This window comes from Humulus lupulus, chromosome 6, assembly GCF_963169125.1.
Source record: "Humulus lupulus chromosome 6, drHumLupu1.1, whole genome shotgun sequence".
Taxonomy (NCBI): domain Eukaryota; kingdom Viridiplantae; phylum Streptophyta; class Magnoliopsida; order Rosales; family Cannabaceae; genus Humulus; species Humulus lupulus.
In genome coordinates this window covers 21,461,173-21,533,261 of record NC_084798.1, presented here as the reverse complement: position 1 = coordinate 21,533,261, position 72,089 = coordinate 21,461,173, and the positions used below count along the sequence as shown (strand labels likewise).

Below are 72,089 nucleotides of genomic sequence, written 5' to 3'. Positions count from 1 at the left end.
CATGGGTGGCATTCATAAAAGAAAAATCATATACCTTTGGCGTATTTTCTGCCTTATGTCTACAACTCCAGAATGAAAAATCAACAAAGATTGTCAAAGTGTACAGAATCAGAAGTGACCATGGAAAGGAGTTCGAAAACAGGTTGTTTTTTTATTTTTGTGATCAGCTGGGGATTTTGCATGAGTCTTCAGCCCCAAAAACCCCTCAACAGAACGGGTTCGTGGAACGAAAGAATAGGACGCTTCAGGAAATGGCAAGGGTAATGATGGAGGCTAGGAAAATAACCAAAAGGTTCTGGGCTGAAGCTGTGAATACAGCGTGCTATATCAGTAATAGAGTACATCTCAGGACTGGCACTACTCAGACAGCCTATGAGATTTGGAAAGGTAAAACCCCAAACCTAAGTCATTTGCATATATTTGGTTGTGCGTGTTATGTGCTCAAAGATCGTGAGCACCTGGGAAAATTTGATTCCAGAAGTGAGGAAGGTATCTTTGTTGGGTATTCGACCAACAGTCGTGCTTATCGTGTGTTTGTCAAACGGACTCATTCGGTGATAGAATCTATAAATGTCAAGTTTGATGATCTGGAAGTGCAAGAAGCGTCCCCAGAAGAAGAAGATCAACCTGTGCTCATCAGTCCTCCTGGAAGTATTCCTGGCCATTTGACTCATCATCAAAATCCTACTTCCACCACAAATACTGATCAGACTGTTTCCACTGAGGACCTCCAAGATCCAACTGATCCAGATTCTGCAGTCACCAGTAAGCAACAATCCTCAACTGCTCATGCCAAGCTATACAAGAACGGACCACCTGCCTGGATTCAAAAAGCTCATTCACTAGAAGTAGTCATTGGAGATCCAAATGAGACTATGGTCACACGAAGGAAAATTACAAATTTAATCGCTTATGCTTGCTATGTTGCTTTACACGAACCAAAAAACGTGGCTGAAGCTCTCTTAAATGAATACTGGCTAGCTGCTATGCAAGATGAAATGGAAAATTTCAAGAGACTTGGTGTTTGGGTTCTGATTCCTTTACCGGATGGTGCAAATGTGGTAGGTACAAAATGGATCTATAAGAACAAGTCAGATGAGTTTGGAACGGTTACACGGAACAAAGCAAGACTGGTTGCTCAGGGGTATAAGCAAGTCGAAGGTATCGATTTTGACGAGACATTTGCTCCTGTGGCTCGTTTGGAATCAATTCGTCTCTTGCTGGCTGTTGCATGTCATCTCAAGATTAAACTTCACCAAATGGATGTCAAGAGCGCCTTTTTGAATGGAGTCCTCCAGGAAGAAGTTTATGTCAAACAGCCTCAAGGTTTTGAAGATCCACAGTTCCCCAATCATGTGTACAAACTCAACAAAGCTTTATACGGGTTAAAGCAAGCTCCACGGGCATGGTATGACCGTCTTACTTCGTTTTTGATGTCACATGGTTTTTCCAGAGGAAATGCAGACAACACCCTGTTCATCAGGTACTTAACTGAAGGTATATTTGTGGCTCAAATATATGTGGACGATATTATTTTTGGCTCAACTTGTGCAAGTGAAATTCCTAAGTTTGTTGCCCTCATGACTAGTGAGTTCGAAATGAGCTTAATTGGGGATCTTAGCTACTTCCTAGGACTTCAAATCAAACAATTAGAGACTGGTATTTTCATTTCTCAATCCAAGTATACCAGAACCATGTTAGAGAAGTTTGGTCTAGGAAATTCAAAGCATGCTCATACACCCATAGGCACAACTACTAAGTTGACCAAAGATGAAACTGGTGAGTCAGTAGATCCAACTATGTACAGGAGTATGATAGGTAGTCTCCTCTACTTAACTGCCAGCCGTCCGGATATTAGTTTTAGTGTTGGTCTGTGTGCCCGATACCAAGCCAATCCTAAACAGTCCCATCTTACTGCTGTCAAGAGAATTTTTAAATATCTAGCTGGTACAATAGATTTAGGATTGTGGTATTCATGTGATACCACCATGTCCTTGGTTGGTTATAGTGATTCTGACTGGGCTGGCAGTGTAGATGATAGAAAAAGTACGTCAGGGGGATGTTTCTTTGTAGGAAATAATCTTGTGTCATGGCTAAGCAAAAAACAGAACTCTATCTCTCTTTCCACAGCTGAAGCTGAGTATATTGCTGCCGGTAGCTGTTGTACTCAGCTAATTTGGCTGAACAAGATGCTAACAGACTATGGTTTTTCCCAAGATTCTTTAGTCCTTTTCTGTGATAGTACAAGTGCAATAAACATGTCCAAAAATCCGGTCCAACACTCAAGAACCAAACATATTGATATCAGGTATCATTTTCTAAGAAATATGGTTGAGTCTAAAGCTGTTATTCATCTCTCATGTGCCCACAAATGCACAACTGGCTGATTTATTCACAAAAGCTCTTGATGCAAAAACCTACATTCATTTGAGACAAAGTATAGGTATCTGTACCATCTGAGAGTTCTCTAGTTTTGTCTGATCACATTTTTTTTCTATAGCTCACAGTTTTTATTCCCAGCAGTTGTGGTTTCTGGTTTAGTGATTTGGTCAAAGTACAACCTTCTCTTGATCATCTAAACAAAGATCTTCAGCCTAGTTCTTCTCAGCTAAAAAGGCTACCTTATCTAGATGCAATGGGAAGAGCTGCCTTTCAGTAAATATGTACCTCGGGTAGTTTGCTCCTTCCACTTGGTACATGCTTGAACCTAAGGAGACGGCTACATCTCTAGATACTATAGGAGTAAAAGCCGTAGCTGGTTGCTTTTAAAAAAAAAAACTCAGAGTGAAAAAAAACACAAAAAATAATAATAAAAATTTTTAAGAGAGAGTGAGCTTTCTGCTTTATGTGCATCATAGCTCACATGAGGACATCTTCACACACACATGAAGAATTTTGGCTGAGGGTCTTCTGTTTCACAATCAAGAGTAAGGTATGTGCTTTGATATTCTCTATAACCTCAGATATCCTATTTTGATTGGGGATAATACTGTGATGTTTATAGTATTTTTGGGTGTTTCTCAATGAGTATTCTCCTATTGATCAGGCATGCAATTTTTCTAACAATGTCTCTTTTTGCATCAATGGTTTTTTGTGTGTATTCATTACCTCATTTTTTTAGTTACGATACTCAGCTTAGATTTATCTTAGTCTCATTTGTCATACACTGATATCATTTTTTATTGAGTGTGGGTTCTGTTAATTGAGTTGCATGAGTCCTGTCACTACATTTTTTTTTTGGGATTACTGTAAGTCTGTTGAGTTCTCAGCAATATAAAAAAAAAAAATTTAAAAAAGGGGTAAATGAGTCATTTCATTTTCTTTTGTGTTTTCGGCTTTATATTTCAAGAGTCCTATTCATTTTCCCACCTCATTTTTTTTTACAGTCCGACTCTTCTACTTCTTCTCAGTTTTTGTTTTACTTCAAAAAAAAATGGTCAAAACAAAAAATGCCAATCGGCCTCTTCTTCCTCCGGCGTCTTCTCTGTCACAGTCCGTCGGTCTTGGTCCTGTTCGGCCGTCGCCTCTTTCACCCACGGCATCGTCCCTTTCACCCACGGTGTTGCCTCAAGTCCGGTCAACCTCCCCGTCATCCTCCACACCCACGGGTTCGCCTCCCTCACCTAAAGGTATGTGCTCTCCACCTACTTCACTTCCTAAACGGTTTACTAGGTCCTCTCTTGCCTCATCCAGTCCATCCACCCCACGGTCCTCCCCCAATCCCTCCAACCCTCCCTCATCCAAACCCACCCCATCATCCAAAAGAAAATCACCTTCGTCTTCCCCAAAGTCTCCACCAAAGCGTCCCAAGAAAACTTCTAGGGTTCCAGCTACCTCTTCCATTCCTCCAACCACTACCACTCTTCACCATAGTCAGCCTACCCATCCTTTTTGCTCCGACCATAAACTACTGCGATATAGGGATGAGGTCTCTCAGAGAAAATTATGGTTTGAGTACAATGTTGTTATTGATGATTTTCCCCTTCATAGAGCATTAATAGAGTCTCGGGGGTGGCTAAATACAGTTACAAATCTCACACCACCTTGTCCGACTTTGGTCCGTGAGTTCTATGCAAATATAGATAAAAGAATCCTTAGTGACACAAGTGCTCTCAAGTACCGAGCCTACATTAGGGGAAAACGTTTTCCTTTTTCTCCCTCAATTGTGTCCAGGGTGTTGTCTGTTACAAAAGAGCTGTCTCCTGCATTTAATTCTCAATTTACACCATCTAAGCTAGAAATGGGGGTTGCTTTGACTGGTTCTGCTTCTTTTGAATGGGGTACTGGTGATTTGCCTGTTCCTGCTTTATCTCATTTTTACAAGGTGCTACATCGGATTGCTTTAAATAACTGGTTGCCGAATACTCATACCACTTCAATCACCACTGAGATTAGTAAGTTCTTATTTGCTGTTGGTACTGGGGTCTCGATTGATTTACCTACTCTTATTTTTGGAAAGATTGTTGATGCTGCTTTAGCCTCGGGAACAAGGAATGTTCTCCCATTTCCTTGCTTAGTTCATCAAATCGCATTAAGAAGTGGTCCAACATTGACTCTTCATGATGTTCCTTCTGCTGTTCCATCATTTGGCAAGTCGTGTAAAGCTCTGAAGTCTAAACAGGTTCTGCCTACTGATTCGTCACCTCCAGATCCATCTTCTCCACCTCCAGGTGCATCTGCCACTACGATCAAGGGTCTTGCTCCTTCTAGTTGGCAGGTTCAATTGGTAAATCGGTTTGTAGCTTTTGAAAAGAGATATGATGAAGATCAGCAACGACAGCGGGCATTTGAGGTATCCCTGTCTCAATAGGTGGATTCTCTTCGAGAAACTATATTGTTGCATCTGTCTAAGTCCCGGGCTTCTCATCCTGAGTCTCCACTGGTTTCTGATAACACTCCTGGAGTTTCTGAGGCCACTCCTGTGGTTCCTAATGCAGCTCAAGTTGCTCCAGCTACGACTTTCATGGTCCCTGTTGCAAAATCTTCCCAATCTCAGGGGGAGTGCGTTCCATCTGCCTCAGCTCCTGCTCATCCAGTTGCTCCTTCTCAGGGGGAGTTATCTTCTGCTGGTCATGGTCCACAGATTCAGGGGGAGCGTTCGTTCGACATCACTCCAGCTGCTCTGAATTCTGACGGTGCTCCCAAAGTCTTTATGAGGCGTCTTCCCAAAACTCGTTCTGGTCGAAAGAAATATGATCTCTGAAAGGGGAGAGTTTGAGAATTTTATGTTTACTTTTACTTAGTATTGTATCAAAGACTGCTCTTTTTGGTTCCTGTATGTCTCATCTTGCTTGGATTTTTTTTTAATCTTTTCTGACTGAGTTCATTTTAGTTGTGCAAGATTGAGTTTTTATGTATCTGTTGGTTCTTTTTAGTGTTGCCTTGTTAGCTGTTTTATCAGTGATCATATTTTGCCAAGGGGGAGATTGTAACAGCCTTTTTGTTATGGTTGTCAAAATATGTCTGTGTTGTTTCATCTACAGAGTTTGTTGATCAGTCTTTGAATTGTTATTTGAATATGTTGTCTCTGTTCGTTCTACTTAGTCTCGAGTTTCATCTACTGGATGCTGTAGATTAATGAGTACACGTCAGCTTGTGTCAGTATATTTGGAAACATGTTAAGTCTGTTTACCTGGTCGTTTTGTTAATCTGTTAGGTGTTAGGGTTGATATAAATATAATAATCTGTTCCTAACAACCTAACTCTCTTTCTGTTAGTTGTTCATTTTGGTTGAGAAAACAGAATCTTGTTTTTCTCTCTTGTCTCTTTTTCTTTCTGGTGTTTTTTGCAAGTTCGCCATTGTTGAAGGGGGAGCTTGTTGCAGAGCTGTGGGAAGTTCTGTTCTGATTCGAAGGGAGTTCGAATCTGGCTAGTAGAGGAATTCAACTAGCGTGCTCAAGGGGATCTTGAGCATTTCTGAATCGAGGGATTCGATTCATAAGTTCCAAGGGATTTGGAAATTGTTTTTGAGTGGTTACTCAAGTTTTAGGGTAATCTGTAATTTCAGTAGTGTTAAGACGTTGATTTCATTTTGGAACTAGTCATTGTACTTAACATTTGATTTGTTAGTGAAAGTTACATATTACCCGACCCAAGCACTAGTCGGCTGGATATTGTTCCAGTGCAGATGAAGCTTGTAAAATTTCATGTGTGATTTTACTTTGCTTTAATTGTCCATTACATTCTAGTTGAATAATTGTTGATTCAAGAAGTTAGATATTGCACCTTCAATATATACAATTACTATAATTTTTAGATTTTTAAAAATAAAAATTCAAAAATTATCCCCACATAATATTTCAAAACGATGAAATATTTAATCTGAAATTGGTAATCTATATCCTAAAAACATAATATACCCAAAATAAAATAAAATTCAATACAATATACATAATTTAAATATAAATAATTATTAATAAAAAAATGTTTAGTGAAAAAAAAATACCTGCCAGCCAACCTCGAGCCCAGCCCAGCCGACCCCTAACTAGCCGAGTCCCTGCCGAGCCCTTCCCTGCCCACCAGCCAGCCCCGTCGTCGCCCACCACCCGACCCCTAGCCCCTTTCTCTTCTTTTTCTTTGAGGTTAGATCTGAAAAAATAAACCTAAACTACTTAATTCTAACTTAAAGCTCCTATTAGTTAAGTGTGTATATTATGACATAAATATTTTTATAGTCAGTTATTTATCAATAAGATGTGTTGGTGAAATGGTAAAGGCTTAACTTAGTTATAGGGTGAGGGTTCGGAACTTGGTAACCTACAGTAAGTTAAATTGGTAGCAAACCACCACACCAAACTATATTTCATGATATATAAGTACTATTCAAAATTTTATTATTACGAAAAATTCTTTAAGTTAAAAAGTCCAAGAGGTGTTTATTAAAAAAACAAAATAAAACTTTTAGGATATGCATAAGTTTTTAGGGTTCTAAGAATTCTTTTAGGACTCGCTATGTGAGCCCTAAAAAGTCCAAGATGTATATATTAAAAAAAAAAATCAAACTTTTAGGACACGCGTCAGATTTTAGGATTCCCTCCGCGAGCCCTAAAAAAAATTCTTTTGCGAGTCCTAAAAAGTCCAAGAGCTGTTTTTAGAACTCGGATCTAAGTGAGTACCCTAAAAAAATGTCCTAAAATGTGTTTTTGTAGTAGTGTCATAACAAGTCCTTTAAATCCAAACCCTAGGTTTATACATTCACATACAAAGTTCATAAATACAAGAGAGATGCTAGCTACAGACTCTTTTTCAGACAATTTTTCAGACATAGCATTCTCTTGACACGTGTAAATCATTTACACTTGCAGTTTTTTTTTTTAGCTGAAGGTGCTTTTTCACTAAAACAAAAAAAGAAAAACTAAATTACAATTAATGCATACATATTTTGTTTCTTTTAAAAAAAGATATAGCTCTTTTTTTATACGTAATATATATATATATAGATAATAAATTAATGACAGAGTGCATTTGGTATTATTGCTAAATCAAATTAATTACTGTTTTATCTTTTTTTTTTTAGACCACTTGCACTTTTTTTTTGCCTATGGTGCTTTTTCATAGAAAAAAAAATCTTATTTGATATTGATTTCTGTTTTCAAAATTGTGTTTTCAGAATGAGAACATAAAATAATTTTTGTAGTTTTAAAAAAATAACATGTGTTTGGTTAATTATGTAATAAATAACGTGAAAGAAAAAGTGATGAAAAATAAATAGAGAAAAAGTAATAATATAAATTTTGAGGAAGAAAAATTAAGGAGAGAGAATGAGAGAAAATTGCGAGATAGAAAAAATAAGGAGAGAAAATGAGGACATTGGAAGTGATCAAAAAGAAAATAACGAGAAAATAAGTGATGGAGAGAAAATAAGGATATCAAAAGTGATGAGAGAGAAAATGATAGTAGATAAAGTAAGGAGAGAAAAAATGAGTAGAGATAAATTACTATGAGAACAACTAAAAACAATTGTTTGTTGTTCTCAAAATTTTCTGTTTTTTTTAACTTTTTTTTTTAAAATTATTTTTTTGAAAACAATATCAAATATCACTATTTATTTTCATAAAACAGTTTTTTAGTTATGTAGCCAAAACACTCCAAGTGCTAGTTTTGGAGAGCTTTAAAAAAGCTAAAAATACTTTTTGGAGAAGTTATGAATTAAAAATTGTTTGGTAAAATTTAAAAAATAGCTTTTTAAAGAATTTAAGTAAAAGTTTCAACTTTTAGCCAAAGTTGGCCCACCCCAACTTTAGGATTTTAGCTTATACGGGAAACTAATTTATTGGTTTAGTGAATATTTTATTGGACCAAATTACCATCAATCTAATCACAAAATTCTCATTTTACTCACTTTAATTTTAAGTTTCTTTTCTATCTCAACATATTTCATCTCTCATAAAATAAAATCAGTACCAGCCGACACTCCTTGCCAACCTCCTTCTCTTCATAATTATCACTGTGCAAATGATCAAACAACTAATGTTGAAGATGAAGATGAAACAACTAGAACTTCAAATTCAAATGAAATGGACAACATCGGAGATATGATTGCTACAAGTTTAATGAGAGATACCTAGAAATAATATTTTCACATATTTTCCCGTTTATATTATCTAAGTTATCATATTGTGTTATACATATTTGATTAAATTTTAGATTATATGTTCAAAACTTATTTTATTTCTTTCTTTTTATAAAAAAAAAATATCTTACTAATTCTTTCTTTATATAATTTTTTAAAAAATAAATTTTGTCAAAAGAAAACTAATAAATTTGATTTAATTTTCTAATAAAGTAAATAAATATAAATATATCTAGTATGTGTAAATTTATTTTAATAAAATAAAATGATGTCTATTTTTGTCTTTTTATATTTATCAGTTATCCGATCATTTACTTTACCAAACATTCTCATACAACTTTTCCAACTCTCACATGCTTAAAATATGTAATTTACTAAACACTTAGCAGTTTTTTTCCACAGCATAGCTACAGCTATTTTTTCCCACAGCACATCTGCAGTTGCAGTTGCTTTTCTCCACAGCAACTATACCAAACTGGCCCTAAACCACCATCAATGTTTATACATAGTGATATTTTTTTATACGTAATATATATAATAAATTAATAATAGGATGCATTTTCCTTAATTACTAAATCCAATTAATTATTTTTTTTAATTTGTTTTTAGTGAAAAAGTACTTTGCTAAAAAAATCTGCAAGTGTAAATAGTTTACATGTGTCAATAGAATGCTATATGTCTGAAAAATTGTTAAATAGTCTTCCAATGGGTGATATAAAGTTATATTTTTTTACCTAATAAATAGTATTTCTCTATGTGTAGTGAAATACTATTCATCAAACTATAAATATTTTATTATTTTTTTATAAACTTTTGTATATATATGAGTGTGATACTATTATATTTATTTCTTAAAATAAATAAATTATTTTTAAAAATATAATATTTAAATGATGTAGATAAAAAATAAAAAAGTTGATGTATCATATAATGTAAAGGTTTGAGGTAAATTATAAAAAAAATATGTTTTGGTGGTGTATTTTGTAATACACTTTCTCTATAATATTTAGCTAAAACTCACAAAAATATATTCCATAACTATGTACAAACTTTAATTAATTCATATCTTACATTCCAATTAATCCATATCTTACATTTCAATTAATCCATATCTACATTTATATAACATTTATATAATATTTTACAAGCTTTCTCTCTCCCATTTAGTATATATATTTATTATTATTTTTTTATTTTTTAATTATTTTGTTTTACTTTAATTAATAAAATATATTTAAAGATATAATATTTAAATGATGTAGATAAATATATAGAGAAGCTGATATATGGTATAATGTAAAATATATTAGTAAAATAAAAAAATGTGTGTTTTTTTTTAAGAGATGTTTTAAAAGATTGAGTAGAGGATTGAGGGAGTGCTAGTTACTAGCATCTATCTAAATACAATATTTATTTTTCTTTTTTCTTTTTCATACTCGTTAATTAAAACTAATAATTCAGAAAAATTACTGGTTGCTAATCCTTAGTGGAGACACCGTACTTCTCCTGCATCCTTGCGATCTCTTCCTCCTTCTGATCCAACTTTTTGCTCATCTTGGCTTGCTGGTAATACAGCACGATGAGGTAACGATTTGCGACAAGCCGGAGAGGTGGTCGATCGCGGTCTTGGCGTCGTAGATGTCTTCATAAACAACAAAGGCCGTACCGCGAGTGTCCTTGTTCGTACCGATTTGGATTTGGCGTATGGCTCCGTAATTGCCGAATATGTCGTATATCTCCTCGCTCGAGATGTTGAACGGAAGATTCCTGACTTACAGAACCCGATTCATCTCCGGTGGAAGCCGGGTAATCCCCTTTCGGAGACTGGTTGTAGTCATTGGGGAATTTAAAGAATTTATCAGTTTGTAACAAAATTTGAAATCAGCTGAAATGTATTAGATAAAGGTTTATGCTTGAGAACAAATTTCTGGATTTTTGTAACATCTTTTCTTTTGGATATTGACATTTTTCTTTCTTTATCATTTTCTCTGTTTTTGCAGTGTTTTTTGGCTCTCCTTTTCTCTTACTTGTTTAACACTCGTATAGTCAAGGGACTAATTGTGTGGAAAGGGACCCTTGATTCGGATTATGCGTAAACTCGTAGCAAAAGCAAAAGAAAACAAAGACGTAAAGCTTTGAGTCAGTATCTGGCCATGGGAGCAATCTCACTCTCTATCGAATCTCAATACCGCACGCTTGGTATCTCTTTCTCCTAGGCAAGTCACAAATCTCGTGATTCCATTAAATCCCATTATATTTTTGGTGGTTTTTATTTTTTATTTTTTTGATGGACCTTCTCTAACACAACAGTGGCGGTTGTTCTTCAGTACCCACCTCAGGAATTGTTTTCCTTCTCCTGAAGCTTCAATCTTTTTATCCTTTTTGAGCTCTTTTCTCATCTGGGCACTGGTCAAATATGGAATTGGGGCTCGTTTGGTTGCTTAGAGCGGCTTGGATTGCCGGCACGTTGCCTATACTCATTGCTTCGATACCTAGTTCAAGCCTTTCTTCGGTTCATGGACTTGTATTGAATTTCGCTAAGAGAGGAAAGATTATGAATTCTTCTTCGAAAGTAAGTGAAATGTCTTTATAATGATTGTGCTGTGTATTTTGCTTATATTTCTATTTGGTGTGAGAATATGGGAAAAAAAAGGAAAACTAGAGGGTTTTTTTCTTAAAAATAAAATAAAAGGACAGACTTCATTGATCATTAATCAATGCTCCAAGGCTCAGAGTTTATACAGTAGAATCAATACAATACAATAGGGATACCCAAGCCACCAAACTTTGGTACTTTCTAGTTTGGCTAAGGAGCGAGCCACCCTAGGACAGTGTTTACAACTAATACCATTTACATTATTACAAGCTTGGTAAATATCATTAAGAACAATCTCCAAGGGAGAATTTAACACCCTCCTGTCATTGATCATGTTAAAAACTTAAGCATGATCCCTTGAAGAATGGCAATAGTCAAACAATGCTCTGATGGTAAATCTCAGTAGCAGTGTCAACATTGATTTTTTTTCTCCTGCACTTAATTTTGTGCTTAAATTATCTATTTATTTTGTATACAAACCATAAAAGGTCTGTGTTTTAGTGCATTAAAATTAAAAAATTCAGAAATGTTTGGGTACTTGAGTTGTCAAAGTACTTTTTCTTATATTATTCGCTTGCTCTTTCTTCCATATATTTACTTTTTTAATCTTTGTTGTCAAGCTTCACTAATTTTGCTCTTCTTCATATGAAGAGATTCACACTTCCACAAAAATACTTCGGTCATTTCTATGCGGTAGCTTCGGTGTGGACAACATTTCTGCTTGTTACAACTTGGATGTACGCATACAAAACAGTGCCAATAGTTTCAAAGCCGTTTCATTATTCTACATTTGTAAGCCAAATAGCAGGGGGGTCTCAAATCTTTTCATGGCTCAAAAGTCATACAGCTCCAGTGGAGTATAAATATAGTGTTTGGAGATCTGTGTTTCTGCTTTTGTTGATGGAAGTTCAAGTCTTGAGACGCCTTTATGAGACAATATACGTGTTCAATTATAGCTCCTCAGCTCGGATGCACATTTTGGGTTATTTGACTGGCCTCTTGTAAGTTATCTGAAATTATATTTAGTATTAACTTTCTTGTCATAGTTTTTTTCTTTCTTGCTTTAGCTGTTATCTGGGGGTGTGGTTTATACGTGCACATTCATAAATTAGACAGTTATATATTTACATACATATATATATTTATATATGTATGCGCTCTATGAAACTGTGAATTTGTTATTTAGGTATGTTCATGCATATAACCTATATTCATAAACGTATATGTGGTCTGTTCTGGTGAACATGTAAAATTAGTAAATTGGACAGCAATGATGATATTAGCTACCAACAGTCACTCTTTAATAGTAACAAGTGGAAGGATCAGAATCTGGTGATAAAATATGGTTTTCTTCTAAGATACCACACATCCAAAATATAGTTACGTATTATGCTTTTCTTTTCTTTCTTTAGTATCCTTTTGAGTGCACCCCGTAGAAGATGTTCTATAACTTTTGTTATTTTCTTATCTAGTTTCTACACAGCAGGGCCACTGTCACTTTGTTGCAACTGCATTCCGGAGGTGTACGAGTTTGTGTTGAATGGAGTTGCTGAATTCATTGTTAAAGGCAAGAACCGCATGCCAGCCTTGGAATTTGACTGGTGGGAATTTGCGATTCCTCTTGTGAAGCTTGGTTGGCTACAGTGGATTGGTGCAGCTGTATTTTTCTGGGGTTGGGTTCATCAGCTTCGTTGCCATGCTATTCTTGTATGCCTCTCAACTCAATATATCAAATATTTCACTTTAGATTCAACATTTGTTTCATTCTTACTTTCTGTCCACTAAGCTTCAATTTGCTATCCGATCACATTATCTGGCTCATATGACAAAATTTGCATCAGGGCTCTCTTCGAGAACACAAAGCACAAGCTGATGAATATGTTATTCCGCACGGTGATTGGTTCAAAATCGTGTCATCTCCTCACTATCTGGCTGAGATTGTAATTTCTCCCCCTCTTTCTTTCATGTTTCTTATTTCCATGCATATCGTAAGATTTACTTGTGTTTCTTACTTTCTTGTTTTCACTTGCTTTTCTGACAACGATATAGGTTTTATACTTCGGTGTTCTGATTGCTAGTGGAGGAAGGGACCTTACAATCTGGTTACTATTCATATTTGTGGTAAGCATAGTTATTTTCTGAACTGCATCTTGAAGACACCAAACTACACTGAAAGTCTCAAAATTTCCCTGCATGACACTTTCTTGTAATATTTTGATACTTATTGAAAGTTCTTTTTGCTATGTCATTTGCAGGTGGCAAATTTAGTGTTTGCAGCAGCAGAAACCCATAGATGGTACCTTCGAAAATTCGAGAACTACCCCAGAAGTCGGCTTGCTATTATTCCATTTCTTTACTAATAGTAGAGGTGGACACTTTTGTGCATTTATCTTTTAAGTTAGTGTCTTTAATTTAGTAACTTTATGGGCTGTTCCTAAATCTTTGAACAGATTCTAATCTGTTTCACCTTAAAGAAGTCACAAGGAATATCACTATAGAATCAATTCAAATAAGCACGATATACTTGAGTCTTTGTGTAGGGGAGAGATGTTTTGCTTTCTCCTATTGGGAGGAGCAACTAATAATAAAGTGAAAAAGGTTTCTTCATTTTTAACTTTATTATATTAGTTTAGGTTGTTTAGTAACTAAAGTTGGGACTTTTTAAACTTTAATATTTTTTATAGAGTAATGTTAGGCATACACTCATTTTACATATTAAAAAAAATGTACACAAACATGTGATAGTATCTTAAATCATATATAAAAATAGTGGATTCCACTCAAAAAATTTGATGGAGTTTTTTCATAAATACACAATTTTAATGTTTTTTTTTTACATTTTTACGACTTCTATTTTTTTTGTTCAATTTTACTAATTCAAAATTTTAAAAATATGATTTTAAAGTTTCATAATTATAAAAATACAATTTTAACTAGACAGCAATCCCACAATAAATAGTGTTGGACAAGCAACTTAAAATCAATTAGACAACAATTCCATAGCGTTGAAAGAAACAATTATAAATTAATTAGACATTAACTCATTGCATTAATTAAAAATAAATTAAAAAACAACAACAAAAATAAAATCTAAAGACTTATCCTGTAAAAAATAAACTCAAAATATATCTCAAAACAACTAAATATATACCCGAAATAAACTAAAAAATAACTAACTAGCTATTAGCACAGAATATACTAAGAAAACTAAAACATATAGTCAAAATAAATTAAAAAACAACCCACACAACTACTAAAAAATAAACTTATTATTAACATTAACCAAACTTGAAGCAACAATTCTTTCTAAATTTTTGCAATAAATAAACTGAATTATAAACCACATAAACTAAGAAATTTAGCAAATGCTCAACCTCAACTAAAATTGACACAACAACTATTTCTATTTTTTTGCAAAAAATAACCCAAATAAAAAAAACATATCAACTAAATACAAAATAAATTGAAACTTTTTGTTTTCTCAAGTAAATGAGAACAACGTTTTCTATAAATGTTTGTGTGTATATATATATATATATATATATAAATGTGATAGAAAGAGGGAGAGATATACATAGACAGTGAATTATTTTGCTCTGTTTCAAGACACATTGACTAAAGGTTTGAAAGGTATGCACAACATTGCCAAGGAGGGATATAATTATATATATATATATATTGGGTAGTTATATTCTTTTTTATGATTCACACCATATAGTAGTTATATATGTTCAGTAGTTATATTCTGTTTTATGCTAAGTGATGTCAATATTATATATACGATTATATATAACTAGTGATATGAGGTGTTATTCTTTCCAGCAAAAAACAGTGCACGTGTTTAACACTGATATCATTTTTTTTATACAAAAATTCCCTTCATTTATTCGGTGAACTCTTTACAAATTACGTGTTATTATTTCTAATAACCACAAATTATAATAACCAAAAAAGACTATTAATGATATTTATTATTTTTTTTTAAAAAAAGAAGCAAATAAATGAGCCCACACTCACTCACCATCATCCTCTTAGAGCACTCCAGTGCTGTTATAGCCGGCTACAATGCCAATTTTAGAAAAATACAAAATCTAATATTTTATTTAATTAATATAACTTTTAATTAAAAATAACAAAAGAAAAACAAGAGAACGTTGCCAGCAGTGGGCAACGTTACCAAAATTTTAAGTTGAATATGCATTTTTTTATTGACTTTGGAACAAACCTTAACATAAGCACATTTTTTGGCCACGCCCATTAATGATGCTCTTATGTACACCTTCATAAACACAAAGTAAAAAATGAAGGTCATTGATTGGTAAGGGATCCAGATTTGATTTTATCATTTTGTAAACTTAAAATTTGTGGGACCCACGTAAATAATTGATTGGTAGCTTATTTTTCAAAATAAAATTAAAATATGAATCCAAATTCTCATTTCTAAAATAGAAAACGATAGAATGATGATTTATTCCTTTTGTGATTTTTATTCCAAAAATCCTAAAAACACTCTCCACATTCGTATCTCTTTTTTTTTGTAGCGGCTGACCATACCACACCATTGTTATATCTCTCTGCAAAATCTCAGATGAGCCATCTCTCTTTTTCTTTTTCTTTCTCTCTCTGCCCTCTTTTACATCCTTGAAATTTTTTGGTTTGAATGATTGATCTTGAAGATTTGCCTTTGAATAATTTTGGTTTTGATTTAGGTTTAAATATTTATGAATACTTATCTGAAACCTCTATCCAACCAAAATCAAAATTAATGATAATGCAATATTGTTATGAATTTAATCAATGCACTATTTTTAAATTTTAATTTATCAATATAATTAAATTTTACTTAATTAAATCTATTGATAAATCACAATTTAATATTATACAACTATGTATACAAAATATATAAAATAAAAATAATATTTAGATTCAGCTGAACCAATTACGTTTTCAGTTTCTGTTATATTTTTAAATTTAATACCAATCACAGATTCAGTTTTTTAAAACTCAAAAACAGTTTACTGACCAATCACATTTTCATAAATATATTTTTAGTCACTAAATTCAGATTTTCATTTCAGAATCCCACATTTTAAAAATACATTTTTCTAATCGCGAACCAATCAGATCCTAAGGTGCCCGAATCATTACGAAAAAATAGTGGCAGAATTTTTTGTGCAGATAAGACAAAAAAACGACCACTCCTCTATGCATCAATAACATTCTTCATATTTTCATATGCAATCATGAACTCGTCGTTAATGAAAATTACAGAGGTACGACTCGTCGTTCTTCGATTACAACTTGTCGGCCATGGAAGCAGTTGGTTGTGGCCGTGGCATTCACATTTTCTGGCATAAACAAACTCTAATGCTCTTCATCCTTGCGACTATGAAGCTTTTTAAAATCGGCGGATCATTTCGGAATAAGTAATTGTGTCGAAAAAGTGCAAACCGTAAAAATGAAAAGAAAACTTGTCAATAGTAAAAATGAAAAAACTACCGAGTGACCGTATAGATGTTTATTTAAATAGTTTAATATGCATGACACAATTGTTTTTATGATCCTGGTATGCCAAACCAAACCATTCCAAATATTTTGCCTATTTGTTTTTCTAGCTTTAACTCGTGATTGAATTTTAGAACGTGTGAAGACAAGGATAAGCAAAAGAAATAAGTACAAGAAAAAAACACGCAATAATTGATGATCATATTCGAGAAATTGCATTTAAAGACAATAGTTCCACATCTTTAAGCCTTGGGAAATGTTCACAAGATTGGCCTATCTATTGGACAAGGCCATGAGATGCCTATATCTCTTGTACTCTCTTACCCTTTTATTCTTCTTGCCAAGACATGGGAATGGATCGAATTATAAGCATGCTTATGCAAACAGATCTATGCCCCAAAACTTGGCAGGTTGATTGGTTCTAAGTTTCTTGTCCACAGTTTTAATCAGATCCATGTCCTCTTTGGCAAGCTCGAAGTCGAATACTTGGAAATTCTCTTTCAATCTCTCAACTTTTGATGTCTTTGGAATGACAATTGTGTTGCGTTGAATTCCCCACCGGAGAACGATTTGCGCCACGGTTTTGTTGTATTTCTTTGCAAGATCCTGACAAGAACCAACATTGTAACTTGAAGTTGACCACAAAAAAAAAGTCTCTTAGAAAAGGTGCTAACGGATTCAGTTTTGACAGATTACTTTACCTGAAGAACAGGATCATCTAGGCAGGAAATTGAACCAAACCATTCAGTGTTGGCGGTGGCACCTCCAAGAGGAGTGTGGGCTGTGACACAAATACCATGCTTTTGACAGAATTTCACAAGACAATCACGTTGAAAGTAAGGGTGAGTTTCAATCTGATTCACAGCAGGCTTAATTTTGGAGTAAGCTAAGCAATCTCTGGTTAGAAAGATGTCGTAGTTGCTGAAAAATTGTTCAAACAATTAGATGACAATTTCAAATCTCAAAGGAGTTGGAAACTGAAGAAAAGTTAAAAAGGAGAAGAGATTGAATATGTTCAATATTTTTTTTAAACTACATATGTAATTCTATGCATTAAAATCTCAGTCACTCACATGACATAATGCAAAGGGAAATTTCACAACATAGATTATGCAAAGCCAGAATAACGAATGCTTAACCGTTCTTTAATGAGTTGCTAAATATAACAAACAATAAAATTCAGGCAGCTTTGGCTCACCTGATTCCTATGCTACGGACTAGACCCATGGAAACCAGTTCTTCCATGGCATGCCAGGTAGTTTCCAAAGATATGGTTGTGTCTATCTCCAGCACCCCATCCGCATCTACAGCACTGTCAGTTGTACCAACTCCTGTATGGATGTAAGTAAAACCAGAATAAGAAAAGAAAAAGAAGAAAGCCATTGTGAAGGGTGAACAGGTTCTCCATCACTCCAAGTTAAAATTATCAGTGACTAATATGATATCACTCATTTTATTTAATACAACATTGGTTGCCAAACAAATTTAGCTATGTAATGACCGCCCATGTCCATTATTAATATGATTGTTCCTGATAATAATCTGTAGGTGATAGTCCAGCCAACTTTTCTGACCAAATGATGCGGTATTTGTCATGTAATACCAAAACTCATGTGGCTTAACAAAAAAGTTGATGCAGAATTCCTATGTAAACCCATTGATAACGGTTTCAAATGCAGGGAAAGTTGGAAAAATGATGGATAAGAAGAGGGAAGCACCAGTATGCTTAGTGGCCACAGGGAAGTGAACAAGGTATAAATCCAGATAATCTAACTGAAGCTTCTTTAGGCTATCCTTACAGGCCTCAAGGACATGTCCATGGTCAGAATTCCAAAGCTGCAATCAAGACAGATAAAGAAAACGAATCATAGTCTGGACATACAGAATGTATATTATACTCGGCCAAATCCAAAGTAAATGAAAGTATAAATACGATCAATTGTAAATTAAACTGGCCTTAGTGGTAATAAATAGCTCCTCTCTCTTAACAAGCCCTGTCTGAAATGCCTCAGAAAGTGCTTCCCCAACTTCTGTTTCATTCCTGTAATCAGCTGCAAGCAACATCAGCTAGTCAAACATTACATTGTAGCAACTCAAATGTACCAAAGGTCACATTCGGTACAAGTTTCTTGAGTAAATATTCATTAATTATACAGAAAAAATAGAGCAAAAAAGGCAAATAAATACAAACAAAAGTGATTGACAGGGTAACCACAGATTTTAAATTTTGTACAGGAACAGTTTAATGAACTAATGCACTTAGGGGGAATACCGAATAGAAGAGGAATCCCATTTAATATATATCATTGAATTTGCAAATGAGCAACTCTTCATATCCCTATTCTTTCGCACAATTTCCTATTTGCAAATGAACAACTCACTTAATCCTTTTGGTATTCCTTTTAATTTCTTACTCTTATCTACTAAGGATGTTTTCTTCTACTACCTTAGAAAATTTGGATTTTATAACAACAGTTATTTTAAACGGTATATACAAACAAAAGAATGGGGCCTATCCTTATTCTCTACATAGAATTATGTTCAGAAAAGTGAAAACACACTACACTTAAAAAGGTCAAAAGATTAGTTATATTATTTGATCATTATAGTTTAGTTTATTTTTTTTTTAACAAAGCCTATCACATTTGACATTAAGATATAAATAGATCATACGAGTCATAGGACATAGACTTATGTATGTAGCTTTAGTTAGAATCTTATGATTACTTAAATACAAAGAATAACAACTTATAATTAACTTGAATATGTATCAAATCTCAACCCCACCAACTGTTTTAGAATAATTTACCCAAAAAAATAGAACTTTAAAGGAAATAGCTGTCCTTTTCACAAGAATGGATCCTTTCCAATTAAGTGTAGAAACGAGTTAAAAATCTTTCAAATCTACCAATAATGGGTTATGCTTATCTATTGGAGAGATTGATTCAACAAAGAGAAAAAAAAAAAGAAAAATTTAAAAGGGAGAGAGAGAGTAAAGCTTGATGATGAGGTTACCAGCACAGTCAAGATGGCGATAGCCAAGCTTGATGGAGTTGATGATGAGATCTCTGATAGCTTTCCCTTCCATACGCCAAACACCCAGGCCAACAATAGGCATCTTGAAGCCACTGTTAAGCGTTATTGCCATTTTTGTTTTTTCTTCTTCTTCTTCTTCTTCTTCTTCTTCTCTCGAGCTCAACTATCCCAGTGAGTCAGGCACAGTGTTTTGGAGATATATGCTGAACTGAAGTATCTCAAAAGAGGTATCGACGCTTTGTTCCATTGTTGGGCTTCAAGGCCCATTTACAATTTCTTTAGAACTTTTCATTTCAAACATGTTACTAGGGAAATTTACAATAGTACATGTAATTCTTTTTTGAAAAATATGGTTGAGAAAAATAATTACGAAAATATTTATATTTTTATACCAAAATACAAAATGAAAAAAAAATTGTAATAAATATCTACAAAAAACAATCACAGAAATACATTTAGGGAATTTTTAAAAAATATGGCTTTTATACCATTAATGTGCAAAAATATGAGAATTATACTTTTCTTAATTTGTATGGAAAAATTTATTAAAGAAAAAATTAAAATAGAGGAAACACAATTAGTAGCTAACTAAAATATAAAAATGCTATTTTTTTTAATCATAATTATGTTTTCTTTAATTTTGAAAGTAATTTTTTTTAATTTTTAATTTTTTCCTTTATTTTTATTATTTTTTCAGTTTTTTTTTCTTACTTATTTTTTCTTCTATTTTTTTTCTTTTTTTTCTACCAATTTTTTCCTTCATCATTTTTTTTCTTTCCATTTTTCTATTATTATTTTATTTTTATTTTTATTCATTTTTTTTTCATATATATTATTTTTTTTTTCAGTTTTTTTTTCTTCATTTTTGTATTTATTTATTTTCACCTTCTATTTTTTTCCTTTTTTAACACATGAGCTTTTTTCTTATTCTTCCATCTTTTCATTTTTTCTACCAATTTTTTCATTCATATTTTTTTTCTTTTCATTTTTCCATTATTTTTCTTCTTCTTCTTTTTATTTTTTTTTATTCACCTGTTATTTTTCCTTCATCATTTCTTTTATTTTTTTTCCATATTTTTTTTATTTTTTTATTTATTCTTTTCCCATTCCATTTTTTTTCACACATATATTTTAACATTATATAATTATTTTACTATTTTTTTATTTATTATATTTTATTATTGTAATTTTTTTATAGTTTTTTTCCACTATATGTAAAAATAAAATAAAATCAATTTTTCTACTATTTTCTTTTTACAGTAACACTTATTGGAATACCAAAATTTGGAAAGAAAACTAATAAAAAGATGACAACGTGAATGGGTAACTGGTTACCTTCACGTTCTTTGTGTGTATATTTTTTGTGGTAACTAGTTACCTTTATGTTCTGGTGTGTATATATTTATGTGTTCTTTATGGTAACTGGTTACCTATATTACTAAAATCACAGTTACATCTTCTTCATTTTTTAATGAAGTGTTCTTCCTATTTTTCCTTCAAATTTGATGTTTCTTTTCTTATTTAATATGAGTAACTCGTCACCCCCTCTTATGGTAATTTGTTACCCCTCTTACGGCAGAAAGTTACTCCTCTCAGGATAACTGGTTACTCCCCTGCTACATGTTATTTAACCTAGCTCTAGGATTTTTTTTTTTTACATAACTGTCAAAGATAAATCAAGTAACTGATTACCTTACCCAGAATTTGAAAAAAGAAACGTACAATCTAAAAAAATGAAAAAATATTTATAATAAATAAAAAATAATTTTAAAAACAATTCATATTAAAAAAAAAAATTGCAAAACAACCAAAGAAAAATTTAATAAAAAAGCAATATAAAAAAACAAATAAGCTAAAAAAAATAATAATCAAATTACAAACATACCCTTCCAAATTAATAAAACTTGATTAAGAGTAAAATTATGGCATAAACCAACTTTTATACAAAAATATGGAAAAATAAACCCATAAAAGTGAAAATTCTTAAAAAAAAGTCATAAATTAATTTTAAAAAAAAGGTCATATTATTGCACGCTCTATTAAAAATCTCATATAAAATGTAATTTTCTCATACATTTATGTAAATAATATTTACAGAGTAAATCATAACTAAAAAAAAGTTGTTTGTACCAAATATTTGCTGAATTAATTTAGTAGCTAAATGTTGACCATCGATTTGGCCAACGACATGGAGTCAAATATACGACAAAAGATAAGACAACAATTAATAATTTAATCTAATGGAAAAGAAGAAAACACCAAAGATTTATAGTGGTTCGGCCCCAAAGAATAGTAATGACCTACGTTCACTTAGTGCTATTATTAATATTGAATCTCAAAGCCGTGATCAAAGAACTAGGGTTCTTGAGTTTCACAAACCTTGAAAGAATTACAATAAAACGATGAATAATCATACTATAGCTCTCTCTTCTCTCAATACTTAACGAAAAGATTCCGAGATCAAAAAGTCCATTCCTTGAGATATTTTATGCATATTTATAGGCTCAAGGAGGGTTACATGGGCCAACGGGCCTTAACTTTCCTTAATAATCGCGTATCAAGGTAATAAAGAAGAAATATTCAATGCAATTATTATAGGATTACAATCTTAGAAGTAAATAAATCAAATTATACGACCAGCCTGGTCGCATCTAACAATTAAGCTTGATGAAATGATGTGCATCTGGTCTATAGTCGAACAACACTTTCGCCACCTGTAAAAAATTCTTGCTACGTCATCAGTAGTCGTTCTTTGGGTAAACACTAAAAAATATATATTTGTAACTAAAGTTTAGAGAACTAATTTGTAAATTTAATTATTTTTTTGTAACTAAAATTTGCAAAAAGAAAAAAAGCTATATTGCATAAAACAAATAAATTTGTACCCTAAGTGACCGGTAAGTTGGACTATGGAACTTTGAGCTGGGGTTAGCCATAGAAGAAAGAAAGAAACAAGAAGAAGAAAAAGAAGTGTTGGTCATTCATGAAAGAAAGAAGAAGAAAAGTAGTCGACCATGGAAGAAGAAGAAGAAAAATACATTTACATAAAAATTGCACATAAGTGACTTTTTTTTTTTTTTAAATAACACAAGATTCTTTTTCAACAACAAAGTGTTGAAACTGCTAGTCCTTAATACCGGAGACTTAAGCAACAACATTTTATTGGATCATGTAATATAAACTAAAGAAAATATTTCAAAATCTATTTCTATAATAAATAGAACTTATTATATATAAAAAAATCTACTTTAATTTTTTTTATTAAATTTCAATTCAAAATATTAAATAATAAAACAAAATCTAAGATCATAGTTTAGCAAACATCTCCTAAACAAAAAATATATATAAATAATTTTTTTAAAAGAAATACTCATATCAAAGTCTTAAAAAAAATATATCACATTTACTCTATAGTATAATTATAATATGAACGAAATATAATGATACACCCATATTTAGTCAAATTATAATATGAGAAAATTGAAATATCAACTATTTAAATAGTAAGTTGTAAAATCTTAAAAAGGTTGATGTCATAAATTTGAATAAAAAAATTATTTGTCTTATTATAAGTACAAATGAAAAAGCACCTTTTGTTATAAGTATAATCGTCTAAAAGTCCATTTCATTAAGAATTTTCAAGAATAAAAAACTATTGGAGAATTCAATGTGACTTCTGGAAAAAGTTATAATTTTGCTCTTAATACAGGATCCTTCAAGTTAGGTTTTTTTATTACTAGGACTGGTGAATTATTCTCGATCCATCCCCCGAAAGAACCAGACATGATAATTTTTCATCATTCGGCTCGAGCACAAATCAAACGAACCAAATATACCCATATAAAAAAAATCGATATGCTATCCATATCCACACATATATGAATGATTCTATATAAGTAAAAATTTACCAATTTAGTTTCTTTTTCGGAGTTTCAACAATCATATATTTTGTACAAAATCTAACCTAATTTTTTATTTATATGACATTGTATATTTTAAATATGTCACATCCCATTAATATTTGGAAATTTTCAAATATTTTATGATATAAAATATGATTCAAACAATTCTTTATACTTGTGCTTATTTTTTACGTGGGTAAAACAAAATGTTTAAAATTTATTTTCAATATCGTAAATTATTCAAAAGTTTTCAAAAATTGGTGGGATGCTTCCTATAAATACAATAATACATTATCATATAAAAAAATTTAGACCATAATTTCTCCATGTACCAGAAATAGAAATGGCTTGCACCTAAGAGTTTTTGAAAACTACTAAAAATATGTATGTTCTTAATAGATAATTGGTGATTCAATATACATATATTTATATGATACTTTTATGGTGCATACCTTTTGTGTTTTCGACGCGATTTTTTTATGACCATGTTTATTGTAGTTATTTAGAGCATCTTACAAATTTTTAGAAAATTCCGAATAATTTACAGTGCCGAAAACTAGGTTCAAATAGGTTGTTTCACGCGTGACTAATTTTTATATACGCATGGAAAACAACATGTTTGAACCTAGTTTTCGGCACTGTAAATTATTCGGAATTTCCTAAAAATTTGCAGGATGCTCTAAATAACTACAATAAATACGGTCATAAAAAAGATTATACCGAAAACTGTTCACAAGCCAAAAAACACAAAAAAATATGTACCAATACATACATCTTTAGGAGTGCACTACATAATAATCCTATATATATATATATATTTCTTCAATTCACACGAAATAAAATTCTCCAATCTCCATATCATATGTCTTAATCTTATCTCACCACTTAAAATTTGGCAAATCATTATTTTGTGTGTGAAAGTGTGTATTCTATTATACATGTGAGAGTAAATTTAAGTAAATATGTAATTTGTCAAATTTTGAGTGGTGTGATAGAGAAGAGATATGTAATTTAGAGACAACGTTCTTTGTTCTGTCCACATCTCTATCTAAAAATATCATTCACAAATTTTTTTAAGTTTTTTACACACTTATTAAAAAAGGGATTTTTTTTTAAATATATATATTTTTTTGGTATTTTTTAAACTTTTTTACTGTTCCTAATTTTTTTTCTTTCAAAAATACTACCTTAAGTTTTCAAAAAATACGTTTTAAAGTTTTATATTTACAAAAATACAGTGTCAATGAAACAACTAAAAAACAAAATAAGACAATAACTAAACATTAACCCACTATATGCTAACATGTTTTTTTTTATAAAAAAAAATTAAATATATATAAAAACAACTAAACAACAAATTAACATCAACACAACAACATAACGCATATATATAAACTTAAACAACTAAAAACTAACATGAAAACAACAACTTCACAACAACACAATATAACCTGTTATACTTAAAAACAACACAACAACAATCTCACAACAACAACATTGAAAAAAAACCCAGAACTTGCACCTAACCCTCACTGCCCAACCAACCTTGAGCCCAGATCCCCTAGCCTCATCCTCACCCAAGCCCCAAAATCGAGCTGAGGTACACCTCGTCCCAAGCTCCGAGCACCCCTATAAGCCGAGAGTCCCTTCACGCGAGCCCCTCCACCAGCACCCACACAGCCCTGCCGACTTCCCACCAGCGAGAGCTCCATCGAAGCCGGAAAGGAGAATCCATAAAAATGAAAGAAAAAAAAAAAGATGAATAGTAAAAGTGTTAAAAACCCCATGTCATTCAAAATGTTTAAAAAATGGATTTTTGTCACTTTATGTGAATTTTTTTTCTTCTTTCCTACCAAGCAACAATAGTGAAAATAAGAGTGGAAAAAATTGGGTGGGTCCCACTAAAATAAGTTCCTCAATGAGTGGAATTTTTTTTTCAAACTAATGAGAAAAAGATTATATTACTAATATACCCTTGCTCATTTAATTTTTAAATAATAATAAAAGGGTATAAAAGTAATTATAAAATTACATAATTTTCTTTCTTCCTTCTCAACCAAACAATAATAGTGAAAATAAGCTTTCTTTTCCATCTTAGAAATTTTCTTTCCTTCTTACTTTTTCTTTCTACCCTAATTTCTTTACTATAACGTCTCAAATTTCCTAATATGGCTTACTACCTAGATTAGGGGGCTAGGAGGGAAATAATTAGTTTAATGTGTTATTATATGATTATATGCATGGTTATGTGCGTTGTATTATTATATGGTTGTATTTGCATGCTAGGCCGTTTCTTATAAGAAGGACATTTTCATAATTTTGGCATGTTGATGGCATATTTGTATATTTATGTACGTGTATGTGATATATGGGTGATACCACATTATTATGTAGATATATTTGAGTTACTCGACATGAGGCGATCCTAAGAAGCAAGTTAGCAATTTAGTCATAACGGGGTTAAATATCGGGCTTGGGGTGAGCCTATGGGTAATATGGTACTTAGAACATTACCGGGAATTGAGCGGGTAATGAAAAATTATTTTGTAATTATTTGAGGATATTGGGAGTAACGGGAATTGAGGGACGTTAATTATGATTAAGGGGGTAAGAGGCAAATGACAAAACTGCCCTTGAGGGGGGCTTTGAGAGAGAATGTAACGACCTCCTTTCTTAACATACATATATATATATATTGTAAAAAAAACAATTTTAACCTAAATACGACAATATTGAAATTCTGAATTTACAAAAACTTTATTGAACAATACATAAATTAATGTTCATAACTTCAAACCATACAACACCCACAAACTAAATAAAAAATTTATCTTGCATACAAATCTTAATACTTTTATAAATAATTTTTCGTGGCGTTACTACACCTTAACGTAGAATTAGAGATGTATCCAACCGATAAATTTAAAAGCTTTATGTAAATTACAACGTTTATGAAATACTTTTAAAGCTTTATGTAAATTATAAAGTTCACAAAGTACTTTTTATGAAATATAAATATAAAATCAAGTTTCTTGTTTATTTATAAAATAGCATACCAGAACTCTACTCCCTTCAGGTCAGCCCCATATGTACAGTCATGTTGGCTCCACATATACTCATCAACAATTTATATTTGGGGCCTCTTACCTACAATACAAAACATTATCTGATGAGCTAAGGCTCAGTAAGCAGAATAACTACCTCATATGCATTAAAATAAACGTGCAACATGCTATGTATTTTCTTTCTTTCTTTCACTTTCCTTTCTTTTGGGCTCTAGAGGATACTGCTGCCGACATTACATAGGGAATCACATTCCCACCTGAACATAAACATGATAATAGGGAATTTCTCCCTCATAAACATTCATTATATAGGGAAGTACATCTCCCTCCTTACATTTTTGGGACGTAGGTCTCCCAAGCATCACCTCTACTTTAACGCTTTCAATAACTTGTTTGTGAACATTAAGCGTGCTTATGCATAAGAAATATAACATTCTTAAAAATAACTTATGCATAACAACATGACAGAATAACATATAAAGCATATAAATGCACATAAGACACATAAAAGACTTGTATTGTAGATGATGATTCTACTTACCTTGCGTCTTGATAAAACAACCGAAATTGTTAGCTTTCTGATAAAAACACAAACTATTAACTTACATAAAATCTACATGATGTAATTTTAGTTTATAATTGTTGTTATTCTATTTTTCTTTTCTTCTTATTTTATTGTTTATTTTATGTCCAGGCATATGGTCATACTATAATTGTCCATGGCAAGATCCCGGTCTAAAAGTTGTGGTCATGGTCATACGAAAATGTCTAGGTCATAGCATCAGTCCATAATAATAGGGAATAAGGTCATATAATAAAAGTCCAAATAGTCTAAAGTGTGACCATAGCCTATATAAGTTTAGTATTATAACGATACATAAACAAATAGTTTATATTTCAATTTTTGGCATTGTAAATTATGACGACATGGTAAAATAATCCATACATAAATTTTAGCATTTTAATGGTATAGTAAAGTAATCTATATAACTTTTGGCATTATAATGGCATGGTAACATAATCCATATATAAATTTTGGCATTATAGTAAAATAATCTATCTATAAATTTTGGCATTATAACGGCATAGTAAAATAATCTATATATAACTTTTGGCATTATAATGGCATAGTAAATTAATCTATATATAAATTTTGGCATTATAACGGCATAGAAAAATAATCTATATATAACTTTTGGCATTATAACGGCATAGTAAATTAATCTATATATAAATTTTGGCATTATAACGGCATAGTAAAATAATCTATATATATTTTGGCATTATAACGACATAGTAAAATAATCTGTGTATATATAATAACTAAATAACTGAAATGAAAGGCTCGAGAAAGAGCTTACCTAAAAGGTTTTCGTAGGCTAGCGTTACGGACAGAACTTCGCCTAGATCTTCGAGGTTTAGAACTTTTAGAAGGGTGTTAAGAAGATTTTTGGGTAGAGTAAGAGAAAGAAAATGAGGTTTTGTGATTCAAGATGAGTTTTGGAATGACTATTTATAGGAAAATTTTGGGTTACTATGCTAATAAAATATTTAAAATATCAAGCATAGTGAAATAATAAAATATTCAAAATATAAGCATGGTGGTTTGCTAAAGTCATCATTGTATCACTACTGCATCATCATGTGGGAACCATGGGGTGGACCCCGCTGTGGGACCCAAGCGGACCCCATTGTGGGACCCACTATGAATAGTACCCGGTGAAAAGTAAAAAAAAATGAAAATTTCCCAATCTTCTTATATTACTTAGTCTAGCATTTTTTACTCACAAACTTTTCTGAAAAAGTTTCTCTAACATCCATAAATTAATTATTCTCATGTGTTAGTTAGTTCAACAACTTAGAATTGTTAAAATCCCACAATAAAAATACAATTATATCCCCAACGGTCAAGTTATTGTTTCCAACGGCCGGATCACTATTCACCAACGGTCATAACGATTAGTTTTTGTCCTATAAATACTTGTTCTTTCAACCATTTACTTGCAAACTTCTTCATCTCTTAACCTTCTAGATAACATTCATCATCAAATCATGAATTTCTCTTTATTTTTCATAACTTTAGTGATTGTTTGCTTGTATTTAACATCATTCTATGGGTATTATACTAATGAAATGCCCATGAATATTATAGTTGCGCATTCATTAGTTATTCTTCCATTTTACTTAATAGCTCTAGCCTTCGATTAATATTGTAATGCCCTCAAAAGTATGAATAAAAATATATTCTCTTATTTTTCATAATTGTTATAATGCATTTGTAGAAAGAAGTAGGAGTTACAGAGAAGGTTGGCCCTAGGGGCATTTTAGTCATTTAAGGTAAAATCTGGTGACTACAGGCGTTTTGTGGAAGGATTCTTAAGGATTGCTACTTCATTGACTAAACTAACACACAAGAATCAAAATTTTGTGTGGTCAGACAAGTGCGAGAACAACTTACAGGAATTGAAACAAAGATTGATTACAACTCCAGTTCTGAGTCTCCCAACAGATCATGAGAAGTTTGTGATTTACTGTGATGCCTCACATCAATGTTTGGGTTGTGTTCTTATGCAGTCAGGGAAGGTGATTGCCTATGCATCACGCTAGTTGAAAGAGTATGAACAAATATACCACAATCATGATCTAGAGATGGCAGTAGTAGTCTTTACATTGAAGGTATGGCGACATTACCTTTATGGGGAGAAGTGTGAGATATACTGGCCTGAAGTACTTTTTCACACATAAGGATCTGAACACGAGATAGAGGCATTGACCGGAGTTGGTGAAGGATTATGATTGTGAAATCTTGTATCACCCAGGGAAGGCCAACGTAGTGGCAGATGCCTTAAACTAGAAGGGTCTGTGACAGATTTCCAGTGCGAGATTGATATGTAGAGAGTTGGCAGAGGATATGACCAGAGCTGGTATAAAGTTATTGGTGGGCCAGTTGGACAACATTACGCTATAGTCTACACTGTTGGAAAGCATAAAGGAAGGCCAGTTGGGTGATCCACAACTGACAAAGATTAAAGAGGACGTCCTAGACGGAATGTCTAGGGATTATACAGTATCAGATATAGGCTTGTTGAGATACAAGGGTCAGATTTGTGTTCCGATGGACACTGTTATCAGGCAGGAGATTCTAGATAAATCTCATACTACTCCTTACTCTTTACATCCAGGCATCACGAAGATGTATCAGGATGTGAGATCACTATATTGGTGGCCTGGGATGAAGAGGGATGTGACAGAATATGTGGCTAAGTGCTTGACATGTCAATAGGTCAAGGCTGAACATCAGAGACCAGCAGGGCTATTACAGCCTCTGGACATTCCAGAGTGGAAATGGGAGGACATCACGATGGATTTCGTGGTGGGGTTACCCAGGACTGTGGGTCAACATGATTCGGTGTGGGTTATTGTAGATCGATACACCAAATCATCTCACTTCTAACCAGTGAGAACAACGTATACAATTGACCAGTATGCATATCTCTACGTGAAAGAGATAGTGCGCCTTCATGGGGCTCAGCGGTCGATCGTGTCAGATCGGGACCCCACATTTACTTCCAAGTTTTGGGAAAGTTTAAAGAGGGTCATGGGTACACAGTTGAAGTTTAGTACTGCTTATCATCCTCAGATAGATGGACAATTTGAGAGGACGATTAAGATATTAGAAGACATGCTGCGAGCATGTGTGCTGGGCTTTGGTGGGTCTTGGAGTAAATATTTGCCGTTGATAGAGTTTTCCTACAATAACAACTATCAGTCGACCATTGAGATGGCTCCTTATGAAATGTTGTATGGTAGGAAATGCAGGTCTCCCATTTATTGGGATGAGACAAGAGAAAGGAAATACTTGGGTCCTGAGGCGGTACAGAGGACCAACGAGGCCATTGAGAAGATCAGAGTTCGGATGCTAGCTTCACAAAGCAGACAGAAAAGTTATGCTGATCCCAAACGCAGGAACGTTGAGTTCCAAGTGGGAGACTATGTCTTCCTTAGAGTCTCACCATGGAAAGGGGTGTAGAGATTTGGGAAGAAGGACAAGCTGAGCCCTAGATTTGTAGGGCCATTTGAGATCCAAGAAAGGATTGGTCAGGTAGCCTATAGGTTGCTTTAACTCCAACACTATCGACCGTACACAATGTATTTCATATTTCGGCTCTTCGGAATTATGTGTCAGACATGACTCCTGTGTTGAGTTATGAGGATCTGGAGCTTGAGGCAGATCTCTTTTATGAGGAACATCCAGTTCAGATAATTGATATGAAGGACAAGGTCCTGAGAAACAAAATTATACCTTTGGTCAATTAAATTCCCCGGCAACGGCGCCAAAATTTGTTTAACGCCCAAACGTGACTTTCACTTAGCAGTAGTCGTAGTATAGATAGGCGGTCGATTCCACAAGGAGGTAAAGAAACAAGTTAATCAATAAATAAATGTTAGAGATAAATAATATGAAGAAAATAGAACAAGTGATATTTTTTTTTTGGTTTTGGAGATTTAAATATTAGAAATAAAGATAGAATAAAGTGTGATGTAACAATATGTAACAAATAGGAAGGATCAAGAGTCACCAATATGCATACTTATTTATTTGGATCTTTGATTCACAAAAATTACACAAATGGATAGTTCACATCCCAACTATTCATTTGGAAGATTTAACATTGAAGCACAAATATATTTCACAAAAATGCATTCAAGTGATTAATATTCTTTACCATGGAAGGATGAGATAAATCTTATAAGAAATCTAAAAATGACATTATACCATTGGCAATAATGCAATAAAAGATTGGACATACAATCTAACACAAATATTACTTTTACTATTTATAAATACATAGAAAGAGCATGACTAATTCTATATAGATTTTAGCAAAAGTAAATATATATGAATGAGATGGAGAAAATGATAAAGATATTACCTATATTATTTTCACTAATTTGATAATACATAGAAAGTGCTTGACAAAATCTATATATTATTAGTAAACATAAATATAGATAACAAGATGAAGAAATAGAGATGAAAGAAAATAAATCACTCAAATATATAAACTTTAAGCATATGGTGAATCAAAAATACCAAATAAAGTCATAGTGCATATAGGATCATCCTAACCTTCCTAAGAAGGTTAGCCTATTATGCTAGACATTCTCATGAAATTCTAGAGAGAAAATATGAGAAATGAGACTAAAATTTGGTAGAGTTTTGCTACCTAAAAATTACATAGAAAATGTGAAAGAAGAGTCCCTATTTATAGAGGGAGAAAATGACTAAAAAGAAATTAAACAACAATTTGGGGTTTACAAAATAAATCTGAAATATTAATAATAAAATATGATTTTGAAAAATCAAATCTTATTATAAATATTAACCTAGTTATTTTGGTGTATTGTCAAAATGCCATTTTTCTAAAATACCAGAAAGTGTGAACTGTAAAGCTCAAAATAACAATTTTGCAAGGCCCAATACCCACAAAACATGGGTTGAAAGTGGCTGGTGGCAGAGGAGGGTTTTGACCCATTCCCAGCCAATGGGGATGCGCCACGTAGGCGCTGGCTGAGAGGGTTGGGCTTCAGCTGGAGATGGCTTTGCTGGGCCTAGGCCTGGCTAGTTGCTTAGGAGAGGCTAGGGAGCTACGTTGGAGCTTCTTTGTGATCACGTTTGGGTTTCAAGTTGAGTTGCTGAAAGGAGCTGGAGCGTTGAAAGTGTTGGGTCTGCATGGACTTCAGCTGGAGATGGCTTGGAGGCTTGCGGACAGGTGGCAGGCGAGGAGCGCGCCACGTGGCGCGCTGGGGGTGCAAAGAGGCTGGAGGGCCTGGGCTGAATTCTGGGCTATGTTGGGCTTAAAGTTGCAAAAATACCAGCTTTTCATCATTTCGTCAGTTTTATTTATTTATTTCTTCTTTCTTTTCTTTATGCCAAAATGCAACTTTAATTCCTAAAAAATAATAATAAATTAAATCATAATCAAATATTTTAATTTATAAAATAAATCATATTAATTCAATGAAAATATTAATTAAAACTTAATTTATTTTGACTATTAAAATCAATAAATATGCATTTTTCACCACTAATCAAACAACAAGGTCGAGGAAGTGACCTGGGAGCTAGAGTTAGACATGTAGAGTCAGTATCCCGAGCTGTTTAGGTGAAATGTCGATGACAAAATTTTTGTAAAGAAGGGATAGTTGTAATGTCCCAAATTACATAATAAGGCTTAGGACCTTAATTAGGGGGTCAAAATGGAAAATTATGGAAATTATGTTTATGTGTTTTATTTGCATGTAATTATGTGGTTATGTGATTTATATTATTATATTACTTGATGTGCATGTGTTAGGTGTATTAATTAAGCATGTCAGCCCGTTTCTTATTAGAAGGACAATTTTTGTAATTTGGCCCGTTATGTGTATATTTGGCATATATGTGATATATGTGTGGGACCACATTATTATGTGGATATATTTGGGTTACTCGACACGAGGCGATCCTGGGGAGCAAGTGTAATGTCCCAAATTCCCTAATGTGGCTTAATGCCTGGATTATGGGGCCAGGAGGGCCATAATTGATTTAATATGCAATTATGTGATTATATGCATGATTATGTGAAATATATTATTATATGATGATAATTTCATGCATGTTGGCCCACTTCGTATTAGAAGGGCATTATCGTAATTTTTGACCCGTTAAGGGCATCATTGTATATTTATGTGCATGTTTGTGATTTATGGGTGAGACCACATTGTTATGTGGATATGTTTGAGCTATTCGGCATGAGACAATCCTAAAATACAAGTTATCGGTTTAGTCATAACGAGATTAATTACCGGGCTTAGGGTGAGTCTGGGGGTAATTTGATGCTTAGTACGTTGCTGAGAATGAACGGGTAATGGGATATGGTTTAATTATTATTTGAGGAAATTGGGAGTAATGGGAATTGGAGGTCGTTATTTATGATTAACAGAATAGACGGGAAATGATAGTTTTACCCTTGCTAACCTTGAGAGGTTTTAATTGGCCCTAGGGACATTTTGGTCTTTTGACCATGGGATAGACTTAAGGCTGGTAGGCTGTAGAAGGGAATAGGCAGCCAAAAACAGAGTTATTTACTTCTCTCTCTCGATCATCACTCTCTCTCGGGTTTTTAAGAGTTTTAGGCGCGGGTTTTCATTTTTTAAGGCTCGGGATCGAATCTACTAACCATTTTAGTAGGATTCAAGGTCCCGGGAGTGGGGTTTTAGACCACGAACCTTTTATTATTTATTTTATTGATGAGATTTCATATTTGGTTATGATTAGGTGATTGCTAAGGGATTTAAGGACCGATCATTCTTTTATTATTTCACGCTCGAACCAAAGGTAAGAAAACTGCACCCAGTATATGACATGCATGATTATTGATGAGGCATGTTGATGAGTGCTCTATATATGGACATTGATTGCATTGTAAATGTCTAGCAGCTTTGCTTATTTTTGAATGACATTGACTTATTAGTCAGAAACGACATTGGTGTTAGTACTGATCGTGAAGTCTTAACTTATCAGTCTTGATCGGTAGTAGTACTAAGCACTGGTCGAATGGTATTGACTTATGAGTCAAGAGCAGCATTAATGTGTTTAACGCAGGCTGAAATGATTAGATCTAATCAACATGAGCATTAAATGCTTGATCGATCTATAGGTCGAAGAAAATTAAAGCGCTGGTCTAGTCTAAGAGCTAGTTACTTAAAGCTACGGCCAAAAGGCTCAGCTGACTGAAGCGTCACATAGCTTAAGGTGTAGAGTCCTAGAGAGTGACTCATTAGTCACCTACCCAGAGAGTGACTCATTAGTCACCATCTGATTAGGGCTACAAGCCCCATAATGATTTATTTATATTGTATACATGCAGTAATGAGTTTTCTTGCTGAGCCTTGGCTCACAGATGCTATGCGGTGTAGGTAAGTGGAAAGAAAAGCTCACCGAGCCTTGAGTGGAGAGCTTAGGTGGTGATATGCATATGCGGCTGCTTAACCACCACAACCAATGTGTTTCTTAGAGGAACTAAGGTTTAACCTTATTTTTGCCGCTTAGGCCGGTTGTAACTTTTATACTGTAATGACCATTTTGTATTGTAAATAACTGTGTAAACATTTTTATGGGCCCATGTACAATTTAACGTTTTAAATTAAAATATATCCATTCCTTTTGACCGAGTTTTTATCCTTGCTTATTAATAACACCTAGATTCATGTTTATAACCTAATGACTCGTTTAGCGAGTTAAGCATTATTTAAAGTCCATAGTATTGGTCTTGGAGTAACCAGGGCGTTACAGCAAGTTAGCGGAAAAGTTACAACGTGACCAATACTTTACTCGGGGTGAGTCAAGAGGTATTTTGGGTATTTAGCACATTACCGGGTTATTGGGCAATGTGAATGATTATTTGATGATATATTGAGAGTTAGTGAGATCAGAAGAAAATTCTGGGAATTTTGACCATTTTACCCTCGGGTGTGTATTTAGGACCCCGAGCCTTGGGATTTACTTGAGGTTACCTAAGCTCGAAGTAACCTGTTAAAAAGAAAATATGTTCACAACACTGTTTCTCTCTCTCCTGTTAACCCTTTTTATCGTTCATTGAATTTTCGAATGAAGCTTGAGTTTTAGAACTCGGATTCAAGTAAGGATCGAGTCATAACGATTCTAAGAAAGATTAGAAGCTTATTAGCCGGAGGATTTAACAAGAAACAATATAATCATAGGTAATTTAAGCTTTGAATTTCTGAGTTTCCGTTTCCTGAAATTTCTTAAGTTTTGAATTTGGATTTTACGTTTTGAAGAGTTTTTGAATGATTTAAAGCTTGAGTTTTGAGGATTATGTGCCATTGAGATGGTTGAGAACTTTGTTTTTTTTTAGATTTTGGTATGTTTGGATAAATTTTTTGAAGGATTTAAAATGGGAAAATTAGAGTTTTGGGGCTGTGTTCGTGGTTGGGCCGCGGCCCAGGCTTGAAAAAAAATGTGGTTTTTGGCTATTGGGGGCACCTTGGGCCGCTGCCCCTTTTTGGTAGGCCGCGGCCCACGACGCAAACAGAGAAGGGGTTAGCCCATGTTCTTGAGCAGGCCGCAGCCTGGGTTTTTGGGGCCGCAACCCAAAAGGGAAAAAATGGCCAAAATGAGTTTTTATTGATGGGAACTTAAACATAAGGGCTCGGGATCGATCCTACTACCTGGTTTGATAGGATTCGACGTCCCGTAGGCTAGGACTTGATCTGGAAGCCTTTATTTACTCATTATTGACGGGATTTTATAATTGGTTGTGACTAGGTTATCGCTAGGGGCTCAGGGTCAGGATCGTGCTCTGGGGTCGTTCTAATTTTTCATTACACTCGCACTTGAGGTAAGAAAATTGCACCCATTATGTGACATACTTGATTAGGGCTAGCCCGAATGCTGAATATGGTTTTGATTGGGCATTGGCCCCTGTAAATGCACATGATTATGATTATGCCTCTGATTATTGATGAAGCATGTTGAGTGCTCTATATATGGATATTTGTTATATGATGAATGCTTGTTTGCATTATATATTTGAGAAAAGCATTGACTTATCAGTCAAGGATGGCAATAGTGCTGAGCGCTGGTCGTAAAGCATTGACTTATGAGTCAAGGACATCAATAGCGCGTTGAGTGTTGGTCGATATGATTAGATCTAATCAGGAGAACGTTGCATGCTCGTTCGACCCAGCGGTCGTAGAAAATCAAAGCGCTTGACTAGCTTTATGGCTAGTTACACTGAGATAGGGTGACTTTATGGTCACATGGCTAGGGCAAATGATCCTAGGTTGACTCTATGGTCATCTATTCAGGATAAGGACCCTGAGTTGACTCTATGGTCATCTATTTAGGGCAAGGACCCCAGGTTGACTCTATGGTCATCTGATTAGGGTTGCGAGCCCCAGAATGATTCCATAATCATTTATTTGTACCTGTATGCATGCATGAGTAGGTTATTACTGCTGGGCATGCTAGATATACATCTGAATCTGTATATATTGTTCATGCACTTGTATTAAGTTTTCTTGCTGGGCCTTTGGCTCACGGGTGCTATGTGATGCAGGTAAAGGGAAAGGAAAGCTGGACCAGCCATGAGTTGGAGAGCTTAGGTGGTGATGTGTACATATGCGGCCGCTTGACCACCATGTCCAAGGTTTCTCAAAGGAACTAGGGTATAATCCTATTTTTGCCGCTTAAGTCGACGAATTGTAACTTTTGAATTGTAATGACATTTTTGGAACTGTAAACAACTTTGTAAACGTTATTATGTGATCCCATGTACATTTTAATGCTTTTAATGAAACATTCATTCCTTTTAACCGAAATTTTTAACCCTGGATCAGTAATCACACTTAGATGCACGTTTATGACATAATGACTCGTTTAGCGAGTTGAGCACTATTTAAAATACAGAGTGTAATGGTCTTGGCTAATTAGGGCGGTACAACTAGTCAATACCATTGCTGAGGTTAAGTGGCTTTCTTCTATGTTGTCAGAACTTAAAGTACATATTTCAGCTGCTCCAATAATTTGGGTTGACAATCAAAGAGCTGCATCCTTAGCTGCAAATCTTGTCTTTCACGCCCGGTCTAAGCATATTGAAATAGACCAACATTTTGTCCAAGATCAGATCCTAGCTAAGCAACTTGAAGTGTGTTATGTCCCTTCTATAGATCAAGTTGCTGACATTTTGACTAAGCCATTGCCAAATGAGCAATTTGTGTACTTAAAGTCCAAGCTTAAAGTGTGTTCTACACCCTTTCGCTTGAGGGAGGATGATGAACTAATACACGATTATAGTTAGCTAATAGTTAGTTAGTCAATGCTTATTCATATTAGTTGTACATTTTTGTTATTCATATAATAATTAGTTGTTGTAACAACTTCTTGTTATTTTGACTTTCATGATCTTGTAAAGGTTTAACAGAATGTACACTCCTATAAATACAATCCAAGTCTCTAGGCTCTATAACTTTTTGCAAGCATTTGAGACATTTTCTCTTAATTGTGTCTAAGATAGAATTTGCAATTGATAAGTTCCTTTACACAAGGAAGATATAGAAACAATAGTCAACCACCATACCTTTTTTTTTTCTTTCAAATTTTGAATCCTAATTGAATAATCAACCTCTCTCCTCTTGTAGTTTCTCCACAATCAATACCAGCTCCAGCTGAATTATGAGATTGATTGCCAAGTAGAGCATAAGTGTAAAAGAAGGCAATGGTGTTTTGAAATCTCTTTCATCTTCAAGACCCGAGGATCCCAATGCCAAAATTAGTTAAGTAAATAAGTTCTTGTTACTAATTCAACGACAGTCCCTTGAGAAACACAGTGTTTGTGCTAGTTAGACTTTACCACTAAAATTATTTGAAAAACTTATACACATTACATATACATCCAAAGATTTGAGCATTACCACTTTTCACTTTTGTACATTAATAAAATGATTTAATAAGAACGATTGCTGTATTGGTTGCAATAATGTATAGTAATTATTCTTAAGCCAAAGACACTGTCAAAACTGGAAAATTTTAAAGACTATAATCAAAATTATGAAGAGGAAAGGAAAATAACTGTAATAAGTAATAATCACTTAACACTCACTATCTATAGCAATGCTTTTCTTATGTTAGCCTATATACTATATATCTCGGCGACTAGTTAGTTCATATAGTGTCCTTTTTCTCAGAAAAAAAAAAACAAACAGATAAGAGATTTCATGTCAAATTAGATATGAAGCAAAGCTAATTTCTGCTGCTGCATTTTTTTTAATACTCAAAATATATCAACCAGAAATTTGTGCAACTTATACTTGATCATTTAAAAAATTTGGGAAAATTGTGCCTATATAAATGCAAGCATTGTCAAGTACGTCGACAACAATCTCATTGCTATGCTTGATTTAGCAAGTCATAGTAATAACTCTTAAGCAAAACATTGATAAGATATAAAAAGGAATAGCTTTGAATTTGTCAAAACTGGAATATTTTTAAGATTATAAATCAGAATAATGAAAGAGGAAATGAAAATAACAGGTACAGCTAATTAAAGTAATTTATAGTTTCTCACTTAACAACTTTGTTTCTAGCATTGTGCTTACTATCTCACAAACTCTTTTATATATAATAATCAATTATTTTTTGTTATAAGCAAAGCTATCTTCTTTTGAAGATGGCATATTTCTATTTATAACATAACAATTCAAGAGTCTGTTTGCGTCTTAAATATTCTAATAGAAATTTCCTGAAACATTAACGAGAGTGAAGCTATGAGATTGTGAAGCTGCTAATAGAGGTAACCTATAAAATTCATTTTCAAAAACAGAGATCCTCTGTTCTTTTTCAAAATTGGATACTGAAACTTTGCACTAACCAGTACTAATAGAAAACAAATAATTTTTGACATACCCCAAAATACAATATATCAATGACAGCACACAAATCTAATAACAAGAACCAATCTTGTTCTTATTAATGTTGCGCAGGTACAAAATGAGTCATATAATCATAAATAAATAGGCACATACATAATTGGTTTGCACTCAAATTTACATTCTAATCTATGAATAAGTACTCACTCTTGGGCAAACCTTTTGCTTCTATACTTCTTCTTCATCTATTTATATTCACTGCGTATATTAGTTACCTTTGCCTCATTCAAACAAACTATAATAAATTTTTTACTTTTATTTATTTATTCATTCATATTTTTACCTTTCGATAACAATGTTTGGGACATGACGAATCTTGGGCCAGTCCTCTCCTGTCTCCCTCTTGCAAGAATTCTCTAAAATATAACACCGACGAATCTCCAAATTCTTTAGTGGTGTTGACTCCAGGAAGTCAGGCAATGCTTCCAGCATCAAGCATCCAATTAGTACTAAGTTTTCGAGAGAAGGCATTATTTTCAAAGGGCCGTTGATCTTCCACCCCGCCACTCCTACCCATTCCTTCAACAAATCTGCATATTTTATTTGGAGTTGTTTGAGTTTGGGAAACAACGACTCTGCTGATGTGTTGTTATCCATTTCTACTCCCAAAAACTCAGGCCCCATCTTCTCCAAACCACCAGACCAATGTATGTGAAGCGATTCGAGACATGGGAGTCTCCCCAAAGGAGGCAATATGGTGTAGTTAACACATTCATACAAGTACAAACTCCTCATATTAATCAACGACATCATCCAACTTGGGGAAATGGATCCACCTAGATACCCCTCAATTCTAAGATATTTTAAGTTTTCATGTGGTCGCAGAGTTTCAAGTACAATCTCATGGGTTTCCATATCTGAATTAAAAGCAAATTTCAGTTCCAAGTGGACAAGAGCAGTTTTATTATGAAGTTGAGCTTCCTTAGCCTCTTCCTTGTGTTCTTCTTTGCCTAAAATTTCCAACCAAATTTTACGAAGACTATTCAATTTTTGAAAATCCCGTACATCTATTATCATTCTTTGTTTGTTGTAGGCCCAAAAGCTTTGATCCCGATTGTCCAACGTCTGAAGGCTTGTCAAGTTCCCAATACTTTTCAGCCTACTTTCAGTTAGCCCCTCACTTAAGCGAAGATGTCTTAAGTTAATTAGTTTTCCAACTTCTTCAGGCAGTTCTTTAATTCGACTCAAAAACTTCAAGGTTTGCAGATTAAACAAATTTCCAATTGTTGGAGGCACATTTAAGATAGTTTCAACACCCGAATCAATGCTGAGATATCTCAAATGTATCAAATCACCAATATTTGTTGGCAATTTCATCAATTCTCCCACCAAAATTAATGTTCTGAGACATCTCAAGTGTTGATGAGGGACCATACACCCTAAAGCACACCAAACCGTAAGAGTGTGCAAATTCTTCTTCTTGAGGTTTGAGAAAGTTGGAATTGCCAAAGAAATATGAATTAAGTTGAGATGACGAACATTCAATTCAACTCTTTTTTCAACCTCAGAAATTATTTGAATGGAACATTCATTTTTTGTGAGATATCGGGCAAAATCATGCACTATATCATGCATCTTGAATTTAATAGTGAAGTTATAATCATCATAATTAAATTCTTGGAAAAATGACCGCATAGCTAAATTTTGGAAGCACACGAGACCCATTTGTTCAAAACCATCTTGATCGTTGTTCCTTGACTTCAAATAACCTTGTGCTGCCCATTGTTGGATCAACTCATCTCTTTCAAACACATTATCTTTAGGAAAGACGGCACAATACAAGAAACATCGTCTTTCTACCGGAGTCAAATCATAATAACTGAATAACAATGGGTTGAAAAGCTCCACCTCCATATTTTTTAACTCCCAGATTTCACTTGTTGACATTTCTTGCCAGTATTCAATATCTTTAACACGCAAAAGACTCCCTATAGCCTTCGCAGCAAGAGGTAAGCCATTGCATTTACGTGCAATTTTTCGACCAATCGCATCAAAATCTTCCCTCACTTGCTCTGTCTTGTTGGAAAGAGCTATTTCTCTCAACAACAACCAACAATCTTCTTCTGTTAATTTATTCACACAAATTCTATTTTCATCCCCAATCATTCTGGCCACTTCCTCGTTTCGTGTAGTCACCACAACTCTACTCCCAAGCGCGCCAAGCCTTAAAATTTGTTCTAGTGAAAGCCACTTGCTATAGTCGGTAGTCCACACATCATCTAGTACTAGCAGAAACTTTTTGCCCTTAATTGATTCCCGAAATTTGTCTATTAACAACTCTAGCCCAATGACAGCTGGGGTTTGTCGAGTGACTTGTTCAATAATTTCTTTGGCAATCCTAGCAGTGTCAAATGGGTCTGAAACACAAACCCAAATCATGTTACCCTCGAAAAGGGTCTTAATCTCACCATCATTATAAACATTTCTGGCTAGAGTAGTCTTTCCAATCCCTCCCATTCCAACAATGGAAATGAATTTGGGTTCATTGTCATCTTGGTTACTCCCGCTCAGTCTTAATCGATCAATCAAAATCTGCTTATAGTTAAGCTGACCATAAATGACAGGCACATCAAGGAAGGAGGTGGTGTAGTCCGGACGCTTAAGTCCAACAGAATCGCCACTTGTTTCCCTAAAACCGAATCTGTCCTTTCTAAGGGTGATCCTCTCTATTTTTCTGTTTAGGCTTTGGATCTCTTTAGCAATTTTAAGACGATGAATAATCACATAAGGACTTAATTTGGTACAATGAAAACAAGAGAAGAAGAGCATAGAAGACCGAACCTTTGGACTCTCAGCTCCGTTTTCTCCTTGGTCAAATTCTGACTTGAGAATGGCAGTGTTCCACTTATCTAGCACAGAGTCCATGTCGTAGGATACATCTTTCAGATCTTCCACCCAGAGCTTCACAGCTTCTTCTTTCAATTGTCTCATTTCAGCATCTGTAAGAACTGCTTTGATGGCGACCAGATTACCTCGAAGGTTTTCAAGTTCTTTATTGACTCTCATGATCAGTTGCGTCTTTTTTCCTACAGATTCATGAGTGACCGAAGCCAACTGATCGAGGAGAACAGAGATCACAGCCTCAGCCATTGTTGCAGAGATGAGTGATTAATTGGTTGCTAAAAACGAAAGTGATGAGCAGTAATAGTCGATCTAGAAAAGCATTAGAAGAGTAAACTTGTCCACGTATATCTCAAGCGGTACTGTCTTGAATTATTATGATAGAGACCGTAAACGATGAGAAAAAAATCTGCCGTTCCAATTTTCTGTGCCTTTACTTTCCTATTCCATCGATTATTTTACTTGAAGACACCTCATTTATTGAATGAGTGTTAATATAATTAGAGCCACTCTAAGGGCTTGATTGGTTTCAAAATCAATGAATTTGGATAGTTAAATTGATTTGAAAATAGTCATTTTGAAAATAATATTTTCATTTTTCAAAATTTTGATTGGTTAGTCATTTTATATTTAAAATGATGTGGCCCTTATGAAATGTAAGAAAATTATAGAAAATGATAAAATATAGTTTTCAATTTTTATGTGTAAAAGCATACTCATTTTTCAAAATTTGTTTTGGATTTGTTTTTTAAAATAACCTGCCAATAAAAGATTATGTGAGATTTTTATATTTGAAGGATTCAAAAACATAAAATTATATTTGAATAACCCATTATGGTGTTGCACTAACACCAAAATTAAAGAATTTTAACATCATATTTTTTGTTCATTCCAACCACAACACAAAAAGTTATACCCAAAAAATATATTATTTATTATTATATTATTTTTAAAATTATTAGAAATATGTCTTAGTTTATCTCATGTTATATATATATTGTTTTTCATTTTATGTTTGGTGTATTTGATTTTAATATTAGAATGTAAGTTTGTAATATTTTAATTATCTTTTGTATATTTAATCAATTTTAATATTAATTTTATTTTCTTATATTGTAAAGTAAGAATTTTCACACAAATTAAAATAAATTATATAAAAAATTAATTATGAAATATTTGAAATTTTATTTAAAAAATTAAATTATGTGTATTTAAAATTTAAAAAACTCAACATAAAATATAGAACCAAATAATACTCTTATGTTTATATATATATAAGATATAAATATATTTATATTTAAAAAAAAAGTTTTGCCGTGTAAATAGTGCACTGCATATATGCCGTGTCACTGTTGACACACGGCTAAATGTTGTTAGTGATCCCGTTTGGTTGGAGGCATTTCAGCACAATAACTCTATATATATGGGGTATTCTCGTTTGGTAGGAGATGCTCTTAGGAAGAGAAATATATAAATTAATTTAAATATATATTAAATAAATAAATAAAGTGTCTTAAAATAATTAGTGAGATATGGAAGAACAAAAAATTAGGACTTATACAAGTATATATTGATTCAAATCGAAAAAAAAAATCATTTAAAATTTCAAAATACTAAAAAGTAAAATTAAAGTAAAAAAAAAAACATTTTTTTAACAAACTATTAAATTTGTTTAATCTTTTAACTATTAATAACGCATTGAACAAAGCAAATTTATGGTGACTCAGACTGCTCCATTATTATTCGTCTTTTTTTTTGGGGTCCATGTGTATGTCACGTGGTATTGACTTGTGTTCGTGTAGTAAATGATCTTGTCTACTTTGAATTTTTTATTTTATTTTTGATATTAGGAGCTGTACTTCTAACTTATAAGTTTAATTATTGAAAATAAAAATATGTTTTTTTTTTGCAATACTAAACCTTTCACAAATAAACTAAATTATAATAGATAGTCTATAACATATATAAATGAGTTACATATTTAGATAAATAGTAGTTGGGTGAACTCAACTACAAATTTTGGTAAGGTTTCTTTCTGTTCGTGGTGCATACAAAATTTCAAACTAACTTAGCTTAAATATCCATTTTAGTAGTCGACTAGCGATATCTGGTTTTTGCAAGACTTGCTGTAGTAGCTAGTCGGTAAAAACTACTATGTGATGAGCTTGAAAGTAGGGTCGCATTTTTCTTGATGCAAGTATTAAGCAGTAAGTCAATTTCTCTATAGCCGAATAGCGTAATTCTGCTCCCACAAGTCTTTTACTTATGTAGTATACTGCAATTTGAATGTTATCTTCCTCCCTGATTAAAACAGCACCGACAACATACTCTGTTATTGCTAGGTAGATGTACAAAGTTTCTCCTTCGATCAGCTTGGACAGAATGGGCGGTCGCGACATATGGTCCTTAAAAAAAACATGTTCGCACTCTTCTGTCCATTCGAACTTTTTGTCTCCCCTGAGTAGATTAAAAAACGAGACGCATTTGTTCGTAGACTTAAATATAAATCTTCTCAGAGTCGCAATTCTTCATGATTAGTGGTGAAAAATGCATATTAATTTATCTTAATGGTAAAAATAAATTAAGTTTAATTAATATTTTCATGGAATTAATATTATTTATTTTATAAATGAAAATATTTTATTATAATTTATTTTATTGTTATTTTGTAGGAATTAAAGTTGTATTTTGACATAAAGAAAAAGAAAGAAGAAAGAAATAATCAAAAGTGAAAAAAAGAGTTGAAAAAGTGACATTTTTTAAGGGAATTTGGCCCAAAATGAGCCCAAGCCCAAGCCCAAGCTTGCCATTACCTGGACATGTGGCGCGTCTCTATTGGCTGCACTTGGTCAACACTTTCAGCCACCTTTCAACTCAATTTTTGTGGGTTTTGGATCTTGCATCTTTCCATTTTGAGCTCTTAAGCTCATATTTTGTGGTGTTTTAGAAAAATGGTAAAATGACCATTCACTAAAATAACTAAGTTAATATTAATAATAAGATTTAATTTTTCAAAATCATATTTTATTATTAAGATTTCAAATTTATTTTGTAGACCCCATTTGTAATTTAATTTCTTTTTACTCTTTTTCTCCTTCTATAAATAGGAGTTCTTCTTTCATATTTGGTATGTAATTTTTACAGTAAAGAAACTATAGCAAAATTTCTACTCACTTTCTTCTCATATTTTATTCTTAGAATTTTGTGAGAATCATGAGCATAATGGTCTAATCTTCTTAGGAAGGTTATGGATGATTCCATATGCTAGTGATGTTATTTTGCTACTTTGACTTACTACATTCTTAATGTAATGTATTTGAGTTATTTATGTTCTTTCATCCCCATTTTCTATCTTGTTATCTTTATTTACTTGTACTAATAGTATATACGATTAGTCATGTTCTTTCTATGTGCTTCTAATTAGTAAAAATAATATTGATACATAATTTTATGTCTAATCTTCAATTGCATTATTGCCCTTGGGTATTTTGTCATTTTTAGATTTTTCATAAGATTAACATTGTGCTTTTAAAGTAAAGAATTTTATAACTCAAATGAATTTTGTTAGAAAATAATATGGACTTTAATGTTAGATTTTTCAAGTAAATGTTGGGATGTGAACTATTTACTTGTGTATTTTTGTAAATCAAGTAACTAAGTAACCAAACAAGCAAATGGATAATTCTTAAAACCTTTCTATTTCTCAAATTCTTGATTACACCTTACTTTTATTTCATTTATCTCATTTTATCATTTCATCAAAAAGACAACACCAAAATCTCAAATCTCTTTTCATTTCCATTTTTATTTATTTCATGTTACTAACTTTTTGTGTTATTTTTTTACTAATCTTTTGGTTTTAGGTTACCTCCTTGTAGATCGACCGCCCGATTTATACTACAACCATCGCTTAGTGGTTGTCACGATTTGGACGTTAAACAAATTTTGGTGCCGTTGCCGAGGAGGTAGTTTTCAAAGGTTTAGTGAAATTTTTATAAAAATGTTAGTAACTTTATTTGTATTTTTGTTGGAATAAATATTGCGTTAGTATAATTTTTTTTATTTACTAAATTTTAGTTAATTTGATTATTATTATAACAATTAAAGAAATGAAAAAAAATGGAGAATCCTTAAGGACTGCGACATAGACACACTGAGCCGCGGCATTGCTGGTTCCAGAGGCCCACGATTTTTGAAGGAATGAGGCGGGCCGCGGCATGGATAAGTAATGTCGCGGCATTATTTCCTGTAAATTTGATGCAGGCCGCGGCATTGTATGGATAGAGCCGCAGCCCGTGTGCGAAATCAGGGGTAAAAAGCCCTAATTTTGCCCTCATCCTCATTCACTTTCATAATTTCCTTTTTACCAACACTCAAAGCCTCTTTTCTCTCTCAATTCTCACAACCCCTTCTCCATCTTGAGAATTTCATCAGCCAAGGAGACAAAAAGGAGAAGCCTTGTGACAAGCAAGTAAGTGTCTTACATCTATTCTAGAGCTTTCTGATTGGAAGATAGATTACATTTTGGCATTGTGGACTGTTTTATATTTTTCTTGTGAGAAATCTAGGGGTTTTGTGTTTCTTTTCTGGTGTAAGGGGTTAGGTTGTGTGTTTATTGTACTCAATTTCTTTTAAACCAATTGGGGGGATTAGTCTGTTATTGTATTGAAAAAAAAAATGGGTCCTAAGCGCAATCCTCCTAGAGATGCCTCCTCAAAGAAAGCCTCTTCATCCCGAACTCAACCAACACCACCTCCTCCTGCTGATTTTGATACGCAGTTATTTGTCAATAAGCAAGCGGCTAACATGTTCAAAAAGATTCATGAGAAATCTGTGGTTAGGGAACAGGGATTTGAGTTTCAAGAGGAACCATTTGAAAATAACCATGCTCATGATATCATTCGGGCTGAAATAATGAGACGCAATTGGGGTTTCTTCTGCGACTCTACCCGTGTAGGAATGGCCAACTACTCTCAAATGTTTGAGTTATACGCCAATTTCCCATACCTTGATGCAGAAAAGCAAAATTTTATTAGGGGTAAAAAGGTGCCTACAGAAATTTATTCATTTAACCACTTACTGCACCTCCTTACATTGTCTGCGCTTGATGACGAGCATTTGCAGTTGGCCCATTTTAGCGAGCCAGATTATGATGCAGTGGCTGAAGTTCTGAGTATGGAAGGTGCTCGGTTTAATTATCATCATGGCAAGCCTAAAGACATGAACCGGTGGCAGCTTAACCCAATCGCTAAGGCGTGGGTTTATTTTGTAATTTCACGCTTATTGCCGACCTCTCATGTCTCTACTATTGATAGAGAGCGCTGTTTGTTGGTTTATGCTATCATGACCAAGATGACAATTGATGTGGGTCGAATAATTCGTTACAGCATTCGCAACATCAGTAGATTCAATACTACTGCTGGTGTTGCTCATGGTACTTTTATCTCGACCCTATGTAATACTTATGATGTACCGGTCTTCGCCAGCGATCTAGTTCGGAAGCCAACGGGGCCAATTAATCAGACTTTGTTTGCGGCATTTCCTTCGGCTTCTCTTACGCCGCTGTCCCCTGGCCAGCATTATAAGCGTAGAAGGGCTGATGAAGCAGCTGACATTGATCAAGTGGAGGAGGATGGAGCAGATGAAGCGGGCCCTAGTAATCCACCTTCGAATTTGGCAATTGGTGGGCCCATTGATGAGCACACGCAACGCACGCATGATCGATTGGATTATCTTATTCGGAAAAATCAATACTTAATCCAGTCGCATCATGCGCAAAATTAGCATTACAATGACTTCCTGGTGCAACATAATGAGTATGGGCGGGTTCATATAGAGGAGTTGAATGCCTTAGTCACGAGGTGGACTATGAGTTCTGCTGATGAAAATTACTTCACTCCTTCACCTCAGTTCAATCCATACAACCCGCCACCACCACCTCCGCCATACTGACGTGGCGTACTTTTTGAGGTAAGTCTTCTTTCCTTACTCTTCATGTCACATTGGGGACAATGTGCAATTTAAATTTTGGGGAGGGACTTATCAGTTATTATTTTTATCTTTGTTTTTATCTTTGTTCTGTTAATTTTAGTTTGCCGATAATTTGTTTGTAATATCATTTGTCATCAATTTGTGAGATAGTAATTGTGTGAATAACCGTGTGCTTAGTTGATTACTCTTGGGATTAAGTTTAAATGTTTTGTTGGAAATTTGAATATGTTTTGTAAATTGGGGCAATTAGCTTATGTTATATATGTTTTACTTGGGTACGAGGAATGAATGGTGGAATCTGATAGAACTTGCATTACTTGTCTTTTGAGACGAAATCCTTGATGACATGTGTTTTGGAATATGATATAGGCAATCTTTTGGAATGTTTGGGCCTTTCAAGCTTACCCTTATCATTATTTTCCCTAGTTTGCTCATTTGTGCCTTAACTTGTTTTGTTGATTGTTTAACCAATTCATTAAGCCAAAATTGTACCAATTATTTTTCCCTGTCCTATGAATTATGCCATAAGCTTAGAAATAAGTTTAGGGGAGCGATTTGTGATTGGGTAGAGAGAAAAAGAAGGAAAAACATATTAGTGTGAGTGGATGAACAATGTAATTTTATTTTTTTTCGGTTGAGACAAGTGTAAAGTGTAAAAATACTTGCAACATCACTGTAAATCAGTTTCAATTTGTGTCTTCAAAAAAAAAAAAAGTGATAAAAAAAATAAATAAAAATAAAGTGATGTTGGTGTATTGATTATGAGTTGTCAATCATTAAAAAATGGGTGAATTTTGGGCTGGCAATTAAAACGCAATGTGGGTTGTTTGATTGATTTTTTTTAGGTGCTTATGGTATAATGAAGCCTAAATGTCTTTTTATCTACCTTTACCTAAGCAAAAAATGCATGAACCTTGAAAGTCCTGTTGATTCCAAAATATGTGTTGTTAACATTAGTGGAGAAAGGCAAGTATGCAAGCATATTGAATTTTGGTGAGTGGATTGTTGAAAGAGTAAAATATGTATGATGTATTCTAATTGCACATTTTGTTATTTACAACTCATATTCTAATTTTCAACTGAGGCATTTGGGTTAATTGTGAGAGTGATTATACTGAAATTCTGGTTGAAAATCGCATTTGTTATTTCGCGATTGATGACAATGTGTTGTGGACAAAGTGGAGGCTTTATTATTTGTGTGTTTTGTTTTGTTTCAAGTCTAAAGTCAATCTTTACTCGAGGGTGAGTAAAAGTTAAGTTTAGGGGAGTTTGTTGAGTCTAGTTTTTGTCATGTTTAGATGGAGTTTTAAGTAGTCTTTTATCTCTTTTTTCTTTCATTTAGTGCGGGTTTATGCTGTGTTTGCTTGTCTTTGTGAATATCAGGAAGAACTGAGTACTTGGAGGAAAATGTCAAAGAAAGGGAAGAAATAACCAAGTTTTATAACTTATTTCGAGAAAGGATGAATCTCAACATGATTTGGAGTTGTTGGTGAATTTTTGGGATAAAATCTTGAAGAATTGAGAAATTTCTTAAGAGCCGCGACATGAGCAAAGTAGAGCCGCGGCTAGCTAGTGAAACAGAGCCATTGTTTTGAAGGAGAACTACGGGCCGCAGCATGGCTAAAGAGGGCCGCGGCATAGAAGGGCATCAACCCAGAAATCTTAGACACGGGCCGCGGCATGGCTGAGTAGGGCTGCGGCATGGAAAGGACAAATCGCGAAGGAATTTAGACACGGGTCGCGGCATGGTGCAAATAAAGCCGCGGCCCGCCTCTATAAAAACTGAATTTTAGGTTTTTATAAGGGGAAAATAAGGAAGAAAAGGGGCGTACGGATTTCGGGTGTGGAAATTGCTTGAAGGCTGGAAGGCTTGGAGTATTCAATCTACATGTTTTTCTTCTACTTTCTGATGTTATCTTTAATTGTCTTTGTGATTAGCATAATGATTATGAACTAATTCTCTGTTTAAGATTTTCAATTGCATCACTTGAATCTCTATTATGAATTAATGCAATTTCAATTTTCTTCTTCTTCAATCTTCTTCAATTCCATATAACCTGTTCTTATTGATTGATTATCGATTGGCCATCTATAGTCATTATATATATGTTTTTAAATCAAAATCTGAGAAGTGAGATTTGAATTTGCTGTGGTTATATTGGACATAATTTTAATTTGGAACAAAAGTATCCATATTAATTGTGTAACTGTTTATTAAGTTGTCGAGATTAATGCTTATTTTGTGGTTCAATTTACCATAGAATTATAAGAAATTGTCACCTAGGTTGAGTTTATAATTCATAATATGATTATAGGCTGCTTTATCAACTTGTTAATTGAATTAGGTAGAAAGAAGAAGAATTTAGTATTTTGCATTAGGAAATGATTGGGAGGATAGTTGATGAGATTAAATATCCTAATTATTTCTTCAGTGTTTAAATCCAAGGTTTTGCTATTATTTGTTATTTTATTTAATTTTTAATTATTGTTTCTGAATATTATAGTTTCTTTTGCTGTGTCTATAAGAATCAAGAATTCTAATTGATCAAATAGAAAGAGAAATTAATTGACTTGTAATTGAGAATTCAGTACTTGAGGAGGATACTTGGTTTTGACCATATTATTACAAATTGCGACTGTGTGCACTTGCATAGCATATAAATCCGCAACAATTATTTTAAATATATATAATAAAATGAATTATAATTCTATAGTATAAATAAATATTTATATAAATAATCTCTATATATATGATATCTAAACACAACATTAACATAAATATATATTTACATGGCTACATGACATATATATAAAATACAATAATATTTAAAAATAATTTAATAATAGAAATAAAATTAATGTAGAGAGTAGTATACATGTGTTGACGTGATTCTTCGTCAACAGGTAATTATACGAATAAGTGGGATGGATTAGTGCTAATTGGTGAATCGTAATATGAAAATAATTATATTTTAGACTGAAGAAACTAATATCATGGGAAGATGTTCATTCCTTTCTTTTTAGGTGGTTCAAAGGTTAAAATCTCTCTAGTCCACCAGGCGATATTATTGATATCTTTTGACTATTTCTTATAGAGTGTTTCTTTACAAAAATATCCAACCCCTTGCACCACCCAGGGTTTTGGTATTTATAGGAAGAAGATATCCGGGTTGGCAATGGGGTCATCCCGTGATCTCTTTATCCTTCACGTCATCTCTGTGACACTGATGATTAATTCCTAAACTTTGCAGTGAAGTGTGGTCTAATCAATAGGTAAGGAGAGATAGTGGGCCGCATGGTCCAAATCAGGCATGGGATGTCTGAACACGCACGTTTATACTGCGTGTCCGAGAATTCAAGAATAGAATAGACACGTGATGTCTGATATATATACGTTTATATTGCGTGGTTGACTTTGCAACGATTCAGATGTCAGATCTCTGTTGCATCGCGAGCTTAGTATGGCGCCAACTCATGACACTCATACTGCTGACATGATGCCTCTGAATAGCAGTTAACTCTTCAATCAACTCAGGCTAGACAGAAGGAGGCCCGTAACAAACAGCTCCGGGTGGACGATCAACACGTGTCAGATCGAATTAGGCCCTTTTCTAGCTCGTCAATATGCGCAGATATTTAGGGCGTACATCTGCCCCCCAAGCCCCTGCTCGTGACCCATGACGTCATCTGCGGTCTTCACAACGGGGGCTTTTAAGTATCCCTTTCGACTTTTCATGTCCCGCCCACTGCATGGGCATCGGACACGTGGAGCGCCGTGGTTGGCGACTGTTCGATTTATGAGAATTGCATTAAATGGCCTAGCCTGCTTTCGGCCGTCGTTTCGCCTCTCGAGTTATGACCCTCGTATCTCGCATTAATTTGATCGAACGGTCCTCGTTCCTTTATGTCTCTTACGCATATATAAGGTTGGTCATCTTCCGTATTAGCCACCCTTCATTTGAAATTTTATTTTCTCATTTTCTCTCCTTTTTAATCTCAGAAGTTTCTCTTCTTCTGGTTATCATCCCAGAGATCCCTACGCTCTCGCCATAAGAGTTTCTGCACCAGTCTAGCTTCAAAGACTCCACCAGGACTCCGATTCCTACGCTTTTTGTGACTTCCACATGGAAAATACATTGTAAGACCTCTGTCTATTGCATGTTTTGATATTTCCATTTTTCTGTTAGGTAAACCTCTTTCTTAGTCGCACACTGTAGGTTTTTTTGGCTGATTTTTGGTGCATAGGTTTTGATCCTAGGTATATCGACTATATGAGAACATGTCTAGGAACATGATGTTTAGGACAAGATAAATTATGGGTAATTTTTCTGAGTAGCTTTAGGGAATGCCTGTTTGGAAAGGGGAAGATGAGAGGTTTCTAAGGTGCAAAACCGGGTAGCTTAGGGGTCACACTTCCTAGGCGGGTTTGCTTTTTAAAACTTTCCCTCCAAGGTAAACATTATCCTGACTCTCCTGACACACAGATCCTGAGCAATCGGAGATCCGTTGGAAACGTGGGCGCGTGACCATGGAAACGCATGGCTTCACACACCGTGGGCTGAGATTACCTCAGCCCGTGTACGAAAATCACTTCTCGCACTATATCCCATTTTCTATTTTTAGGTCGCCTATTTAAACTTTTCTTCATTCTTGTTCGTTAGGCGACCAGATGGGACCCAAGAAGAACGTACCCAAGAAGAGCACGGCTGGCTCGTCATCCCAGCGGGCCAGCAAAAGGAAAGGGATTGCTGTGGATTCTCCCATCCTCCACTTTGGTCCCATAGTGGAGAAAGAGGTCGAGGTGGGACCTGATGCTTTCTTCGAGGCAGAGAGGATAGTCTCGAAGATTACGACCCAAGGGAGGGTCAACAAGATTCTGCTTGTTAGAGAATATATTTTTATACTCAAATGAAATATGGAAAAACCAATATACAACTCTATGCAAAAATATAATAGACAAAGTAATTGATTAAATAAATATTACAACTCAATTGCTCAAAATACAAGTAACTAGAAAGATGTAGGAGAAGAAGATTACAAACTCAAAACAATAATAATACAAGTAAATAATATCAACAAGATCAAAAGAATGAAAACACAAACAAACTCTCACACAACCAAAGTGTAGAGTAGTGGGGATCACCAACTTGAACAAGGTTCAAGACCTTTGTCCAAATGCTTATTTCCCCCTATTCTCTAAGCACTAATATGGCGTTTGGTTGGAGGTAATGAAAACAATGAAATAGGAATAGGAATAAGAATAGTAATGGAATGGAATAAGAAAGGTAATGCGATTATGTTGTTTGGTTAGAATAATTGAATCAATGATTGAATACCTATTCTTATATTTGGTTGACTATGGAATGGAATGGAATAAATTTATTTTGGACAAAACCCCCAAAGTGCTTAAAATATGATTAATAAATTAAAATAAACATACTAAATATATATATATATATATAGATTTACTAACAATGACGTTACTTTTTTTTCATATTCTTTTTTTACAAAATAATATTTAATATTCCTACTTTTTTTTTTAAGCATAATAATTCTACTTTTGAACACTACAAAATATTAAAATTATCAATAAGAATTTATTTTTATTAAGTATTTTTTTAATGTTAAATGCAATTTACTTTAATTATCACTAAATACTATTTTATATTTTTAAAAAATAAAATAATATAATAACATAAAAATGTTAAACTAAACATTATAACATATTTATATTCTAATAATCAAAAGAGTTTTTGATTACTGAGATCAAACTTTGTCCATACAGATGAAATATCACTAGAAATCGTATAAGGGTAATTAGGGTAAGGAAAGGTAAGGAGTGGAATAAAATTATAATTCCACTGACTCAAAAGTGGAAAAGTTATTCTGTTAGTTTGGTGGAATAAGCATTACAATGGAATTCTTTTCCAAACTTGTTATTTTCAACCAAACAAAAGAATCTGGCACATTAATATTTCATTCCTTTCTTTTCTGGCCCATTACCATCAACCAAACGGGCCCTAAGGGATCTCTCAAGGAAATAACTCTCTGGAATAATCAAGCCTCAAGGTGTATTTTTCAGCCAAGTGCTTTGTGGATGAAAAATGGCGTGTCTTACAAGTGAGCATTAGGTTCCTATTTATGGAGTTTTGAGACACCTTTGAATTTCAAATTCCACCAACCCTGATGGTTGTTACCAATGATTAATTGAATGTTTATGGAATCAAAATAAAGACTTGGGAGTTACTTGGCTGTTGGAAACGTGCAAAATTGGATAAAAACCGAAGTTGGAAAATGTTGTCAGCCGCTCAGGCCGCAGCCTGAAAAACACGAGCCGCAGCCCACGGTGTGTTTTTGCCTATTTTTGCCTCTTGGGCTGCTGCCTAAAAAACATAGGCAGCGGCCCAAATCGTTTTTTCAGCAACCAATTTTCCAAATTTGCCAAAACGTTCCAACTTCATTCCCACTTGATTTTGTAACTTCCATACACATTATGGGAGTTAAAATCACATCTCTAACAGCCATATTTTACATATGACTTTAAGAAATTCAAATCAAAATGTGTAATATCAAATCTACACATTATTGGGTAATATTTGGGAGTTACAAGTTTGTAACTCCAAAAATATATCGCATTTGGGCACATACATGTGTCTAATTTTGTGACTCTCAATAATATGTTACAAGGTCTGACAAATCACATTTGTGTGACAAATTACATTATGTCACATTATTTAATCTAACATTATATTATTTAAAATAATATAACACTGCTGTCCCATAACATCGAAATCGGGACAGGCGCTCTTGTTGCCCGACCTCCCCTCGAGGGCGAGAAGAGTTGCACACCCCTCTACGAGGAGTTCGCGGCTTGGAGCGACGAACACCTCAAGGCTGGGGCCTTCCTACCTTTGGACCAGTACTTCGCGAATTTTTTGAATTACGTGAAGCTGGCTGCCTTCCAACTGCCCCTAACTCCTATCGTCTACTGGCGGGGCTGAGGTACCTCTTCCTGAGGCACGAGTGGGAGGTCCCGACCCCAACAGACATCCTTTTCTTCTTCTGCCTCAAATCTAGCCTGGATCAACCGGGGCGAGGCGACAGGTTCTACTACTTGACCCGTTTTCCCAACTCTCCTGCAGTCATCGAGCTACCTAGCCACCCCCAATGACTTCAAGGGCCAGTTCTTCATGTCGACGGGGTTTCGCAACTGCAAATACCACCACTTCAACCGTCCTCGTAAGTTCTCTCTATTCTCAGCTCGCAAAATCACCACATTGCTTTATTTCTTTTCATGCGTGTTGACTTGAACATCATCGTGCAGCCATCTTTGCGAGGACGACCAAATCGGTGACCCTTGGGAGTCAATACGAAACCTTGGTGGGGCTCCCATCAAGTGAAAAAGACTACCGCCAGCTCGTATCTGATGAGACGATGCTGGCATGTAAGTTGATTTCTTCGGGCCAGACTCTGGCCTTGAGGAGGTTGCGGGCTATCCCAGTAGCTCGCGAGCTGGTGCCTATCCTCGAGGGGGATGCTGCGGACAGTGACGAGCATGACGAGGAAGATTTCCGTCTTAAATATTCTAATAGAAATTTCCTATAACATTAACAAGAGTGAAGCTATGAGAGTGTGAGACTGCTAATAGAGGTAACCTATAAAATTCATTTTCAAAAACAGAGACCCTATGTTCTTTTTCAAAATTGGATACTGAAACTTTGTACTAGCCACTACTAAAAGAAAACAATAATTTTTGACATACCCCAAAATACAATATATCAACGACAGCACACAAATCTAATAACAAGAACCAATCTTGTTCTAATTAATGTTGCGCAGGTACAAAATGAGTCATATAATCATAAATACATAGGCATACATAATTGGTTTGCACTCAAATTTACATTCTAATCTATGAAATATGAGGAAAGTCTTACCAAAATATCGTATGACAAGGGTTGAATAAGTACTCACTCTTGGGCCAACCGTTTGCTTCTATACTTCTTCTTCATCTATTTATAGTCACTGCGTATATACAAATGGCAGAGTTAGTTACCTTTGCCTCATTCAAACAAACTATAATCAGTTTTTTACTTTTTTTTATTCATTTATATTTTTACCTTTGGATAATAATGTTTGGGACATGACGAATCTTGGGCCAGTCCTCTCCTGTCTCCCTCTTGCAAGAATTCTCTAGAATATAACAACGACGAATCTCCAAATTCTTTAGTGGTGTTGACTCCAGGAAGTCAGGCAATGTTTCCAGCGTCAAGCATCCAATTAGTACTAAGTTTTCGAGAGAAGGCATTATTTTCAAAGGGCCGTTCATCTTCCACCCCGCCGCTCCTACCCATTCCTTCAACGAATCTGCATATTTTATTTGGAGTTGTTTGAGTTTGGGAAACAACGACTCTGTGGATGTGTTGCTATCCGTTTCTACTCCCAAAAACTCAGGCCCCATCTTCTCCAAACCACGAGACCAATGTATGTGAAGCGATTCGAGGCATGGGAGTCTCCCCAAAGGAGGCAATATGGTGTAGTTAACACATTCATACAAGTACAAACTTCTCATATTAATCAACGACATCATCCAACTTGGGGAAATGGATCCACCTAGATACCACTCAATTCTAAGATATTTTAAGTTTTCATGTGGTCGCAGAGTTTCAAGTACAATCTCATGGGTTTCCATATCTGAATTAAAAGCAAATTTCAGTTCCAAGTGGACAAGAGCAGTTTTATTATGAAGTTGAGCTTCCTTAGCCTCTTCCTTGTGTTCTTCTTTGCCTAAAATTTCCAACCAAATTTTACGAAGACTATTCAATTTTTGAAAATCCCGTACATCTATTATCATTCTTTGTTTGTTGTAGGCCCAAAAGCTTTGATCCCGATTGTCCAACGTCTGAAGGCTTGTCAAGTTCCCAATACTTTTCAGCCTACTTTCAGTTAGCCCCTCACTTAAGCGAAGATGTCTTAAGTTAATTAGTTTTCCAACTTCTTCAGGCAGTTCTTTAATTCGACTCAAAAACTTCAAGGTTTGCAGATTAAACAAATTTCCAATTGTTGGAGGCACATTTAAGATAGTTTCAACACCCGAATCAATGCTGAGATATCTCAAATGTATCAAATCACCAATATTTGTTGGCAATTTCATCAATTCTCCCACCAAAATTAATGTTCTGAGACATCTCAAGTGTTGATGAGGGACCATACACCCTAAAGCACACCAAACCGTAAGAGTGTGCAAATTCTTCTTCTTGAGGTTTGAGAAAGTTGGAATTGCCAAAGAAATATGAATTAAGTTGAGATGACGAACATTCAATTCAACTCTTTTTTCAACCTCAGAAATTATTTGAATGGAACATTCATTTTTTGTGAGATATCGGGCAAAATCATGCACTATATCATGCATCTTGAATTTAATAGTGAAGTTATAATCATCATAATTAAATTCTTGGAAAAATGACCGCATAGCTAAATTTTGGAAGCACACGAGACCCATTTGTTCAAAACCATCTTGATCGTTGTTCCTTGACTTCAAATAACCTTGTGCTGCCCATTGTTGGATCAACTCATCTCTTTCAAACACATTATCTTTAGGAAAGACGGCACAATACAAGAAACATCGTCTTTCTACCGGAGTCAAATCATAATAACTGAATAACAATGGGTTGAAAAGCTCCACCTCCATATTTTTTAACTCCCAGATTTCACTTGTTGACATTTCTTGCCAGTATTCAATATCTTTAACACGCAAAAGACTCCCTATAGCCTTCGCAGCAAGAGGTAAGCCATTGCATTTACGTGCAATTTTTCGACCAATCGCATCAAAATCTTCCCTCACTTGCTCTGTCTTGTTGGAAAGAGCTATTTCTCTCAACAACAACCAACAATCTTCTTCTGTTAATTTATTCACACAAATTCTATTTTCATCCCCAATCATTCTGGCCACTTCCTCGTTTCGTGTAGTCACCACAACTCTACTCCCAAGCGCGCCAAGCCTTAAAATTTGTTCTAGTGAAAGCCACTTGCTATAGTCGGTAGTCCACACATCATCTAGTACTAGCAGAAACTTTTTGCCCTTAATTGATTCCCGAAATTTGTCTATTAACAACTCTAGCCCAATGACAGCTGGGGTTTGTCGAGTGACTTGTTCAATAATTTCTTTGGCAATCCTAGCAGTGTCAAATGGGTCTGAAACACAAACCCAAATCATGTTACCCTCGAAAAGGGTCTTAATCTCACCATCATTATAAACATTTCTGGCTAGAGTAGTCTTTCCAATCCCTCCCATTCCAACAATGGAAATGAATTTGGGTTCATTGTCATCTTGGTTACTCCCGCTCAGTCTTAATCGATCAATCAAAATCTGCTTATAGTTAAGCTGACCATAAATGACAGGCACATCAAGGAAGGAGGTGGTGTAGTCCGGACGCTTAAGTCCAACAGAATCGCCACTTGTTTCCCTAAAACCGAATCTGTCCTTTCTAAGGGTGATCCTCTCTATTTTTCTGTTTAGGCTTTGGATCTCTTTAGCAATTTTAAGACGATGAATAATCATATAAGGACTTAATTTGGTACAATGAAAACAAGAGAAGAAGAGCATAGAAGACCGAACCTTTGGACTCTCAGCTCCGTTTTCTCCTTGGTCAAATTCTGACTTGAGAATGGCAGTGTTCCACTTATCTAGCACAGAGTCCATGTCGTAGGATACATCTTTCAGATCTTCCACCCAGAGCTTCACAGCTTCTTCTTTCAATTGTCTCATTTCAGCATCTGTAAGAACTGCTTTGATGGTGACCAGATTACCTCGAAGGTTTTCAAGTTCTTTATTGACTCTCATGATCAGTTGCGTCTTTTTTCCTACAGATTCATGAGTGACCGAAGCCAACTGATCGAGGAGAACAGAGATCACAGCCTCAGCCATTGTTGCAGAGATGAGTGATTAATTGGTTGCTAAAAACGAAAGTGATGAGCAGTAATATTCGATCTAGAAAAGCATTAGAAGAGTAAACTTGTCCACGTATATCTCAAGCGGTACTGACTTGAATTATTATGATAGAGACCGTAAACGATGACCAGAAATTATAAAAGCACATATTGATTAAAACAGAAAAAAAAAATCATTTCAGATTCCAAAATACTAAAAAGTAAAAATGAAGTTTAAAAAAACATTTTTTTAACAAGGCAAATTCTTCTATGCTCAAAGGAAGGTGGGTCTACTTATTATATAGTTTCATCACCTAAGATATTTAGAATTATAATGTGAACTTACTACAGCCGGTTGGGTAAACAGTCTCTCTTTTTTTTTATTCTTTGTAAGAATTAAAGTTGTGCTTTTTTGATAAAAAAAGTAGGTAATCATTTAGAATGATGTGTTTTTACAAAGTATTATTTTGGTAATTTTTGTTTTCAATAATGCTTATATGATATTTTGTATTTTAAAATACCCTAAATTCAAATTTAATTAATAAAATTTTACCAATTTAATCAAACTGCTATCAATTATATAAGATCCAAATTTAAATTTAATTATTTAATTACATATAACCGATGACAGTTTAATCATATTGACAAAATTTTATCTATCAAATCTGACAAAATTTTATCGATCAAATCTGAGTCTAGGGTATCAAATATGTACCATATAAGTATTATTAAAAATAAAAGGTAACAAAATAATACTTTGAAAAAACATAGAGTATCAAATCAGTAAATTCGCTACAAAAAATAGTAAAGTGAGGGCACTAAGGACAATTTTAGTAGAAGTTGGATTTTATTTATGAAATTGGTCACGTACAAATTTGCCAGTAAGTAAGTAATTAAATGCTTATGTTACATAATCCAAATCAAAGAAAAAGTAATATTAATTGTTCAGTTGTTTTGTAGGTGAACTTTCAATTTACTTCTAGCAACCAACAAATGTAGTTCTGTATTGTTAGAAGGGTTGGCATTTTGGAACGATTGAATTAACATTAATTAAGTTTAAAAATATATATTATAAATATGATTTGAGAATATCATATGGTAGAATAAGTTATATGAAATGTATATTCTAATTATTTGAAGTGGTGTTTTTTTAAACAAAATAAAACAAACTTATAATGGTAGAATGCTTAGTATTAATTATTTTTTCTAATATATTTAACGATAAAATTAATTAGATTTTTTTAAAACAAAAAACTCTTATAGATGGTCGAATGTTTAACACTGATGAATTTTGTCAATTTATTACACAATAAAATTAAGGGTTTATACTTTTTTAGACCCTGTGTTTTTCCCCATTATTTGTTTGGACCCTGTGTTTTGATAAATTACTTTTTGGACCCTATGTTTTGTAAAATTGTTAAAATCGAACCCTAAACTCAATTTTGATGAAGAAAAAATTTAATATAACAACATAGTTTTTAAGCAAAATGATTTTATTTTTGTTCTGAATTGTTAGTTTGGTAAATTATTTGTGATTTTAGTTGATAAAACATTGACCAAAATCAGGTTTAGGGTTCTATTTTAACCATTTTACAAAATATAGGGTTCAAAAAGTAATTTGTCAAAACACAGGGTCCAGGAAAAAAATACAGGGTCCAAAAAGGTATAAACCCTAAAATTAATTAATTTTTAAGAAAAAAAACTTTTATAGATGGTAGGATGTTTAACATTAATTGATTTGGACAATGTATTTAACAATAAGATTTATTAGATGTTATTTTAATAAAAAATAAATAAATGGTAGAATGATTAACGTGAATGTTCAATATTATTTTTACTATTGTATTTGAGAATAAGATTAATTAGATTGTTGAATGTTTAACATTAATAAGTTGTAGTTTTCTTGTGATTTATATATATTATTCTACAAATAGTATAGTAATGATTAATTTGTTCGTCAATGCTATGATGAAGTTGTGGTGATGACTTACTTTCATAATTGTTGGCAATTCGACAGTTAGTTAAGTATGAAATACCCCATAATTAGCTAGGTTGCCATAAAGTACTGCATCATCATAGTGTGATCAGTGTCAATTGACACCAATTGGAGCATTTTGACTGCTAAAGTCAACTAATATACTTTTATAAGTGTGATTGTTGATCTTGGAACATTGTTGGTGGCTATCCAACTGTTGATTAGGTCTGAAATAACACATAATTAGCAAAATATTTCATAACATTACTACAAAAAAGGTCATTTGTGTTAGTTTCTATCTGCCACAATTGAGTTTTTGTGTCAGTTTTATATGTGATGTGGAATCCCATGACGCAAACCAGGTTGGCATGTACGTCAGTGGGGCACTGCCACAAACAACTTGGAATTTGTGGCAGTGCCCCACTGACGCAAACACTAACGTTTGTGTCAGTTGGGCATTGTCACAAATGCCACGTTTGTGACAGTGCCCCACTGACGCAAATACTATATTAAAAAAAATGCTATGAACCCCGACCAGTGTACCTAGCCACCCCATGCGACCCCAGCCCCCTTGTACTCAGTCCCCAGCCAGCCACCTCTCAACCCCGGCGACCCCAGCCACCCCCCACGACACCCACGACCTCTGCCACATACATGACCCATGCGAACCTAGTCAGAGAAAAAATCAAGAGGAGGGTTTTTGGGTTTTGTTTTTCAAACAATATAAACTTCAAAATCAGAAATCTATACAATTTTTTTAAAAAAAAACTATGTATAAGGTGTTGGATTAGCTCATACATGATCTTTATTTATTTTCATGTATATCTAATATTAAACAAATTAATACAAGATAGCCTAAAACATGTTTCTAAAATTGAATTCAAAGAGAAACAAAGAATAGAATACTTACAGTATACGCAGCAGAATGAAAGAGTCTTTTCTTCAGTTTCTCTAACTCTTGTATCCTCTCTGTCGCAAAGTATTATCAAGAAACTGAACCGATCTTCTATTTTCTTCACAATCTTCCAATATATCCTTAGAACCACCTAGACTAGTGTGGACAATTCTCAACACATGAGATAGATATACAGAGAAGAAGAGAAAATAACAAAGAGGCTTAGAAAAAGACTTGTGTTTAGAGAGAATCTAAAACTATCAGAAAATCTGACTTGTGACTTATGTTTTGACTTCTCTCTAAGCACTCATTTTATAGACTCAATTAGGTCATTTAATTTAATTGAAAAATTAATAAAATAATAGCCATTTTAAATCCCTAGGTCGAAATTATCATGGGTTTTAGGCCCGTGATATTTCCCATTTGATTATAAGCCCATTGGACTTAAAATCAAGACCAGTATTATTTTCTATCGATTTAATTAATTAACTAATTATTTAAATCCTTTATCAAATTAGTTATTTATAATTTGAACCTTGATTTAAACTTATTTATTAATTTAGATACCAATTTATCTTAATTAATAAATCTGCCATAATTTTTATTTTCTTCTCAAAATTACACAACTCTGTGAAACTATCCAAAATTGACCTGGTCAACTTTGATAATTCTAATTGATAATTAAATCAATTAATTGAGACTATGTAGATGATTTTATCCAAGGTATAATGAGGACCATGGGATTATGAAATAAGCTCCAATAAGTTATCATAAATCTAACAAATAAATTTACTAACTTATTAATTCCCCGTGACTCCACTATAGACTTGGAATTACACTCTTGAATTCATAAAACAAACATAGATACACTATTAATTATCCATTGTTACAACCATAATTGTCACTCAATCCTCTATAGACGGTCTACAATGAGATAGAACTAAAATACCGTTTTACCCATCATTGTATTTTATCCTTAAAACACTTAGTTTCTTGTAAATGATATTTCAGTAAACTAATTTAATTACTGAAATGAGATCTCTATCATTTAACACCTTGAACCAAACTAAAAGGAAACCATTGTTTCACTTCTTCATCAGAAGCTATAGATGTTCATATCTATGATTAACACTCTCACTTAATTATACTACCGAGTTCCCAAGATGTAAGTATGGGCTAGTCCGTAGGGTAAGCTGGTAACGAACAAGTCAAATAACTCAAATAATACAATCAGTTAGAATACTAACCACTCAGAATTGAGATTGAATTGACCTATGGTCAACTATATGATATGACTAGAATAGATAATAACGGTATATTTACTTATCTTATCAACTGTCAATATCGGTCATGTCCGATGTAACAAATACATCCGATCTTATCTACTTTGTTAATGTTCTAGAAAGAACATAACACTGTAGTGTGTAAGTAGATCATATCATAGATTGGCAAGTCAGTGTAAATCCTGTGCACTGACTAATCTTAGGACTAACTTATTTTGAACATATAATCATATTTATATTCCACTGTGATTACGTCACTATAAATAAGATTAGTTATATGCTTGGGATTTAATAGAAGTTTATATTAAACAAATAATCATGAAAATAAAACATGTGAGCAAAGTGATTAACCAAGTCAAAAAATGATTTCTATTCTTTTATTGATAATAAAATGAGATTACAAAGAATTTGAGTTTTAATTAGGGCATAAAACCCCAACATAAGGTTCATAAACATATTATATTCATCAATTTAACCATAAAATTAAAAAAAAAAAACTCACCAAAATGGGTCTAGGAAGTCGGAGGCGACGTTGGTTTTTGGGAGAAAACCTAAGTTTTGAATTTGGGAGAATGAGGGGCTCGAGGTTGATGGCTAGGATTTAATACTAGGCGCACTGTTTGCGTCAGTGGGCAACTGACACTAACGGCATGTTTGCGTCAGTGCCCCACTGACGCAAACACGCTGTTAGCATCAATTGCCCACTGACACAAACGGTGCGTTAACGGCGTCAGTTGGCCACTGACGCAAACTTCGCCAATTAATTGTGTCATTGTTATCACTGACGCAAATGCTCTTACATTTGTGGTAGTGCTCAATTGCCACAAATATTGATTATCGGTCAACGGCGTCAATCAATTGCGTTGATTGACGCGTTTGACTGACACAAAAGAGGTATTTTGGTGTAGTGTAAAGAGTTGACTTGGGATGAAATCAGTGTTGATCAACACTGATTGAAGACTTTTGAGCACTAAAACCATTGAAGCACACTTTTATAAGTGTGATTGTTGATCTTGGAATATCGCAGGTGGTAATTCGACCATTCATTAGGTCTAAAATACCCCACAATCAGTTAAGGTTGCCATAAACTACTACCTTAGGGTGAGATGGGCAACAATTGACATTAATTGGAGCATTTTGACTACTAAAGTCAACAAGAATACTCTATAAGTGTGATTGTTGATCTTAGAACACCACAAGTGGTAATATAATTGTTGATTAGATATAAATACTTTATAATTATCTAATAATATCGTAAGCTTCTACATGAGGGTGGCACTGATCAAAGGCTTTTTTTACTTAAGTAATAAAAATATATCAATTTATATTAAATTAAATTGTTTTTTAAAGTATCACTTCTCAAATTAAGCTTAAAATTTAAGATTAAAATGTAAATAATAAAAAACTCATTTTGAAAATAAATATTTTTGTATAATATTTTTATGAGTAAGGCTAGGGACAATCTCAATTTACACACTATTTTTGCACACTATCGTGTATCATTATTATCAATCATGTAATATTTTCACAGTAATTGGCAACCTAACAAATAATTAGGTCTGAAACACCCCATAATTAGTTAAGGTTGTCATAAAATACTACATCGATGTGTGATCAGCATCGATTAGAGCCTTTTAACCAATAAAGTCAACAAATGCATTATTTTTATAAGTGTGATTGTTGATCTTGGAACACTACTAGTGGCAATCCCACCGTTGATTAAGTCTGAAATACCCCATAATTAGCCAAAATTGTGATAAACTACTATATTGGGGTGAAATCGGTGGCAATCGAAGCCTTTTGACCACAAAAGTCTTAGAACACTACATGTGTAATCCGACCGTTGATTAGGTCTAAAATACTCAATAATTAGCTAAGGTTGTCGTAAGCTACTACATCAGGATGGCGTCTATCATAGAATTTTAACCTAAATAATAATCTATAATTTAGATAAATTGAATTGTTTTGAAATGTATCACTTAAATTCTCAAATAAAAACTTAAATTCTAAAATTAAAATGTAAATAATAAAAATCTAATATAGAAAATAAATATTTTTATATTTTCTTTTTATTCATTTAAAACTTTTCTAATTACCTTTTGCGAAAAATGTCTAAGTTGATTTTCTTCTTCTTTTGATTTCCATAATACTTCATTTCTAAATTAAAAATACTTTAATCTGGTAATTATTGCAAAATCAAAACCTGAATGGGCTATAAAGGTGGCTTAAAGTAAATAATTAAAATCTCACTCCTTGAAATTAATACCCCAATTAAACTATTTCCATAACATAACTCTCAAGATTAAATTTGTAACTTTCAGATTTTAGTATTAATATTTGTTAATTTTTAATTATATTAGTTTGTATAAAATATTAATTAATACCTTAAATGATTAGGGAAGCAAAGGAGATGATACCAAAAGTTTTCTATACTATTATTTCATTATTTCTTTTAATAAATATAATTTGCAATTAATATCGAAAGGAAAATAAAAAAGAGTTGCAAAAGGCACAAAGAACCAAAGAACATACACCATATCTGAATCACTCACTATTTACTTTCATGCTTTGGTTCATATCTACATTTAAAAATATTATCAAAAAATTGAAAAACTAAATCAACAATAAGAAATATTTGACTTTATTGTTTAGTAACTCAATCTCAAACCATGACAACCTTAATGGAAAAAACAACTCATTGCTCCATGAATAAAAATCATAAACATGAAATATGAAACTACATTGAATTCAATTTCTCTTAATCCTACAATACAACAATAAAGTTAATTAATCCAATTGTTATATGTATAGTTATTCGCTAATGTATTTAAGAATCTCCAAGCAAAAACCAACTTTGATACCTCTAGAAGTCTCCAAAGGAAAATGGTATAATACCTTCGCTGTTTTGGTCAAAGAAGGCTACATGTTGTGGAGAACTGGCATGTTATAATATTTTTTAACACAACAGACCTTCCTCTCTGTTGTAATAAATTGAGTACTTCCTTAAGGCATTTTCTTGAACACCTATGATGCATTAAAAATGTTAAAGCTAACAAATTATTGTTGTGAAACAAAATGACCATTTCACAAATGTATGCATGATTTAAATAAAAAATGGAGCATACACATACCATGCAAATCTATTCAACTTACTTTTATATACATTTTAGGTCAAAACTTTGCTCACAGTCAAGATGAAACCAAATGAAATAATCAAAATGGATAAAAAATAATATAAGACACAAAATGATGAGATATTTTACAGAGAATTGTGCAAATATGCCATTGAATAAAAATACTTAAAATACAACCACTATAACAAGATGTATTTATATATGTGTCTGATGCAAAACCACAAAAATCCATGATTTTTTTGTTGCTGAAATGCTCATAATGAAATGCAACCAAAACCGAGTGCCTTACAACAAGCTACACAAAGACTATTATACATCAGATGTGTATAAATAAATGCAATACTTACTGTCACATAATGCAAAAATGCATCAAAGACTATTATACATTAGATGTGTATAAATAAATGCAAAATACAAATATATGGGTTTCACATACGGTTGCTCATATTCTAGTATTCCAGATACTTGACAGAAAAGATAAGGTCCTAAGGAATAAGACGATACCTTTGGTTAAGGTATTGTGGAGGAACAACAAGGTCGAGGAAGCGACCTGGGAGCTGGAGTCAGACATGCAGAATCAGTATCCCGAGCTGTTCAGGTAAATTTCGATGACAAAATTTCTGTAAGGAGGGGATAGTTGTAATGCCTCGAATTCTCCGATATGGTTTAATGGCGGGAATAGTAGGCTGGGAGGGCCATACTTGTTTAATTATTCCATTAGTTGATAATATGCATGTATATGTGAATTATACTATGGTATGATGCTATATGCGTGCATGCGGGTCCACATTTGAATAATTATGCTGTTTTGTTAATTTGGCCCATTGAGGGTGAATATGTGTATTTGGGTGCATAACTTGATTTGTGAATGAGATTCCATTATTATGGAGATATATTCGAGCTATTCGGCATGAGACGGTCATATAGAGTGGATTAGCGGTTTTGTCATAACGGGGTCAATTTTGGGGTAATAGAAATGTTTATTTGATGATAAATTGGGAATATTTGAGATCAGGGTGAAATTTTAGAGGTTTTGACTATATTGTCCCTGGGGGTGTTTTTGGGACCCCGAGCACTAGGTTTTATTTGAGGTTACTTAAGTTTGAAGTAGTTGTCAGATAGAACGTACGATCAAAAAACCTCTCATTCTCTCTCTTTAGTTCATTTTTGCCACCCGAAGCATTTTTGAAGAAATCTTGAGTTCTAGGAGTCGGAATCAAGCGAGGATCGAGGCATAGCGATCCTAGAAAAGATTAGAAGCTTCTTAATCGAAGGATTCGACGGAAAACAACTCAATAAAAGGTAATCGAAGTTTAAAGTTTTGAGTTTTTAGAGTTTCTAAGCTTTGAATTGGACTTTGTGAATTGTTGTGTTTTTGGAGGGTTTGAGCCTTGGGTTTTGAGAGTTTTGGAGTTTTGGGAAGCTTGGGAACTTTGTTTTGATGTTTGGGGATGCTTAGGCATGATTTTGGAAGCTTGGAGAAGTTGAAAACACGTTTGGGAATGGCCCAAGGTCGGGGGCCGCAGCCCTGGCTTGAGGAGGAAGATGAGGGGTTCTGTCTTGGCTGGGCGCCGCGGCCCTTGGTATAGGGCGCCGCGGCGCTTGCTTCAGGGAACTCTAGGGGCCGTGGCCCAAGGTGCCAGGGCCGCAGCCCTTGCTCTGTTTTCACCCCGTTTGCTCGTTTTGACCCCAGGAACTTAGCTATAGGCCTCGGGAGTGTTCCTACTACTTGGATTAGTTGGGATTGATCTTCCGGAGGCTAGATATTGGTTTGAGAACCTATGTTGATCATTATTATTAATGATGTCCCGTTTTTGGTTATGATTAGGTGACCGCTAAAGGACTAAAGGTTGATCGCTCTCAAGGGTCGTTCTTTTTATCATTCTAGCTCGAATATGAGGTAGGAATACAGTGTATGAATACAGCTGCACCCTGTATATGTATATGACATGCGTGATTATTACTGAGGCATGTTGGTTGATTAATGTGGACATGTATTGCATATTATATGCTAGTGAACGTTGTGTACTTGTATATGTACTGATTAGTCAGGGCAACTGACTTAAGAGTCAGGGATGGCATAGCGTCATGAACGCAGGGCCAAATGAAGATTAGATGTAATCGATGTCGGCATTGAATGGCTCTATGGCATTAATGCTGGACCGACCCTAAGATCGATGAAACTTATAAGCGCTTGGCTAGTCTACGACTAGTTACTCAGAGCCAGGGCACAGGGCCTCGGTGACTGCTTGTCACATGGCTAGGGAACGATGTTCCAAGGTTATGACTCTATGGTCATGAGGAAGGTTATGTTGGTGACTAATCACCATGCACCTATCCTGTTTAAGCTATGAAAGGTTTGTTATCTGTTAAGCCCTGGTGATCCTATCGTCACATGGCTAGAGGGGGCTGTACCCATTTCAGTGACTTTTGTGATTGTCACCTATCTGTTTTGGACTAATAGTCCTGAATGATTATCATAATCATTGTTGATATTATATCATGTTGTATTGTGTTTTCTTGCTGGGCCTTGGCTCATGGGTGCTATGTGGTGCAGGTAAAGGGAAGGAAAAGCTCACCCAGCCTTGAGTGGAGAGCTTAGGTGGTGTTGTGTACATATGCAGCCGCTTGACCACCACGGCCAAGGAGTTCTCAGGGGAACTAGGGGGTTTACCCTGTTTTGCCGCTTAGGACGGCGGGATTGTAAATTTGAAACAGTAATGACCATTTTGTACTGAGAACAACTTGTAAATGTTTTGATTAGCTCTGCAGAGCAGTTTGTAATGGACATCCTTCCTTTTTATTAGTTTTTCTACCTTAACCTGTTAATCACATTTAGAACACGTTTTTAACCAAAGGACTCGGGTAAATGGTCAAATTTCCGGTTTACCATTCACCGTAACTATTCTGGGGTAACTAGGGCGTTACAAGCTTCCTCCTCAATACGAAGGCGAGTGATCAGACTTTCTAGTGAAAATTCTTTTGTTTTGTGCCTGAGAAATTTTTTAAAATCTTTCCACATAGGGGGCAGTTTGTCAATAATCACAGCAACTTGAAATTGTTCTTCTAAAGACATACCTTCAGAAATTATTTCATGAGCGATTTTCTGAAGTTCATGAGATTGGGCTTCCACTAACTTGTCATCGGTCATCTGAAATTTGAGGTAGCGACTGACAGCGTACTTCTTGGTTCCAGCCTCCTCAGTGTCATACTTCTTTTGCAGTGCGTCCCAGATTTCCTTAGCATTTTGGTCAGAATTATAATAGTCATACAAGTCATCAGATAAACCATTGAGAATGAAATTTTTGCATAAAAAATCATTTTCGACCCAAGCCTCTAATGCCTTAGTTTGTTTGTCTTTTTCATCGTTGTCATCCTTTTCAGAGACAATAGGCTTATCAGTAGTCAGAGCAGTGTTAACCTTTTTGATTGTGAGAAAAAATAACATCTTCTGTTTCCATCTTTTAAAATGGTTACCCTCAAAACGAAATTGTTTGTTTATGTCAACAACACCAGAGTTATCATCGGTAGTCATGGCAGAAACTTAAACGTCTTAAAATTGTTGGAAAAGTTGCTGCAGAAATAAAAAGGAATGAAATTACCGAATAATAATCTGGGTTGAGTCACGGACTAAGTCGCTCTCTTTAAGACGTTCGCGGCACTGCCCAAAATTTGTGCAAGAAGACTATCAGCCCCGTCGTCCCCAGGATAAAACAGCTCAGTCTATACTGTTATCGGACCCCCACTGCACCGTAGAGAACCGTCGTATACCACACCCTGATATAATACTACTAATATGTTGAGAGAGTTATTTTTTCTGAGAGAGTTCTGTTTTTTGAAAAGTAATCACACTAATTTTTAAAGAGAAAGTGGATCTTAATTAATGGGAAAAAAGATGTTTTATTAAAACGTGGGAGAGACAGTTAAAATCCTGAAAAAGCTGAAGATTAAGTCTTCAGTTTACCACATGTTAACCACGTTTTTATTAAATAAAATAATATTTAATAAATAATTTTTTTTTTCGAAAAAATAATAAGGTGCACACCACACCAACCAGCCAGCTCAGTCGGATGGCGGCGGCGACGCGCGCGCGTGTGGTGGTCAGGTGAGCCTTTGTGTGACTCCTCACTCTCCCACAAAAGTGGGTACCCCTTGGGGCACAACCCCAAGGCTCAAGTCCACACTCTATATACCCTTACAAATGAGTATTCTAAAACAATGTGGGACTCTTCCTCTAGGGAATCATTAAAGCACATTTTCTATTTTTAATAATTCATACTTATATAGATTATAAGTTCCAACATATATTAGTGGTCGTGGGGCATAACAATTCTTCTCTGTACTCTCATTTTAATATTCTTATTCACTTTTATTTTATTTTTTCAAGATATAATGTAATTGTATGTATATTTAATAATTCTTCAAAATATATATTTAATAAAGAATATTTACAGCATAAATACCATATATTTTCAATTTTATAGACTTATATACCATATTTTTTTTCGATGAATTAAATACCAAATGTTATAATTTGAGGAATTCCATCATTACTACTCCATTAAATATTATTAATGCTGGTTAGGATGCCAAGTGTCATGATCTTATTAATCAATTTTACATTAATTTTTTTTAAATAATTTAAACATTATTTAAAATAAAAAAATAATTAAAACATTAAAAAATTGTATATTAAAAAAAGAACTAATTGATTTTTAAATATTAAAAAACTAATTTTCTCTCTCTCTCTTCTCCCTTCTTCATCTATTCTACTTCTTCTTCCCTATGTTTGAAATAGGTGGCTTCAGGCGAGGGGCGCGGAGCTTCAGGCGAAGGGCGGACCCAAATTGGGATTTTCTGGGATTGATTTGGGAGACAGAGGAGAAACAAATGCTAGTGTAGATGATGATTTTGGGCCAGTCATAACTCACTGAAATGCCAAAACATCTTCTTCTCATTACAGTCCCTTAATCTACCCCAACAACCCAGCTATCATAATCTGAATAACAATTAGAAGATAGTGGCCCAGTCAAACAATTCCACAAATGGATTATGTGCTTCAGTGTCCCTCAAAAATCAGCACCGATTAATCCTACTCCAATCAAGTTATTGAACTTTAAAGCCAAAACATTTTCACTACAATTCACTACAGCTTCTGTTTTGCCTTCTTGTGTTTTATTTATATCTATGTCATGTAAGATCCTCTTGGTTGAGAGGAATAGCACCAGTTGCAGCCATAAGAGGTATTAAGTAACCAAAACAAGAGAGAATCACAGCAGAGAAAAGAGCCTTCGGGTATGTCTTTTGGGGTTGATCAACTTCCCCAGCTAAAGTACTAGCATTGTCCCAAAAAAGGTATTGAAGACCGTTCTCGTTGCAATTCAAAGAAATCCTAAACCCACATTTCCCTGCATAAATGTAAATTTTATGGCTGCCATCGCATTCATCGCAGACAACAAATCTGAGCCCTCGACAAGAATCACAGCCATTCGAATCGACCACTGGCAGTCGTTGGATCAACATCTTCAACTCACCACACTCGTTGAGTTTTCAGATCTCATCGCAGCCACCGACAAATCTCCCACCGATGAAAACCATCAGCAGATTCAGTCTCTTGGTTCCTACAATCCCCTGAAGCTCGTCCAGAGACTGAGCATCCATCGACACATCTCGTTCGTCGATCAGAACACGTAACCCTCGAAGTAAGGATCGAGCGACTCTGCAGTCCTTGAAGGTCTTACGGACCACGTGGAGGTTGGTGTAGAAGATCACTACCCGCTGGTCACCGTCGAGTAGGGACAAAGTGTATGGGGAGGGGTTGCGGTGGTGGGCCTAGAAGCGGAGGACTGAGCTAGTGATCTGGACCCGGTAGA

The 72,089-nt window shown here is 34.1% G+C and overlaps 5 protein-coding genes and 2 pseudogenes across 7 annotated transcripts; 2 read left to right on the top strand and 5 right to left on the bottom strand.

Annotated features, from left to right (window-relative positions):
- Positions 1–3,433: 3,433 nt before the first annotated feature.
- Positions 3,434–5,203, top strand: LOC133784819 (uncharacterized). The gene is made up of 2 exons (XM_062224091.1): positions 3,434–4,792; positions 4,853–5,203. Exons 1-2 carry the CDS (start codon positions 3,434–3,436, stop codon positions 5,201–5,203), a joined length of 1,710 nt encoding a protein of 569 aa, XP_062080075.1.
- Positions 5,204–10,048: 4,845 nt separating this feature from the next.
- Positions 10,049–10,410, bottom strand: LOC133781850 (splicing factor 3B subunit 6-like protein; annotated as a pseudogene).
- Positions 10,053–13,775, top strand: LOC133781849 (polyprenol reductase 2-like). 3 transcript variants are annotated; one of them, XM_062220947.1, is made up of 8 exons: positions 10,053–10,378; positions 10,573–10,788; positions 10,900–11,144; positions 11,820–12,169; positions 12,641–12,875; positions 13,010–13,108; positions 13,218–13,289; positions 13,424–13,775. In XM_062220947.1, the coding sequence occupies exons 3-8, from the start codon at positions 10,989–10,991 to the stop codon at positions 13,526–13,528; spliced, it is 1,017 nt and encodes a 338-aa protein (XP_062076931.1). In that variant the 5' UTR covers positions 10,053–10,378; positions 10,573–10,788; positions 10,900–10,988; the 3' UTR covers positions 13,529–13,775. The 3 variants fall into 3 exon arrangements, with proteins under 3 accessions (XP_062076931.1, XP_062076930.1, XP_062076932.1); XM_062220946.1 differs by having other exon boundaries at positions 10,053–10,477; XM_062220948.1 differs by having other exon boundaries at positions 10,053–10,477; positions 10,883–11,144.
- Positions 13,776–16,865: 3,090 nt separating this feature from the next.
- Positions 16,866–19,920, bottom strand: LOC133781848 (NADP-dependent D-sorbitol-6-phosphate dehydrogenase-like). The gene is made up of 6 exons (XM_062220944.1): positions 19,689–19,920; positions 18,630–18,724; positions 18,392–18,509; positions 17,872–18,004; positions 17,375–17,594; positions 16,866–17,279 (listed from the first exon to the last, which is right to left on the bottom strand). Exons 1-6 carry the CDS (start codon positions 19,819–19,821, stop codon positions 17,049–17,051), a joined length of 930 nt encoding a protein of 309 aa, XP_062076928.1. The 5' UTR covers positions 19,822–19,920; the 3' UTR covers positions 16,866–17,048.
- A 19,261-nt stretch (positions 19,921–39,181) lies between these two features.
- LOC133781847 (putative disease resistance protein RGA3) lies at positions 39,182–42,363 on the bottom strand. The gene has a single exon (XM_062220943.1). The coding sequence runs from the start codon at positions 42,256–42,258 to the stop codon at positions 39,448–39,450; it is 2,811 nt and encodes a 936-aa protein (XP_062076927.1). The 5' UTR covers positions 42,259–42,363; the 3' UTR covers positions 39,182–39,447.
- Positions 42,364–55,680: 13,317 nt separating this feature from the next.
- On the bottom strand, positions 55,681–59,074 carry LOC133781846 (disease resistance protein RGA2-like). Its single transcript, XM_062220942.1, has 2 exons — positions 56,121–59,074; positions 55,681–56,025 (listed from the first exon to the last, which is right to left on the bottom strand). Exons 1-2 carry the CDS (start codon positions 58,925–58,927, stop codon positions 56,013–56,015), a joined length of 2,820 nt encoding a protein of 939 aa, XP_062076926.1. The 5' UTR covers positions 58,928–59,074; the 3' UTR covers positions 55,681–56,012.
- Positions 59,075–70,885: 11,811 nt separating this feature from the next.
- Positions 70,886–72,089, bottom strand: part of LOC133783874 (uncharacterized) — a 1,515-nt pseudogene continuing 311 nt past the window's right edge.

Bases quoted from the DNA above. Each gene is read 5' to 3' on its own strand.
- LOC133784819 (XM_062224091.1), top strand. From the start codon at position 3,434: ATGGTCAAAACAAAAAATGCCAATCGGCCTCTTCTTCCTCCGGCGTCT. The intron at 4,793-4,852 runs GTATCCCTGTCT...CATCTGTCTAAG, and splicing joins AACGACAGCGGGCATTTGAG to TCCCGGGCTTCTCATCCTGA.
- LOC133781849 (XM_062220947.1), top strand. From the start codon at position 10,989: ATGGAATTGGGGCTCGTTTGGTTGCTTAGAGCGGCTTGGATTGCCGGC. The intron at 12,876-13,009 runs GTATGCCTCTCA...AATTTGCATCAG, and splicing joins TTCGTTGCCATGCTATTCTT to GGCTCTCTTCGAGAACACAA. The intron at 13,109-13,217 runs GTAATTTCTCCC...ACAACGATATAG, and splicing joins CTCACTATCTGGCTGAGATT to GTTTTATACTTCGGTGTTCT.
- LOC133781848 (XM_062220944.1), bottom strand. From the start codon at position 19,821: ATGGCAATAACGCTTAACAGTGGCTTCAAGATGCCTATTGTTGGCCTG. The intron at 18,510-18,629 runs GCCAGTTTAATT...TCTTGATTGCAG, and splicing joins AGCTATTTATTACCACTAAG to CTTTGGAATTCTGACCATGG. The intron at 17,280-17,374 runs GTAAAGTAATCT...GGTTCTTGTCAG, and splicing joins TAGATGATCCTGTTCTTCAG to GATCTTGCAAAGAAATACAA.
- LOC133781847 (XM_062220943.1), bottom strand. From the start codon at position 42,258: ATGGCTGAGGCTGTGATCTCTGTTCTCCTCGATCAGTTGGCTTCGGTC.
- LOC133781846 (XM_062220942.1), bottom strand. From the start codon at position 58,927: ATGGCTGAGGCTGTGATCTCTGTTCTCCTCGATCAGTTGGCTTCGGTC.